Genomic DNA, 57,799 nt, shown 5'->3' with positions numbered 1-57,799 from the left:
TGTTCACATATATCAATTAATAAAAACAAGGTCATTAATTTAAAAGAGAGATTTGGAAGTATATAAAAAAATCAGAGTCAGGAATAGTGTGGGACAAATGACATAATTAATTCCTTAAAAAATGTACACATGGATAAAAAACCTCAGTGATTAAAATCTCTCAATGGATCATCACATCAGTGATGGTGAAATCATTTCTACACACACACTCTCTCTCTTTAAGGATAGGCACTCAAGAGATGAGAATTGTATTGTAGAGTTACTCTAATGAACACCTTTGGATATTAAGCCCTTAGGGAGACAGAGACAGTAGAATCAATACCCCATTCAATTAATAGGTCTGTTCCATTCAGGAAAGAATACTGGTGACTTTCTTTTGTTTCCCCACGCTTGCATGTTTTCTATCTTCACTATAAAGGTAAGATTTTGCAGCTACTTCTGATCAAATTAAGTCCTTAGTAATGTCTTGTTTAGGTAAGATATAAATATGTAAATCACTCATGATTACACTCATTTTATTTTCTATATGGTTTCATACAAACAGACCAACATAATATTTATTTCATTTATTTTCCAGTCTTAGTATTCAAATGAAGAGCCTTCCATGAGGTATTTTAACATATAGTCACTCCTTTGATTTTTCATAATTTTCAATATACATATGTTATCTGTTCTAATTTCTCAATTTCTATCACATATTATCCTTTCTAATGAGGTTGTGAATCTTTGTGTGAGAATTGATACAAGTAAATCAGAAACTCAGACAGTAAAGACAGAATAGTGGTCTTATATGTTGAGTGCTGCTGAGTACTTTCATCCTATTTACTTCTAGTAATGAAATATTCTCACGGTGTTCATCAAGATATGATGAAGCCCAATAAACATATATTTGTTTATATTCAGTGTTAATAGTTTAATGTGAATGAATGAGAAAATGACTAGTACATTCAATCACCTATTTGCCAGTGTACAAACAGTACCCACACCTGATTGTTTGAAAAGTTGTATGCTGAAGTCTGCTTCATAATGGCTTTCTCAGTTCCCAATTGCACCAATTAAAAACTAATTTATTAGCTACTTCTATATTACAAAAATGAATATACTGTTTTACTACAGGGACATAAGTGGTAAGATCCTGAGTGTTTTATATGTGCCACATAAAAAATAGCTTATGTATCCTGAGCTTAACATATTTTGCTCATACTCATACGTATCTAAGGTTTATCTTCTGTAGATAGGGTGGTAGAAAAATGTAAGAATACTCAATTAGTTATAACTTTCTACATCTAAGTGGAAATCAATTTGGCGACCATCTCTTAAATGCCATAGTATTTTATTCTCAATATTTCCCTTTTCCTGTGCTATGTATTTTTTTAGTGATAGAAAAGCTAAATCTCCTTTTCATTTTATTCTCAATGCTTACCAGAGTATATGTATGAGTTGAAGTTTGAAAATGTGTTTCACTGACAAAATGTCAGTAAGGATAAAAAGAAAGAGAAGCCCTTTCTCTTTGATAGTGGGAGTTAAACTAGGACGCTTAATATGGAAAACAGGATGTAGGTTTTTCACAAAAAATAAAAATGGTACTAACATATAAAATCAATCCATCTGCATAGGCCCAGGGTATATAGCTAAAGATCTTTGTATAATATCCACAGAATGTCTTGTATTATGTTCATTGTGGAGGCATTCACATGGAAAGAAATAGTAGCCTGGACAATATGGTGACTGAAAGCCATACTGGGCACACATCAAAATTCTGTCTCATAAAGATCAGGGCATCTAAATCAGTGAAAGAAAGTATCTCATATCTATCATTTAAATACATATACACATACATATTTATATATACACATCATATACATATACACATGCACATATACATATATCTCTGTGTGCATATGTACATACATATTTAAGACAGGGACAGCTCATGAAAATAGCAAAAAGACAAGAGGAAAATGAGGTTAGGAGGAAGGAGGAAAGGATAATATAACAAATGAGACATAAAAGCAGAAAGATGACTATAGATATGAAATAAAATACAGGGGTAGGTAGATAGCACAGATTAAGGAAGAAATGCAAACTATGCTAGATTATTTATGAAAAGATAGTAAATAAATCTATTACTGTTGATATTCATTTAAAGGTAAAAGATACATTTCAAACCACGTTGTCATTTTGCTCTTATTTCCCATTTAAATTTTTGTAAACAAAAAATAGAAATTATTAGTGCATCACACTCAACTTCCTAATAACAATAAATATGAGTTTTTGGATTGTTACATATGTTTAGATACTCTGTTTACTAAAGGTTATGCTGTCAGATTCTTGTAGATGGAAAATGGTATTATTCTAATTATGCCATTGTCATATGAGTGCTGTCCCTAATAGAATGAAGGGGATTTGCTTTTTCCTACTTTTTTTCTACTTTCAATAATGGAAAGAATATAAACTTTACATTATTGAAAGTAGAAATTACTTTCCTGAATGAAAATGCTTATAAAATTATTTAAATTGGTCTTTATCAAAGAGCAATAAAAGAAAGATGAAGTGATGGAGATGTTTGTACATGAAAATATTTGCTCTACATTGTTTTACCTTGCAGAAAAGGAAAATCTTCATTAAGTATACAGTTTTACAAAAGAAAATGTTTTGTGCCTGCAAAATTACTTTCCAGGTAAAGATTCTTACTGCCAAAGCTGACAACTGGAGTTCTTGCCTCAGGATTCAAGTTGAAAATGGAAAGAATCAACTCTTACAATTCCTATTCTGAAATCCACATGTGTGTAATTGTATAAAAAATTCCACATCTAAATATGATAATATAGATAACGAATAAAACATTAGGTATCACAAACAACCCAATGAAATTAAGTACTGACTACATGCCTGTATCTTAAATGAGGTGTATATATATATACGAATTGAGAGTTAAACATTTATCACTAAGATGTCCCCAAGCAATGCTGAAGCATGGTGTCCCTACATTTGATTTTACTTTCTGTTTCTATTAGGTTGGTAAGCAACATGGAACCTGGAAACCAAACAGGTGCATATTACTTTTATCTGACTGAGCTAACCAGTGATCCTACAATGGAGCTCCTCATATTTAGCCTCTTCTTGTTTATATATCTGGTCACAATTCTGGGAAATTTGCTCATCATCATTGCTGTCAGCTCTGACTCTCATCTACAAACACCAATGTATCACTTTCTCTCCAAACTTTCATTTGCTGACATCTGCCTAAGCACAACTACCATTCCAAATATGCTGAAGAACATTCACACACAGGATCAGAGCATCAGTTACACAGGTTGCCTCATTCAGGCCTGCTTTGTTCTGAATTTTGCTTTAGTAGAAAGCTGTATCCTTGCTGCAATGGCCTATGACCGCTATGCAGCTATTTGTCATCCCCTGAACTACACAGTAATTATGAATCCCCACTTCTGTGATCTGCTAATTCTACTGTCCCTGATCATTAGTATTGTGAACAGCTTATTACAGTGTCTGATGATACTGCGACTATCATTTTGCACAAATAATGAACTTCCTCTGTTCTTCTGTGAGCTTGCTCAAGTCATCAAGCTTGCCTGTTCTGATACTCTCATCAATTATATCCTCATATATCTTGCAACATTTATATTTGGTGGAATTCCAATCTTTGGAATCATTTTCTCTTATACTCGAATTGTCTCTTCTATTTTGAAAATATCTTCCCTTAGAGGAAAGTACAAAGCCTTTTCTACTTGTGGGTCTCACCTTTCAGTTGTCTCGTTATTTTATGGTGCAGGAGTTGGAGTTTATATTAGCTCTTCAATTGCTGTTTTCCCTCAGACAACTACAGTGTCATATATTATGTACACAGTGCTCCCTCAAATGTTGAACCCTTTTATCTATAGCTTAAGGAATAAAGATATGAAAGAAGCCTTACGAAAGCTCATTGCTAAGGAATCAAGACTTCCCTGATATTTTTAAGTAGTTGGGACTTGAACTACTCATGTGTTTCATAGAGACAGAATTCCTGGTGAGTAAGAATGTCTGTTTTGTTCTTGTCTTCTATATATCATATTAACCAGAAATCTCTAAATATATTATGTGATTTATTAGTTATTTGTTTTTCTGTAATATAATGATTTCTTATCATATTTCATCATATATTTTTATATGCCATACAATCAGAACCAACTAAAAACTTAAAAATTTATTAATTTCAATATGTATACAAATCAAGAAAAGTAAATACATTAAGAAACATAAGTCACACATACATACATATATATGTTCTAATTAATATATATTACTAAAAAGGATAGTCAATGGAATTAAGGGAGAAAAAGTGCTGATTCATTGAAGTGGTTGGGGAGAGTAAAAAGTAGTTGATATAATTATATTCTATATTCAAAATATAAGAAACATTTCTAGGAAATTTATTTGGTAAGGTGACTTTTACCAGTTAGGCTTATATTTATATTTTTTAAATTTTATTTTTATTCTTTAATCCTTTTATACAGTCCACACTTCATTCCCCTCACAGTCTGCCACCTGACTGATCCCTATCCTATAACTCCTCCCCTGTCTGCAAGAGTATGTCTTCACATTCCCACCCCCATGCCACCAGGCCTACCTACACCCTGGGGCTTCAAGTCTCTGCAGGATTAGGTGCTTCTTCTCTCACTGAGGCCAGACCAGGTAGTCCTCTGCTGTGTATGTGTCAGGGGCCTCAGATCAGCTGAAGTATGCTGCCTAGTCGTTGGATCATTTTCTGAGAGAATTTGGGGGTTTGGGTCAGTGGAGACTGCTGGTCTTCCCATGAGGCTGCTCTGCTCCACAGCTTCTTCCAGCTTTTCCCCAACTCAACCACAGGTGATCCTGGCTGTTCTCCACAGCTAGTATTTGCATTGGACTCTTTCAGCTTCTCGTTGAGTCTCTCAGAGGTTAGCCATGTTAGGCTCCTGTCTGTAAGCCAACCAAAGCATCAGTAAGAGTGTCAGGGTCCCAGGCCTCCAGTTGAGCTGGATCCAAATTTGAGCCTGTGACTGGACCTTCTTTCTCTCATGATTTTCTCCATTTTTGTCCCCACAGTTCCTTCAGATTGGATCAATTCTGGGTCAGAGCTCTTGACTATGGGAATGCAAACCCATCCCTGCTCCTCCACTGGAGCTAGACTATACAAATTTCCCCATTTCCACCATAGAATACTTCATCCAAGGTCCCTCCCTTTGAGTCCTCAGAGTCTTTCACCTCCCAGGTCTCTGGTATATGCTAGAGGGTTACCCCATCTCCTAGCTCCCTAGGTTGCCTGTTTCCATTCTTTCTGCTGGCACTCAAGACACTCCTGTCCACCCCACACATATCACCTGATCATGTTCCCAGCTGTACCTCCCTGTGCCCTCTCCAAAAGAAGTCCCTCCCTCCCTCTGTCCCCTGTGACTGCTTTCTTTTACTTCCCAATTAGGATTGATGCACTCTTACTTGGGTTCTTCAGCATTTTAATCTTGAGTCCTATGGGCTGTATCCTGGGTATTCTGTATGTTTTTGGCTAGTATTCACTTATTAGTGTGTACATACTATGATGTCCTTTTGGGTTTTAGTTACCTCAATCAGGACAATATTTTCTAGTTCCAACGATTTGCATGCAAAACTCATTATGCCCTTGTTCTTAATAGCTGAGTAGTATTCCATTGTGTAAATGAGCCTCACTTTCTGTATCTATTCTTTCATTCCAGTACATATGTTTCCAGTTTCTGTCTATCACAAACAAGGTCACTATGAACATGGTGGAAAAAGTGCCCCTATGACATGGTGGGGCATCTTTTTGGTATATACCCAAGAGTGGTATAGCTGGTTCTTCTATTTCCAATTTTTTGAGGAATCTCCAGATTGATTTCTAGAGTGGTTTTACCAGTTGGCAATCCCACTGGTATTGGAAGAATGTTCCTCTCTCTCCACATCCTCTCCACATGAGTTGTCCCCTGAGGTTTTGATCTTAGCCATTCTGATTTGTGTAAGGTGGAATATCAGGGTCATTTTAACTTGCATTTCCCTGATCACTAAAGACTTCAAAAATTTTTTTACGTGCTTCTCAGTCCTTTGAGATTACTCTGTTGTGAATTCTCTGTTTAGTTCTATACCCCATTTTTGATTGGGTTGTTTGGATTTTTTTTTTTTGGTGGTTAGCTTCTTGAGTACTTCAAGATGTAGGGTTAGTGAAGATTTTTTTTCCCAATCTGTAAGTTGCTGATTTGTTCCAATAGAAGAGAAAATGGAAAAGAGCCTTGAACTTATTGGCACAGTAGAGAATTTCCTAAACAGAACTCTTATGGCTCAGTATTTAAGATGAAGAATTCATAAATGTGACCTCATAAAATTGGAAAGCTACTCTAAGGCAAAGTACATTGCCAATGGGACCAATTAGGCTTTTCAAAGTCTCATTTTGAGGTAAATAATTATATATTTCAACTTTTATCCTCCTACATTGCAATAGAAGCTTAAACATTGTTTAAAATATGGCATTTCACTCAGACATTCTCTATTTTAATTTCTGTTTTATTTAAAGCCATAAGAGTCTCTGCCTTGAATAAATTTTTGTTTTGATAAAGTGTAGCAATCTGAACTCTGGTATTTTAAATGATTGAAGAGACTCAGGGTTCCAGCTGCATATGTAGCAGAGGATGGCCTTATATGGCATCAATATCAATCAAGGGGAGGCCCTTGGTCCTGTGAAGGCTTGATCCCCGAGTGTAGGGCAGTGAGGTTGTAGTGGGTGGGTGGGGGAGCACCCTCATAGAAGCAGGGGAGGGGAGAATGGATTAGAAGGTTTGTAGTAAGGAAATTGGAAGGAAGGGATACCATTTGAAATGTAAATAAATAAAATAACCAATAACAAAAAAACAAAAATAGGATATAATTTTAAAACTATCCTCTCTCTCTCTCTCTCTCTCTCTCTCTCTCTCTCCCTACCCTCTCTCTCTTTCTCTTCCTACCCTCTCTCTCTCTCTATCCTCTCTCTCTCTCTCTCTCTCTTTCTCTCTCTCTCTCCCTCCCTCCCTCCCTCCTTCCCTAACCCCCTATCTCTGTGTATGTGTGTGTGTATGCACATGAGTGTAATTATATGGTGAAAGTAGAGGGCTTGGATATTCCTGATACTGGAGTTTCAGCTTATTGTAAGCTGCCTGAAATTATTGCTAGAAGTCAAACTCAGGTGTTCTACAAAAGCTGTCTACACTCTTTACCAGTAAGTCATCACTACAGAACTCAAGGTTATTTTGAATATTTTAATACCACTCTGTCAAGCTTTATAAATATGTCTGTTTGTGTTTGGTTTTGTTTTCTAACTTTTTTGTGCTTCTTGCAACTTTAAAGCATATTATATTTTTAAAATTAATATATCAATAATTAAATTTTGTTTAGTTGTTCAGGATTCATTTGAACTTCATATAGTGATACTTTGATGTGTTCAGAATCTAAATTCTTCATAGGTTCACTTCATACTTATGTTCTAAAATAAAATTCTGAATTTAAAATACTAAGTGTCTCATATGTATGTCATCAGCATCCACAATGTGAGCTAAGGGAACATAACTTGACAACGAAGTGATTGGTTTGCTCAGTTCTGTTTGATTATAGGGGAAACTTAGGGCAGAGATAGATGGCAAGTTTAGATTACACAGATCATTTTTCGAATGTAGGACAGACATTGAGATGCTTCTGTCCTCATTGATTTGAACAACTATGTTCAAGGAAAACAAAAAAATTCAGTTGCCCGGTATACTGGGGATGATAGATAAATGATGTTATACAGTAAAGAGAATGAAAAGAACAATGGCTTGCATACATTTTAAAATTAAATTTGTAGATATATGTACATGTATATATAAAATTCAGAAATATATTCATGTATATCAGTCTAAAATTATATGTTTAAAGAAATTAAACTGTTTCTTCTCCTAGAAAGTTAAAGAATAGTCCACAATCTAACAGATATATTATGTTGATTTATTATATATACTAAGTTTAAGAATTCTGATTGCAGAGTATCAGGCTTGATGAATTCAGGAAACCTATATTCATTCTGATTTCTTTGGGTATTGTTTGGGCTTTCATTTTAAAAATATTCCATGATGTAAGCAGGGATACAGATAAACATAGGCATTATCTTGGTATCTCCTTTATCCTCTTTCTGTACCTTTTTTTTTCTTTTTTCTTTTTTTTCTTTTCTTTTTGTTTTTGTTTGTTTGTTTGTTTTTTGTTTTGTTTGTTTGTTTGTTTGTTTGTTTTTGAGACAGGGTTTCTCTGTGTAGCCCTGGCAGTCCTGGAACTCACTTTGTAGACCAGGCTGTCCTCAAACTCAGAAATCTGCCTGCCTCTGCCTCCCAAGTGCTGGGATTAAAGGCGTGTGCCACCACCGCCCAGCCTTTCTGAAATTTCTTAGAGTATAATTTCAGATAAAGACCCACTGAGCAGTGGGGAATAAGTGTCTGGAAGTGAAAACCAAGAACAACCTGGTCTTATATATTTGCAATCTAAGTTAAATGCATGATTGAGAATTCCGAAAATGTTTTAAATTTAGCCCAAATTAAAATCAGAGTACTGGTTAGTTCATATTGTTGTTCCTCCTATAAGGTTGCAAACCCCTTCAGCTCCTTGGGTACTTTCTCTAGTTCCTCCATTTGGGGCCCTGTGTTCCATCCAATAGATGACTGTGAGCATCCACATCTGTATTTGCCAGGCACTGGCATAGACTCACAAGAGACAGCTATATCAGGGTCCTCTAAGCAAAATCTTTCTTGCATATGCAATAGTGTCTGCATTTGGTGGCTGATTATGGGATGGATCCCCGAGTGGGGAAGTCTCCCCCCAGAGCTCATGCCTTTAGCTGCATATGTAGCAGAAGATGTCCTAGTCAGCCATCATTGGGAAGAGAGGCCCCTTGTTCTTGCAAACTTTATATGCCCCAGTACAGGGGAACAGCAGGGTCAAGAAGTGGGAGTGGGTGGGTTGGGAAGCAGGGCTGAGGGAGGATATAGGGGACTTTCGGGATAGCATTTGAAATGTAAATGAAGAAAATATCTAATAAAAATTGTAAAAAAAATAAAAATAATAAAAAATAAAATAAAATCAGAGTGTATGAAAGCCATAACTAGACAGACAGACAGACAGACAGACAGACAGACAGACACACACACACACACACACACACACACACACAAAACCAAAAACAAAAAACAAAAACACTAAGATAATGAAATATCCTCATAGACTGGTATAAAAGTATGATAATTAAGGGAAATAAAGCAGAAGTTTCATAAATGAATCAATCCAGTCCACTATTGTATGTCTTCATAATCTTATGCCCAAAGAAGTATAACAGGAATAGATATGTCTCAGCAATGAAGCATAATCTAATAGAGTACAGATATCCTTAGCATGGTCACAAAAGAAGCATCCTTGGTTAATTATTGGAAAAGAATGATGCTGATGGAGCTACAAATGTAAGAAATAGAAAATAGCAATGACCTTCCGGTCCACTCCAGCACCAGGGTGCCTAGCCCACGGGTTATCCGGACACCCACAAGGACACACATAGGATCCCCCACGGGATCCTAAGACCTCTGGTGAGTGGAACACAGCGTCTGCTCCAATCCAACTGTGCGGGAGCTGAGACTGCATTAACTAGGGAAGCAGATAACCCGGCCTGATCAGGGAAACAAGTACCTTCCAGTCCACTCCAGCACCTGTGTTCCTTGCCAGCAGAGTTTCCGGATACCCCCAAGGTCCTCACAGGACCCTCCATGGGATCCTAAGACCTCTGGTGGGTGGAACACAACTTCTGCCTGGAGGCAGGTTCGAACACCAGATATCTGGGCACCTTCCCTGCAAGAAGAGATCTTGCCTGCAGAAAATACTCTGACCACTGATACTAAGGAGGGAGCTAGTCTCCTTGGTCTGCTGATAGAGGCTAACAGAGTCACCTGAGGAACAAGCTCTAACCAGAGACAACTATAACAACTAGCTTCAGAGATTACCAGATGGGGAAAGGCAAACGTAAGAATCCTACTAACAGAAATCAAGACCACGTCTGAGGTGGCACCATTTTCTGCTCCAGACAAGCGGCCACCTTCGGGGCCAGAGGACAGGTGTACACCCGCCCCCGGAGGCTTCTGCCTCAGTTTCTGCGGGAGCCACCTTTGTTCCGGGACTCCATGGCGGGCAGTCTGCAGGTGAGAGTGTGGACTACGGAGGCTAGCAGCTTCTGGGACAGGCAAGAGCCACAGAACTCCTGAGGTGGCGCCATTTTCGGCTCCAGACAACCGGCCACCTTCATGGCCAGAGGACAGGTGTCAACCAAGCCTGAGAGGCCTTTGCCTCAGGATCCACAGGAGCCATCTTGGTTTCAGGACTCCGCAGAAAGTAGTCTATACAGGTAAGAGTGTGGACTACTGAAACAACGCTTCTGTGAGAGGTCAAAGCAACACAGCTTCTCAGAAAGATCCTGTTTTGGGCCTTCATCTTCGGCCAGGAGGAGGTCCAAACGCCAGATAACTGTGCACCTTCCCTGAAAGAGGAGAGCTTGCCTGCAGAGACTGCTCTGACCACTGAAACTCAGAAGAGAGAGCTAGTCTCCCAGGTCTGCTGATAGAGGGTAACAAAATCACCAGAGGAACAATCTCTAAACAGAGACAACTATAACAACTAACGCCAAAGATTACCAGATGGTGAAAGGTAAACGTAAGAATATTACTAACAGAAACCAGGACCACTCACCATCATCAGAACCCAGCACTCCCACTTACCCAGTCCAGGGCACCTCAACACACCCGAAAAGCTAGACCTGGATTTAAAAGCATATCTCATGATGATGGTAGAGGACATCAAGAAGGACTTTAATAACTCACTTAAAGAAATACAGGAGAACACTGCTAAAGAGTTACAAGTCCTTAAAGAAAAACAGGAAAACACAACCAAACAGGTAGAAGTCCTTATAGAAAAACAGGAAAACACATCAAAACAGGTGATGGAAATGAACAAAACCATACTAGACCTAAAAAGGGAAGTAGACACAATAAAAAAACCCAAAGTGAGGCAACGCTGGAGATAGAAACCCTAGTAAAGAAATCTGGAACCATAGATGCGAGCATCAGCAACAGGATACAAGAGATGGAAGAGAGAATCTCAGGTGCAGAAGATTCCATAGAGAACATCGACACAACAATGAAAGAAAATGGAAAATGCAAAAAGATCCTAACTCAAAACATCCAGGAAATTCAGCACACAATGAGAAGACCAAACCTACGGATAATAGGACTGGATGAGAATGAAGATTTTTCAACTCAAAGGACCAGCAAATATCTTCAACAAAATTATAGAAGAAAACTTCCCAAATCTAAAGAAAAAGATGCCCATGAACATACAAGAAGCCTACAGAACCCCAAATAAATAGACTGGACCAGAAAAGAAATTCCTCCCGACACATAATAATCAGAACAACAAATGCACTAAATAAAGATAGAATACTAAAAGCAGTAAGGGAAAAAAATCAAGTAACATATAAAGGCAAGCCTATCAGAATTACACCAGATTTTTCACCAGAGACTATGAAAGCCAGAAGAGCCTGGACAGATGTTATACAGACACTAAGAGAACACAAATTCCAGCCCAGGCTACTATACCCAGCCAAACTCTCAATTACCATAGATGGAGAAACCAAAGTATTCCACCACAAAACCAAATTCACACATTATCTTTCCACGAATCCAGCCATTCAAAGGATAATAACAGAAAAAAACCAGTACAAGGAAGGAAACCACGCCCTAGAAAAAGCAAGAAGATAATTCTTCAACAAACCTAAAAGACAGCCACAAGAACAGAATGCCAACTTTAACAACAAAAGTAAAAGGAAGCAATAGTTACTTTTCCTTAATATCTCTGAATATCAATGGACTCAGCTCCCCAATAAAAAGATATAGACTAACAAACTGGCTACACAAACAAGAACCAACATTTTGCTGCCTATAGGAAACTCATCTCAGGGAAAAAGACAGACACTACCTCAGAGTAAAAGGCTGGAAAACAATTTTCCAAGGAAATGTTGTGAAGAAACAAGCTGGAGTAGCCATTCTAATATCTAACAAAATCAAATTCCAACCCAAAGTAATCAAAAACGACAAGGAGGGGCACTTCATACTCATCAAAGGTAAAATCTCCCAAGAGGAACTCTCAATTCTGAATATCTATGCTCCAAATACAAGGACAGCCACATTCATTAAAGAAACTTTAGTAAAGCTCAAAGCACACATTGCACCTCACACAATAATAGTGGGAGACTTCAACACACCACTTTCACCAATGGACAGATCATGGAAACAGAAACTAAACAGGGACACAGTGAAACTAACAGAAGTGATGAAACAAATGCACTTAGATATCTACAGAACATTTTATCCTAAAACAAGAGGATATACCTTCTTCTCAGCACCTCATGGTACCTTCTCCAAAACTGACCACATAATAGGTCACAAAACAAGCCTAAACATATAAAAAAAGTATTGAATTAGTCTTATGGAACCTATCAGATCACCATGGACTAAGGCTGATCTTCAATAACAAAATAAATAATAGAAAGCCAACATTCACGTGGATACTGAACAACAGTCTTCTCAATGATACCTCGGTCAAGGAAGGAATAAAGAAAGAAATTAAGGACATTTTGGAGTTTAATGAAAATGAAGCCACAACGTACCAAAACCTATGGGACACAATGAAAGCATTTCTAAGAGGGAAACTCATAGCTCTGAGTGCCTCCAAAAAGAAACTAGAGAGAGCACACATTAGCAGCCTGACAACACACCTAAAAGCTCTAGAACAAAAGGAAGCAAATTCACACAAGAGGAGTAGAAGGCAGGAAATAATCAAAGTCAGGGTCGAAATCAACCAAGTGGAAACAAGAAGAACGATTCAAAGAATCAACCAAACGGGAAGCTTGTTCTTTGTAAAAATCAACAAGATAGATAAACCCTTAGCCAGACTCACTAGAGGGCACAGGGAAAGCATTATAATTAAGAAAATCAGAAATGAAAAGGGAGACATAACAACAGATCCTGAAGAAATCCAAAACACCATCAGATCCTTCTACAAAAGGCTATACTCAACAAAACTGGAGAACCTTGATGAAATGGCGAAGTTTCTAGACAGATACCATGTACCAAAGTTGAAACAATATCAGGTTTTGATATAAACAGCCCTATATCCCCCAAAGAAATAGAAGCAGTCATTAATAGTCTCCCAACCAAAAAAAGCCCAGGACCAGATGGTTTAGTGCAGAGTTCTATCAGACCTTCAAAAAGATCTAATCCCAGTTCTTCACAAACTATTCCTCAAAATAGAAACAGAAAGTACTCTACCCAACTCATTCTATGAAGCCACAATTACTCTGATACCTAAACCACAAAAAGACCCAAAAAAGATAGAGAACTTCAGACCAATTTCCCTTTTGAATATCGATGCAAAAATCCTCAATAAAGTTCTTGCTAACCGAATCCAAGAACACATCAAAACAATCACCCATCCTGACCAAGTAGGTTTCATCCCAGGGATGCAGGGATGGTTCAATATACGGAAATCCATCAACGTAATCCAGTATATAAACAAACTCAAAGACAAAAACCACATGATCATCTCGTTAGATGCAGAAAAAGCATTTGACAAGATCCAACACCCATTCATGATAAAAGTTCTGGAAAGATCAGGAATTCAAGGCCCATACCTAAACATGATAAAAGCAATCTACAGCAAACCAGGAGCCAACATCAAAGTAAATGGAGAGAAGCTGGAAGCAATCCCACTAAAATCAGGGACTAGACAACGCTGTCCACTCTCTCTCTGCCTATTCAACATTGTACTTGAAGTCATAGCCAGAGCAATTCGACAACAAAAGGAGATCAAGGGGATACAAATTGGAAAGGAAGAAGTCAAAATATCACTTTTTGCAGGTGAAATGATAGTATATATAAGTGACCCTAAAAATTCCTCCAGAGAACTCCTAAGCCTGATAAACTTCAATCAAGTAGCTGGATATAAAATTAACTCAAACAAGTCAATGGCCTTTCTGTACACAAAGGATAAACAGGCTGAGAAAGAAATTAGGGGAACAACACGCTTCTCAATAGTCACAAATAATATAAAATACCTTGGAGTGACTCTAACTAAGGAAGTGAAAGATCTGTATGATAAGAACTTCAAGTCTCCGAAGAAAGAAATTAAAGAAGATCTCAGAAGATGGAAAGATCTCCCATGCTCATGGATTGGCAGGATCAACATTGTAAAAATGGCTATCTTGCCAAAATCAATCTAAAGATTCAATGCAATCCCCATCAAAATTCCAACTCAATTCTTCAACGAATTAGAAAGGGCAATCGGCAGATTCATCTGGAATAACAAAAAACCTATGGTAGCAAAAACTCTTCTCAAGGATAAAGAACCTCTGGTGGAATCACCATGCCTGACCTAAAGCTGTACTACAGAGCAATTGTGATAAAAACTGAATGGTACTTGTATAGTGACAGACAAGTAGACCAATGGAACAGAATTGAAGACCCAGAGATGGACCCACACACCTATGGTCACTTGATCTTTGACAAGTGAGCTAAAACCATCCAGAGGAAAAAAAAACAGCATTTTCAACAAATGGTGCGGGCACAACTGGTGGTTGTCATGTAGAAGAATGCAAATTGATCCATTCCTATCTCCTTGTACTAAGGTCAAATCTAAGTGGATTAAGGAACTCCACATAAAACCAGGGACACTGAAAGTTATAGAGGAGAAAGTAGGGAAAAGCCTCGAAGATATGGGTACAGGTGAAAAATTCCTGAATAGAACAGCAATGGCTTGTGCTGTAAGATCGAGAATCGATAAATGGGACCTCATAAAATTGCAAAGCTTCTGCAAGGCAAAAGACACCATCAATAATACAAAAAGACCACCAACAGATTGGGAAAGGATCTTTACCTATCTCAAATCGGATACGGCACTAATATCCAATATATATAAAGAAGACAAGAAGGTGGGCTCCAGAAAATCGAATAACCCCATTAAAAAATGGGGCTCAGAGCTAAACAAAGAATTCTCACCTGGAAATACCAAATGGGAGAGAAGCACCTGAAAAAATGTTCAACATCCTTAATCATCAGGGAAATGCAAATCAAAACAACCCTGAGATTCCACCTCACACCAGTCAGAATGGCTAAGATCAAAAATTCAGGTGACAACAGAAGTTCAAGTCTCTGAAGAAAGAATTTAAAGATGATATCAGAAGATAGAAACATCTCCCATGCTCACGGATTGGCAGGATCAACATTGTAAAAATGGCTATCTTGCCAAAAGCAATCTACAGATTCAATGCAATCCCCATCAAAATTCCAACTCAATTCTTCAACGAATTAGAAAGAGCAATCTGCAAATTCATCTGGAATAACAAAAAACCTAGGATAGCAAAAACTCTTCTCAAGGATAAAAGAACCTCTGGAGGTATCACCATGCCTGACCTAAACCTTTACTACAGTGCAATTGCGATAAAAACTGCATGTTACTGGTATACTGACAGACAAGTAGAGCAATGGAATAGAATTGAAGACCCAGAAATGAACCCACACACCTATGGTCACTTGATCTTCAACAAGGGAGCTAAAACCATCCAGTGGAAGAAAGACAGCATTTTCAACAAATGGTGCTGGCACAACTGGTTGTTATCATGTAGAAGAATGAGAATCGATCCATACCTAGCTCCTTGTACTAAGGTCAAATCTAAGTGGATCAAGGAACTTCACATAAAACCGGAGACACTGAAACTTATAGAGGAGAAAGTGGGGGAAAGCCTTGAAGATATGGGTACAGGGGGAAAATTTCTGAATAGAACAGCAATGGCTTGTGCTGTAAGATCGAGAATTAACAAATGGGAGCTCATGAAACTCCAAAGCTTCTGCAAGGCAAAAGACACCATCAATAAGACAAAAAGACCACCAACAGATTGGGAAAGGATCTTTACCTATCTCAAATCGGATACGGCACTAATATCCAATATATATAAAGAAGACAAGAAGGTGGGCTCCAGAAAATCGAATAACCCCATTAAAAAATGGGGCTCAGAGCTGAACAAAGAATTCTCACCTGGAAATACCAAATGGGAGAGAAGCACCTGAAAAAATGTTCAACATCCTTAATCATCAGGGAAATGCAAATCAAAACAACCCTGAGATTCCACCTCACACCAGTCAGAATGGCTAAGATCAAAAATTCAGGTGACAACAGAACTTCAAGTCTCTGAAGAAAGAATTTAAAGATGATATCAGAAGATGGAAACATCTCCCATGCTCATGGATTGGCAGGATCAACATTGTAAAAATGGCTATCTTGCCAAAAGCAATCTACAGATTCAATGCAATCCCCATTAAAATTCCAACTCAATTCTTCAACGAATTAGAAAGAGCAATCTGCAAATTCATCTGGAATAACAAAAAACCTAGGATAGCAAAAACTCTTCTCAAGGATAAAAGAACCTCTGGAGGTATCACCATGCCTGACCTAAACCTTTACTACAGTGCAATTGTGATAAAAACTGCATGGTACTGGTATATTGACAGACAAGTAGACCTAGGGAATATAATTGAAGACCCAGAAATGAACCCACACACTTATGGTCACTTGATCTTCGACAAGGGAGCTAAAACCATCCAGTGGAAGAAAGACAGCATTTTCAACCAATGGTGCTGGCACAACTGGTGGTTATCAGGTAGAAGAATGCGAATTGATCCATTCCTATCTCCTCTTACTAAGGTCAAATCTGAGTGGATCAAGGAACTCCACATAAAACCGGAGACACTGTAACTTATAGAGGAGAAAGTGGCGAAAAGCCTCGAAGATATGGACACATGGGAAAAATTCCTGAATAGAACAGCAATGGCTTGTGCTGTAAGATCGAGAATTGACAAATGGGACCTCATGAAACTGCAAAGTTTCTGCAAGGCAAAAGACACCATCAATAAGACAAAAAGGCCACCAACAGGTTGGGAAAGTATCTTTACCTTTCCTAAATCACAAAGGGGACTAATATCCAGTATATATAAAGAATTCAAGATGGTGGACTCCAGAAAATCAAATAACCCCATTAAAAAATGGGGCTCAGAGCTAAACAAAAATTCTCACCTGATGAATACTGAATGCCTGAGAAGCACCTGAAAAAATGCGCAGCATCTTTAATCATCAGAGAAATGCAAATCAAAACAACCCTGAGATTCCACCTCACACCAGTCAGAATGGCTAAGATCAAAAATTCAGGTAACAGCAGAAGCTGGCGAGGATGTGGAGAACGAGGAACACTCCTTCATTGTTGGTGGGATTGCAAGCTTGTACAACCACTCTGGAAATCAGTCTGGCGGTTCCTCAGAAAATTGGACATAGTACTACCGGAGGATTCTGCAATACCTCTCCTGGGCTTATATCCAGAAAATGTCCCAACCGGTAAGAAGGACACATGCTCCACTATGTTCATAGCAGCCTTATTTATAATAGCCAGAAGCTGGAAAGAACCCAGATGCCCCTCAACAGAGGAATGGATAAAAAAAAAATGTGGTACATTCACACAATGGAGTACTACTCAACTATTAAAAAGAATGAATTTATGAAATTCCTAGGCAAATGGTTGGACCTGGAGGGCATCATCCTGAGTGAGGTAACACAATCACAAAACAACTCAAATGATATGTACTCACTGATAAGTGGATATTAGCCCAGAAACTTAGTATAGTGAGATATAAGATACAATTTGCAAAACACATGAGACTGAAGAAGAATGAAGACCAAAGTGTGGACACTTTGCCCCTTCTTAGGATTGGAAACAATCACCCATGGAAGGAGTTACAGAGACAAAGTTTGGAGCTGAGACAAAAGGATGGACTATCTAGAAACTGCCATATCCAGGGGTCCATCCCATAATTAGCCTCCAAACTCTGACACCATTGCATACACTAGCAAGCATTGGCTAAAAGGACCCAGATGTAGCTGTCTCTTGTGAGACTAGGCCAAGGCCTAGCAAACACAGAAGTGGATGCTCACAGTCAGCTATTGGATGGATCACAGGGCTCCCAATGGAGGAGCTAGAGAAAGCACCCAAGGAACTAAAGAGATCTGCAACCCTGTAGGTGCAACAACATCATGAACTAACCAGTACCCCAGAAGTCTTGACTCTAGCTGCATATGTATCAAAAGATGGCCTAGTCGGCCATCACTGGAAAGAGAGGCCCATTGGACACGCAAACTTTATATGCCCCGTACAGGGGAACGCCAGGGCCAAAAAGTGGGAATGGGTGGGTAAGGAAGTAGGGGGAGGGTATGGGGGACTTTTGGATAGCATTGGAAATGTAATTGAGGAAAATACGTAATAAAAAATTTAAAAAAAAAATTAAATAGCAATGAATTCTGGTTCTTCAATGAAGAGAAGACTATGATGCCTACTTACCTCAGTATGGCTGCTGAATGTGATGACAGAATTTATGGATGTCCTGGGACCTTTGTTTCTTCAATATCCACAGCCTCTCATAAGTTTAGCTTTGTCATTACTGTGGGAACTTGGGGCAGCTGAAATCCTTGAGGAACAACACTCATTAAAGAACTATTATTTGGATTAGTCAGTCATTAGGAAAAATCATGTGAAAACCTTTAGTACTGGGTCACATGTATTTCAACTATTTTGAGCACTTTCTTTGTTGTCTCCTTTGATTTTATCTTTTCATTCCTATTTATGGTCATAGAACACCTGACATTAAATAATATTAAGAAGTTACTTTATCTATTCCTGTGCTGCATTTGTATAGCATAATAAATACATTATCTGTTTAATACTTGTTATAATATGATAAAATTGAAAGTTCTTATGGTTAATACCATTGAAGCATTTGGTAATGTTACTTTTGCTTATTTATCTACATCTGAAAAATATATCTTCTATTGAATTGTAAGATAAATTTTGTCCTAATATATACTTCATAGAATTTTCAGTCTTCTTTGCTTGATTGAGTGAACAGTGCATTGGTTGAGCAGTGTTCAATCTCTTTGTATTTTCATAAAATTTACAGAATTCATGAAGTTAAATTAAATTTCTATGGATATATGTATTCAGAAGTATTTTATGCTTTATTCTTCATAAACACTATTAGTAACACACATTCATCAAGAGATATGTTCATGCTTAACCCATAGAGATGAGGACTTCAAGGTTTTAGCACCATGGTTAGACTTTTAAATGTTTTCTTTTATCTAGAATTTTATAATTAATAGTTCCCTTTGCTGGAAAGTTGGTTCAGAGGCCAAGACCTAGTATTTCTTTCAGAGCACAGGACATTTGTTCACTTTCTAACACATATATGGTGGATTTGTCCACCAGGACTAATGTTTTTGCTGTGCTTCTGTTTTAATATTGGTGGAATATTTAAAGCAAATTATGAAAGAAAGAAACAATAACTACCCATGGTATTTTGACTTTTGTTGATGTGATAAAATTTACTGACCAAAACCAACTACTAGTTGGAAAGGCTTGAATTTCCAGTTCTCAAATAATAATTTCAAATATGTTGAGACAGTAAGTCAAGAAGCTAATCTTACAAAATCTACACAGAAAATCAAAGATAATCTATGCTCCCCTTCTTCATTTATATAGTACCAACACCCTGGCTGTAGAATATTGACACTAACAGTGGTTACGTATTGCCACAACATTCAACAATTAAAAAAAAAAATCACTGAATGAACATGTGTGAAGTCTATCCTGTTCTAAACTATTCTTCAATAATGGCTCCTTTTCCAGGAGGATCTAGTTTGTGACATGTTAGCATTTAAAACTGGCCAGTGTACTATATGGACACTATTATTGTGGAACAGTTAAAAAGACAGAAGAATCAAGGTGAACAAGTCCAAACTCCTTTTCCAATGTCATCATCAGTATTATACACTAAACACAGCATGATCTTCTAACCAAAGCTGTAATATAAAGGTAACAGGACCATAAGTTGAAATTATCACAATTGTATCCTATACTATAGTTCTTTCATACATATTAGGAAATGTAATCAAATTCAGGAAATTGAAAGTCAGACTAAGAACCTAAATGAAGGTAGAAGGAAGAAGTTTTCTCTACAAATTATCTTTTGACTCCTATATGAGTGCTGTGGCATGTGCACACCCAACCTCCAATACCACACAGACACTCCTTCATAAAAAAAAAAAGATATATGCTACAAGCCATGAAATAATTTAATTGATTAAAGACAATATCAAGGGCAAAACTTCCTTATTTAAGTAATGAGTGAATATACTACATTGGAATTTCTTGGTCAAAGGGAAGTTTTATGGCTTTAGAAAGATCAGAAAAGAGAAATTACAGTATGTTTCCTTTATTTTTTTTAAATTTTCATGCTATATTCTACACCATGACCAAAATCAACATTTGGAGACAGGGGTCTATTTAATCATAGAGCTCATAGTTTATCATGGTGAGAAGTCTGAATAAATTTAAGGCAGAAACCTAGAGCAAAGATTATGGATCAATGTTGTTTACTTCCCTGATTTTATGGTTTGCTCAGCCAATTTTCTTATACATCCCATAACATCTGCAAGTAAGCTTAATTCCTACTCTGTCCTCTGGCCTGAGCTCTCTTACATCAAACAGTAATAAAGAAAATATTCATAGTAATAAAAGTTCAAGCTGATGGAGATGCTTTCTCAGTTGAAGTTCTCTCTCCCGAATTATCTGGTGCTCAAGCCAAGTTGATGAAAAGCTAACGACAAAAGCTACCCATGGGTGAATTGTATTCAATATTTGCATTAAAATCATTACCATAGGAATCACTAATTTGAGTTTAGAACTCACAAACTGACTAGCAATTGTGACCATATCTGGACATGTTTTATGTTGTAATGGATGATACAATGGTTTAAAAAATTAAGGACAACATATTCACATTGAGAGGAACTTCTAATGTTCTAATGTAAGTGTTGGCTCCTTGGAGAGGAGAGTCAACTCTCTTTGTTAGCTGGCTACTGATAATTGTGCATATCCCAGTTAATGATTCTATGTTAAAACACAAACAGCATGAATTGGGCTTAGTAGAAACAAAGAGAACATGAATTTGAGAGGGAAAAGTGATGGGGAATAAACAAGAAAATATTCTGTGAAGGAAATAACAGAATGGATATATGATCAAAATATATTTTATACATATGCAATATTCAAAGAATAAAAATAATGTTGATTCACCCTGAAAAATTGAAATGAATAGGAATAAATGTTTTGAAACAGAATATACTAGTCTATTCTTTACAACTTTAACACAATACCAAATATAATGTAATGCACAGCACATTTATTGGCTCTTAGTTCTTGTGGTTGGGATCTCATTATTAAATGTAAAATACATTGGCTCCTTCTTATAGGGATGGGTCTGAGCTTCCAAACTTATTTCTTAAATTTGTAGCTTATGAAATGGGAAGATTGTGTTTAGATTTTGCAGGGGCACAGTAGAGTCAACTCACTTCCCATGGCTTAATCAGCACTTAAAGGTTCCAACACTTGATATTGTGGAATCTCAGTTGCATTACATCATTAGCTTTACAGAAAACAGCTGCTTTAGTGAAAACTCTGGGCATCAGCAAAGTCAGTGTTTCCCTGGGAATAACAATGAGACTCCAAGGCTGGGCCCAAGGGCTGCTGGTCACTACAAAATCTTCAGTGTATGTGAGTGTGTGTGTGTATGTGTGTGTGTGTGTGTGTGTGTGTGTGTGTGTGTGTGTGTGTGTGCGCGCGCGCGCGCATGCGCACACACACACACACCTTTATTTTATTTTGCTATTTTATGTTATTGTTTATTTTTAATTGTTTGCCTTTTATTGTGTTTTATTTTTTTCTTGAAGGAGAGATAGAGAAAGAACATAATGAGAGATTTTTAGGGGGATGAAGAATATCTTGGAGGACTTGGAGGGAATTGGGTTTGAAGATCAAGTGGAGAACTTCCAGAGGCAGAAGTTTACACAGATGAGAAAAATACTTCAAATGGAAAATTAAGCAATAGGCTATGAGGTTGCATAAACTCTAAATTATGTGAGATCTTGAAAGACAAAGCAGATGTTGAAGTTTAGGAAACAATAAATTCTAAGAGATGATAACACTCTGAGTACAAAGGAACAATTTGTGATTCATCTCTTGCTGAAGGATGAAGTCTGTAAATATTAAAACTCCATTTCTTAATATTCTGGAGGGAGGTCTTATTTGATTAACTCCAGGGAGAAAGTAGTGAGTTTAAGACATGGAAAATACAACTTTCAGGTTTCTTTTTACAAAAAGATTGGATATTAAGAGTAAGAATTTGATAGCAGAAAGGCTTTGTTTGTATTTTTTAATTAACACATATGTTTTGTATATATGAAAGAAATTTTATACATTTCTATAAATATAGTCAGTGGACATATCAAATCCAGGCTACTACACTCACTGAATTCTCCCACTCAGATTAATCTCTCTTCTACATTCTACATTTAGGTCACTCATTTTTAATTTTTTTTATTAGATATTTTCTTCATTTACATTTCAAATGTTATCCCCTTTCCTAGTTTCCTCTCTGAAAGAAAGTCCCCTACACACTTCACCTGCCCCGCTCCCCAACCCACCCACTCCCACTTCCTGGCCCTGCATTCCCCCCTTACTGGGTCATATAATCTTCCCAAGACCAAGGGCATCTCCTCCCATTGATGGCCAACTAGGCAATCCTCTGCTACATATGCAACGAGAGACACAAACTCTGGGGGTACTGGTTAGTTCATATTGTTCCTCCTATAGGGTTGCACATCCCTTTAGCTCCTTGGGTTCTTTCTCTAGCTCATTCATTGGGGGCCCTGTGTTCCATCCAATAGATGACTGTGAGTATCCACTTTTTTATAGGTCACTCTTACGAAGCTTATAATAATAAAGCACAGGCACTTCTTCTTTTTGTCTGGCTTGCTTTAATTTCCTTAAGTTTTTCCATTGATACTCATTATTCTCAGATGATTTTCAAAGTCAATGATATTCTATTATTTTAATACAGTAGTTTTCTCTACACAAAAACATCTCATCCATCTTGAATGTGGATACCATTATGAATGTAGAAGGAAACAAGATTTCCATGGCAGGGAAGCCTGAAATTTGCAAGATTCAGAAGATCTTTCCCAATGTTATTGAATCAGAAATCAGCTGCTGGGTCTGTAGACACTAACCACCATGTGCTCAGGACTGTGGACCTTCCTGATATTCATGCAGTAATGTTGGGGTTGTAGCTTTTAAAAGTCTTCATCTGTGCTGGAATGAACTTTTTAGTGTTGAGGCTTTTTTGAGTCATCCTGCACCAATAAGTAACTCTTCAACTATACTCCCATTAGTGACCACAATACAAACTTATTGATCCACCAAGATTATTAAAAAATTACTTTGTCTGTCATGGATAACATATCTGGCATGAGTAAATGTTTGTGTGTGTGTGTGTGTGTGTGTGTGTGTTGCATATGTGTGTTGTAACAGTCCAAGAAAAGTCTCTCATCAAATATGTTGTGTGCACCTAACACATTTACAATTTTCAGTCATACATTTCTTTAAATTACATGCAGTTTCCTTATATTCAGGATTGTCATTACTCATTAATATATATATATATATATATATATATATATATATATGCACAGGTATCATTATTCTATGCTCATTTATAGGTTTTGTTAATATTACTATTGTTAAATTAAATTACTATTGTTAAATTAAATTACTATTGTTAAATTAAATTACTATTGTTAATTATTATATTAAAATAAGACCTGCATATTCCCACAATTTTTAGTACAAAACAAGAATTGGTAAATTGCATATGCTATGCTACCACATATCTCATATGTAAGAAAAACTCTAAAAGTGATTTAGATGAAAGGAAGTAGGAGTTTGACAAAAAGATCTATTAGGAGTTAGTTATTTATAATAACACTGAGAAACTAAAGCATATTTAAAAGTAAAACATCTGAGCTTCTGTTTACAATGGGGTAAATGCAAAAAAAACCCACATGAAAAAAAATTTGAAGGATTCAATAAATGGAATAAACGTGTTGAATTTTGATGCTTAAAATATGCTAATTTATAATATATAAATAAGCAAATTATTTTATTTATTTACACACAAAATTATAAATCCTAGATTAATATAATAGAAGGTTCATTATACCAATTACCAATTTGTATCTTGAGTAACAAAGAAATACCTTGTGCATCAGGCCATAGCTAAGAAAGATCAGGAGCACTGAAATAATATCCAAGCAAAGCCTAAGCTTTATTTCATAATCAGCTAGTGGATTTGCATAAATATTCACATATAGCTTGTCAATATAAATAGGAGAGATGTGTGAGTAAGAGTTTGTTCACCCACATTCATCGTGAAGAACTCCTAAGCATCTATAAGGGACATAGCAAGTAATATGTCCACTCATGGAAATCCAGATAGGGTGGGGAAAAATAACTGAATTCAATCCAAAATATTGTTTTCTTTTCAAAGCCATCACAGTACAGATAGACCTGAGAAGGAATTTTTTTAAGTGCCCGTTTCATTATTGTCCTGGAAGAGTTCTCTGGATTTAATAAAGTAGCCCAGATTTTGTAAATAACAAAGGGGATAGGTCCCTAACATGGTGGGTTAACCTGCTTTTAAAAAATAGAAGAATTTTATGCCTGAGTGAAAAAAAAAAACATCTAAAATCATAGCCAGAAACAAAACAAAAACAAAAACAAAAACAAAAACAAAGTGGATCTTATTAGGCTTTATGTTCATTTGGGATTAGTAAAAGAAATATTTATGCTGAGTCCCTTGAAATCCAGCCACTATGGCATAATTCTATCAAATGAATCTACATCCAAAGAGGATAATGTATTATACAATGGAAGCTATCCTTCCAACGTGCTTCCTTAAAGCTTCCTTCATGTCTCTGTTCCTCAGGCTGTAGATAAAAGGGTTCAGCATCTGAGTGACAATAGAGTACATTACTGAAGCAACGGCTGTTTTCCTGGGAGATTCAGTAACTGCAGAGCTAATGTACACTCCTAAGCCTGTCCCATAAAACAAGGAAACTACTGACAGGTGAGAGCCACACGTGGAAAATGCTTTATGCCTTCCTTGCCTTGATGGAATTTTCAAAACAGAGGAGACAATTTCAGTATAAGAAAGAAATATTCCAAAGAAAGGAATACCACCAAACATGAAAGCTGAGATATAAATCAAAATATTATTTATGAGAGTATCTGAGCAGGCAAGCTTTATGATCTGAGCAAGTTCACAGAAGAAGTGTGGGATTTCAACCTCTGTGCAGAAATTCAGATGCAGCACCATGAGACTGAGCAGTAGTGCATTGACAGCACTAATAGCCAAGGAAACTACAATAAGTATACTACAGAAGCATGAGTTCATGATGACTGTGTACCTCAGAGGGTGGCAAATGGCCACATAGCGGTCATAGGCCATTGCTGCAAGCAAGCAATTTTCTAATCCAGCAAAAAGCAAGACAAAGCAAGCCTGAGTGAGGCAACCTGAGTAAGTTATTCTGTGATCCGGTGTTTGGATGTTCAAGAGCATCTTTGGGACTGTAGTTGAGCTTATACAGATATCAGCCACAGATAGATTGGAGAGAAAAAAGTACATGGGGGTATGGAGATGGCACTCAGCACTGATGGTCAGGGTTATAATTAGGTTCCCCAGAAATGTGACCAGGTACATAAACAGGAACAGTCCGAAAATAATGGGCTGTAACTCTGGATCATCTGAAAGGCCCAAGAGCAGAAATTCTATTGCATCTGTTTGATTGGTGGATTCCATGTTAATTAGGAGACTTGTGGAGAAAAACAGACATTAAGACATAAAAAAGATTTCCTAAGAATATTTAATTATAGAAAAATATTATAATTAGAATTAATTCTCAATCTTGTCCTTCCTCTATTTCCTATCATATCATCCCTTTTGCTTTTTGTCTGCTCTCTTCTTTACTATGTTAGATATTTTGAATGCTTTCTCTTTTCTATCATGGAAACACTAGATAATAATTATATAAAACATTGTTTATGAAAGATTATTCTCAAAATTCTGAATCTAGCTCCCCAAATCAAACAAAATGACTTACAGCATATAGATGAATAGAATTAATATCAAACTTTCCATAATTAATATTAACTTATGTCCCATTATTCTTTGTGTAAGTAAAACATGAAGTTACTATATACAATTTTGCATCATAATATGATCTTTAATATATTTAATATATTTAATATAATCTTTAATATGTTATTTCAAGAATCTTCAAAAGAAGGGCTTAATATGTGAGGCACCTATCATTATAATTTTCTAATTATTAATGACATAGAAATGATATACTATCTTGAATGTTCATAATAGTAAGGGAATAATGTTTAGAAAATAAAATTGTAATCGAGAAGTCTTGAATTTATAATCTCATGTTCAATGTAAGAATCATGGACTATAAATCTACTTTAGAAGCCAGTATATATAGAAGACAAAAATCCTGAAAATATTTATATAAATTAACAATACTATAATTCCTCACATGCATATAATGAAATACATAGATATTAAGTTAAATTAATCAGTAGTTAGGAACACAAATTACCAAATCTAAGGCTGATGTGATGGCTTAGCAGATACATGTAAAGTTTGACATCCAGAGTTTGAACTCTGTGATCCAAATGGTGTAAGTGGAAAATCAGCTCCCAAAGGTTGATTTCTAACCACCAAATGTACACTATTGCAGATACCTACATACACACGTTCACACACATACATAAACACATAAATACATTCAAACATATGAATAAAGAAAAGCAAATTAAATGAGAGTAACAAAACAGACTAGAGTAAAATAATTTTAAATTATGTTTATAGAATATTTTAATAGACATTAAGATATCCCAAGTTGTTATCAATATGTGTTAAACCATAACATACATCATGATTAAAAATATTTGATCATCATTAGTCAAGAAATTAAAACATATTACTATCTAGCATTTGGTATTAATAAAGAAAAGAATGCATCTGCATTGTACCTGTCTTTAATGATATATATCCCATATCTGAGCAGCATCTTAAAACTGAAGTTGATAGTTATTACTCTTCCAAGACTCTAATATTCAATATATCACCGTCCCACACATATATAAATGAGGTAGCATAAACATATATAAAACATATTATATTTTACTGGACAATAAATTATTCCAAAATGGCAAAATTAAATATACTTATTTTGAATTGTGATACTCTACCTTGTGCATTTTATATAATCTTTGAATAATTTCAAAAAAAAGCAAATAAGGTGGTTGTATCCATATCAGACATGATTTCCTCATCATCCTCAAAGCACACAAACCAAAACTTGCAAAATATATGTTCTGCAAATAGATAGTATAATACAGACACTTAAATATTACAATGCACTTCATATAGGCTATTGAAATTTTTGATCTGATGAATATAATGTAGAAAAAGATGGAGAATTATAGAAGATTCTTTAAAACTACAAAAGAATAGGCTGCAATACAAAAGTGGTTATAGTTTCAGTATATGATATTATCAGAATGTAATTACTCAAATAAATGGTGGCAGCAGAAGATAAGCAAAGTCTTTTAGGTTACCTGGGAACTAGTGCTAAGTAGTGGCACACAGCTCTTTCTGGACTTTCAAATAGAATTAGAGAAACTGTTCTTTTGTAAACACAGGGATTCCAGAGAGCACTTTTTCTTGCTGTTCAGTAATAATTATTACTGAGTCTAGTGCCAGTGTTGTACCTACTTAACTGGAAAAGATAGTTGAGTGATGATAACAAGTTTATTATTATATGTAGTGCTGGTGGCCCACAGGGCTTTGGTTTGTGAAGGTTCTCATTAGATAGTGCCCTCTCTATTTGGCTCTCAGCTGGCTACAGGAGATCACAAGTCCTTAAGGAGATAACATTCTGAGGAACAAACTCTTGCTGATTAGCTCACAAAAACAGGATAAGAAGAAACTGTTTTCTTCCATTCTCTGGTATTTTTTTTTAATATAGTCATGAAAAGTATCTTGCATATCTCAGCAAATTTTGGTCGTATCATTAAGGGACAGCTTATTTTGATAATATACTTAATACTAGAAGTTTGGAGAGAATGCAAGCTTGATGTAATTATAATTTCAAAATGTAAATAAAATAATTAAAATATATCTTTAGATGTGTGTCTTACTAATATGAATGGATAGAAAATATACTGACTACACAAATAAAAAAGGGATGATATGGTCTAATAATACACATAGATTATGGCAAATAGATGGGCCATCTATGTTATATTCAACAACTTCTAAAGTATGATGAGTAATCATAAAAAGATGGTCATTTTATTCTTAATATGTGATTTACCAGTGATTGCTGTGCATAAAAATAACACATAGTTGTACTGTAACATTTAATAATCATAATCCATAAAATACATAAGTTAGCATGTTACAGAAGCATCGTATATAAAAACATATATACAATATAACTAAACAACACCAACTATAATGATTCAAAATTTAAAAGTAGCACTTCTGCCAAGAAAGTAGGTAGGACAAACTACAGATCTTCACCTCTCACTCCATTCTTCCAAATCTAATTTCCTGGTCTCAACCCCAGCTCTGCAACAGAACATCTGTGGCAGGCACTCCACCATGACACTTCATTTCAGATAGATCTCACAGATCTACACATTCTAAATTCCTTTCCCCAACCCATTGTTTGTCCCACCTCTTACTCCAGAAGGCATTCCCTGGGAAGTGATAGAATACTGTGTAAGGAAGCAGGTATGTTAGTTGCAGATCTTAAATTCTCTGTTCTTCAATTAATCCTCCAGTCTCACCTGCTGTTCTGCACCAGAGCATCTACTGCAGCCTTCATTCCCTCCTGAACACGTCTCTTGTTTATCATACAGATTTTCTCCTCCAGATTTCTTCTGCCAATGCATTATTTGTCCCTAACACCAGTATCCACTCCTTGGAAACCCACATGCCACCATGGGCAGGGAAGCACAAAGGGTAATTATAGATTGCCACTTCTTCCTCCATTCATCCAAGTCATCCCTAGTGTCATTCCTGTATCTACAGCAGATCTTCTGAAGCCCCAGCTAACTCTCTGCCACCATTATAAGGGGTCTAACAAGACAGATTCTGGTGGAACACCATGCATTTTTCACTCTTGATAAGCTACTCTACTATCCTCATCCCATAAATGTTTCAAAGTCTTTGGTCCCAATATCCAGAAATATATATTATTGTGAACCCTGAGTGACCACTCTTATCAGGATCCCAGACAATTTTTCTACTCACAATACCCATCTAACACATTCTTCTCATAATCAGACATACAACAGAAACTAAGAACCAAAATACACACACCTCCAAACACAAAAACAAAAACAATATCAGGTATCAGCACCTAGAATTGCAATCTTCTGAATTCCCAGATGCCTAGATTCCAGCATAAAAACATAATCAGTGATAGCCAAGACTATATGTTTATAGGAGATCCCAGCAACTCTACCACAGCAGAGCCTGAATATGCCAACATAGCAGAAGCCTAAATAAAAGATCTTTAAAAGCCTTTGTATATATGGTAGAAGTCATTAAAAAGGAAAATGAATTAATTTCTTAAAGAAATCCTGATCCACTGGAGTTCTGTTTAAGAAATCACCTCCCCTCCCCAACCAATGTGAATGAGTTCCAATTCCTTCCTACTTTATCTTCTACTAAATTCAGTGTACCTGGTTTGATGTAGAGGTCTTTAATCCACTTGGTCTTGGGCTTTGGGCAAGGTGATAAGTATGGATCTATTTTCATTTTTCTACATAGCAACTGCCAATTAGACTGGCAACATTTAACTGAAGATGCTTTCTTTTTTTCTACTTCATATTTTTGGCTTCCTTATCAAAGATCAAGTGTCCATAATTGTTTGATTTTATTTCTGGTCTTCAAAACTACTTGATTGATCAACCTGTCTGTCTCTGTCCCAATTCCATTCAGTTTTTTTTAGTATTGCTGTACTGTATAGCTTGAGGTCAGGGATGGTGATTCCCCCAGAAGTTCTTTTATTAAGAATTGTTTTCCCTATACCAGACTTTTTGTTTTTCCATATTAAATTGGATAATTGCACTTTCCATGCATTAAAAGAATTCCATTGGTATTTTTGTGGGGATTGTAGTGATTTACAGATTGCTTTTGGTAGAATGGCCATTTTTATTATGTTAATCATACCAATTCATAAGCATGGATTTTGGCTTTTCTCCAAGAACCATCTTTTGATTTTCTTGATTCTTTGTATCCTTCTCTTTGCTTTTGTTTGTTTGATTTCTGCCTTGAGATTAACTATTTCCTGTTGCCTATTCCTAGTGGAGGGATTTGCTTCTTTATGTTCTAAGTCTTTCCGGTATGCTGTTAAGTTGCTAGTATACGATTTCTCCAATTTCTTTAAGATGGCCCTTAATGCTATGATTTTTTTTTTTCTTAGTACTGTTTTCATTGTGTCCCAGGAGTTTGGGTATGTTGTTTCATCATCTCCATTGAAGTAAAGGAAAATTTTAATTTCTTTATTTCTTCCCTGACCAAGTCTATTATTGAGGAGAGAGCTGTTCAGTTTCCATGGGTATGTGGTTTTTCAATTGTTTTTGTTGTTATTGAACTTTAGCATTGGTCCATGGTGATCTGATAGGATGCATGGGATTATTTCAACTTTCTTAAATCCATTGAGGCTTGATTTGTGGCAGATTATATGGTCAGTTTTGGAGAAGGTTTCATGAGGTACTTAGAAAAAGGTATATTCATTTGTTTTAGGATAAAATGTTCTGTATTTATCTGTTAAATGCATTTGGATCAAGTAGTTTTACTGTGTCTCTGTTTAGTTTCTGTTTCAATGACCTGTCTTTATTATCTTCCTTAGGTATATCCCTAAATGTGTTTTTATTTTAGTTTATTATGAATGGGAGATTGTTCATGATCTATAGGTTTGTTGTTGGTGTTTAGAAAAGCTACTGATTTGTGTGAATTCATACAGTTTTCTGCAGTGTTGCTGAAATTGTTTATCATTCCTAGATGTTTTCTGATGGATTTCTTGGTGTTTTTAATGTATAATGTCATACTATTTACGTAAAGGGATAGTATGACTTTTTTTTTCTTATTTTTATCCCCATAAATTTCTCTCCTTGCCTTATTGCTACAGATATTATTTCAAAATCTATACTAGATAGGATAGTGGACATCCTTGTCTCAACACTGACTTCAGTCAGATTCCTGCAATCTTTCTACATTCAGTGTGATATTGGTTATAAGTTAATTATGTATATATATATATATATATATATATATATACATATATATATATATATATATATCTTGCTATATTTGTGAATGTTTACAGGAGTTCTACATTCTGAATTTCAGAAAAGCGTATTTGATTTTGTCAAAGGATTTTCTGCATATAATGAGATAATCAATATAGGTTTTATGCCCATTTATGAGGCTTATTACATTTATTAACTTTCATATATTGAATCAACCATGTATTTCATGAATAAAGCCAAATGATAATGGAGGACAGTCTTTTTATGTTGGTCTGTGTGTTGTTTGCAGGAATTTTATTGAATATTTTTGAGTCTGCGTTCCTCTTGCATATTATCTTGTGGCTTTTTTACACCTCTCCACTGTTGCCTGGTTTGGGTATTACAGTGATACTGACTTCATACAAAGAGGCAGAGAGTTTTAAATATATATATGTTTTTTGATACAAGGTTTCTCTCTTTAGCCCAGGCTGTCCTGGATCTTACTCTGTAGACCAGGATGCCTCAAACTCAGAAATCCTCCTGTCGTTCCCTCCAAAGTTCTGAGAGTAAAAGCATGCACCACCACTGCTCAGCTATATTTAAAAAAAAAAGAGATGTACTGTCCCCTTTTCCTTATTAAAATATGATAGAATTCTACCAGTTTAAAAAATATTTAATTATAATATTCTGTATATCTTTGATATCTTTGTTCTGTGAGGTTATCAGTCTTGACAGTGGAGGAGGACAGGTCAAGTTATAGAGTTAAGATGTTGGAGAAAAGGGAGAAACTACTTGTGGATATTTTCTAGTAAACCTGTTCCTTGCAGGTTTGTATGGTCTTTGCAAGAAGATTAGATCCTGGCAGAACCTTAAAGTTTGTTCCATCTCAGGCAGGATTGGCTATAATATGCATGAGCAAGACATATTCATGAGGCATAACCTCTGAGATATATTTAATTGTAACCTACATATAATCAATTACCCTATCTTCCTCAAAATGGTGAATATCGTATATGATACTAAATTTAAATGACTGAGCATCATTAATCTGAGAAGAGAGCCTGGACTAGTAGCAGATGCATTTATTTCCACCACTGTGGAAGCAAAGGCAGAAATATCTATTTGAGTATGAGGCCAGCTTGCTCTGCAAAGCAAGTTGCTGGACAACCAGCAATGTTACACAGAGAAACACTGTCTTAAAATAAAACAAAACAAAACAAAACAAACAAAACAAAACAAAACAAAACAACAAATGAGATGAGAAACACAGTTTATTTCTTTTGATTTCAAGTACATCCACTCATTTCACTGTAAATATAAAACATAGAAGACCCCCAAAAGACATTTTAGTTGTAAGTTGTATTTTACATTTATGCAAAGATATTTGATGTGCTTTTCTATTGATTCTGATCATTATGTGCCATATAAATCTCTGTATGCCTAGAAAATGAACAGTGAAATAAATAAATACACCTTTTTAAAAACTCCTTAAATTCATCAATAATAAAAAATTTTACAGTTCTATTTTTTACAACTCCACTGTGCATATGATTGTGTCATGTTTGCCTATCATTTATACATTTATTCTTAAATTTCTGTGTGAAAGTTTATATATAGTCAATTTAAAATATTAAATATTTCCCCTGCTGTTGATATACTAGTATTACAATTTTTTAGAGTATAACACAATATAAAGAGAAAATTTTAAATGGTTTATCATTACAAGACTAACACATACTACATTTTGATATTTTTCAAATTATTTTCCTAATCAGAAAATTAAAAAAAATATTTACATAAAATTTGCTTTGTGTTATTTACCTCCTTAATAGTTTTATTTTATTTCAATATTACAGTTGTAAACCTGTGTTTAATAAATTCATAAATATATTATCATATATGTGTGTCTGTGTGTGTGTGTATTCCTCAGTAAGAAAATTCAATGTGATCTATTGGTATAAAGCTTTTAGTATGTACATGTTTTAATATTTTATAAGCCATAAAAAGTTCTTTAAGTGTAGTACAAAATAATAACAGTGCCTAATTTAATGTGAAAAATTCATGAAGACGTAGAAAATCTAGAATGAAATAGCAAATCAAATATAGAGTTGATGTTGATTAAATAGACTTAACAGAAATTTATAAAGTATTTCCTGAAAAGCATATATAATGTTTATTTTTTGAGAAATCCATAACATTGTCTCCTAAATAATAGATGTTTTATGCTACAATACAAATATAAGAGTTAAAGTGCATAATTGTGTTTTATCATATATCATGTAACAAAACTAAAGAACAAAAACAAACTGTACAGTACATAAACAAATTAACATTCAACATAATACTTTTGCTTTATCAGTAATTCATTGAAGAAATAAGGTGGTAAACTAAAATAAATGTAGAATTAAAGGACATAAAAACACAGTAAAGCAAAACCTCTTTAAAAAACAAGATTTGTAATATAAATTGAAGTTGCACATCAAGATCTTGGAAAAAGAATGAGAACATTTCAGTATCAATGAAGGAAATAAATAAGAGATAAATTTGATGAATATATATATATATATATATATATATATATACATATACATATATATGTATACATATCAATGTAAAAATGAACTATTCTTTGAAATAATCTAAACATAATTTCTACTTTCTTTTATGTGTAAACAATTCCCAAAAGCAAATTTACTAAATTTAATGTTTTTGTAAATACACATGAACTTTGATGTTTGTGAAGTGCTTTAGTACTCTTTTAAGCAATCATATTGTCTCCACCATAATAAACTTTGCAAAATAATCTGATGATACCCATGGCAGCAACATAACCATCTGGAATCACTGAGTCTTTTCCATATGCCAATTGTCCTTCAGAATACATAGTTTATTTTTATACTGACCACTTTTTGAATTTACTCGATAAATAAGAGAAAGCTTACTGCCTAAGATCCCCAGGGGAGTCTGAACTTGGAAAAGCTTGATTTGACTGATAACATCACAGAATCCTTCTGATAAGGAGATTCGAATACCACATCAAGTGGTATCTACAATTTACAGAAGGCATAGGAACTAGCCTACAAATTGGCTCTTCCATCCCTAGAGAATGCCCTGTTTTCTCCCCTAAAATCCTAAGACACTTATGCCCAGTGTGTATAGTGTCTCATAGAGTTTAAAGACTGTGTCCCAACAAATGTTTCAATTAAAAGAACATTTTTGCTCCTGTATGTCTGTTTAATTTAATTTTATACACTACCTCTATCAATCATGATCTAACACTGGATGTAAAAGCCTGAAAGTAGTCACTAGCTGTTACCTCATTCTCTCTTTCCTGGTGATCTTATGTATCTCCTGGTAATCATGTTCTTCTTTTTTCTAAGAGGGATTTTGAGAACCACTGAGGGCATGGCTGTTGACAGAGGTTAATAGAATTTAATAACACCATATTTTGCATACCTCAGTGTATCTTGGGCCTATCAGTAAGTCAAAGCTTATTGTGATACCATATCAATATTGAAAGTTGGAATAGACGAAAGAGAAGATGATGCAAAATGGAGAGTCAAAAGGTAGAAACTCCTGGACAGATATGTTGTAGACTCTAGGAGACAAGAAATGCTAACCTAGACTACTTTACCAAGCAAATTTTCAGTTACAATAAATGGATAAACAGATGATAAAACCAAGTTGAAGCAATGCTTATCTAAATATCTAGCCATAAAAAAAGATGCTAGAAAAACAACTCCAAAATGAAGAGATCAACTACACTGAAAAAAAAAAGGAAAGAAAGAAAACTACTAATAAGATAAGCAAAAGAAAAGCAAGCATCCCCACTTTACTACAAATAGGTAGCAAAGAACAACAAAGTACACAGTACATACAGGCAGATAAATAAGCAACAACAAATTTCAAATATCAATAACCATTCCAAGTTGGAATCCTGCAACATCAGTAACCTAAGTTCCCTAATATAAAGATACAGGCTAAAAGAATGTTGAAAAACAGGATGCACACTTCTGCTACACACAAGAAGCAAAACTTAACATCAAGAATTTATATCACCTCAGGAAAAAGAGAAGTAAAAATATGTGTCAAGAAAATGGATACAAGAAACAAGCTGGTGTTGCAGTTATAATATAAAACAAAATAGACATCAAACAAGAAATAATCAGAAGAGATAAGGAAAGATACTACATATTTACCAAAAGAAAAACTTAATCAGTAACATCTATGTCAAAGCACAAGGATACCCAAGTCTATAATAGCAAAACTTCTACAACTTAAATCACAAATTCACTGGAGCACAATGAGACTTAATATCCTACTCTTGCCAATAGACGGGTCATTCAGACAAAATCTACGCAGAAATAGGCTAGAGCCAAGTGAAGTTATAAGTCAAATGGATACAATATTTATTTATGGAACATTCTCACAATCACAAAAGAATAGCAGCACCTCATAAAAATTTCCCCCAAACTGAGCAAATATTCAAACACAAAGGAAATTTTAACTGGTGCAAGAAAAATCCTCTGCTACCTATTTGATACCACAGATCAAAGCTGAATATCAATGGCAAAGGACACATCAAAAAGCTTACAAACTCAGGAAAACAAAACAACTGTTACTGCCTAAAAAATGGGTCAAAACAGAAATTAAGAACAAAATTAAAGACTTTCTACAATTGAATTGAAAAGGATATACATCATATCTAAACTTAGGGGACACAATAAAGACTGTTATAATAGCAAAGCTCACAGTCTGAGTGGAAAAAAAAAAGCATGTATAACAGAAGATGGCCTGGTCTGGCATCAATGGGAGGAGAAGTTCTTGGTCCTGTGAAGACTTGATATCCCAGTGTAGGGGAATGCCATGGCAGGGAGGTGGGTGGGGGGATGGCGGAGATGGGATAGGATAGGGTGTTTCTAGAGTGGAAAGAAGGAAAAAGGATAACATTTGAAATGTAAATAATTAAAGTAGCCAATAAAAATGTCAAAAACATTTCATACAAGCAATTCAGTAACACAACTGAAAATTTTAGAACAGGAAAGAAGACATCACAGCTAACAAAATAGATGGTAAGTATCAATTAAACACTTGGCTGAAATCATTAAAAAGTGAGTCAAACAGACAAAGATATACAATGAATCTACCAACAAATATTGGATTCTGTAAGAAAATCAATAAGACAGACAAGCCCTTATCCAAAGCAACTAAAAATTGAGTAAAAAATATCTAACCTAAAGAATTCAGGAAAAAAGGGGAGACAAAACAAAAGAAAACAAGGAAATCCAAAGAATCAGAAGGGGCATACTATAAAAACTTCAACAGATCAGAAAACCTAAAAGAAATGGAAATGTTTCTCAATAAATTCCAATTACTTAAGTTAGGTTAACATCACACTAGCAATTTAAAGATGAATATATCCTCTAACCACTAGTGAAATAGAAGCAGTCATTGTATAAGTTTCCTAAACAAAACAAACAAAAAAACAAGCAAACAACAACAATAACAATAGACCAGGGGCAGACGGCTTTAGTGTAGCACTCTACTGAAATTGGATGGGTCATTCAAATTCTTCCACTCAGATTCACGGATTTCCAAGCATGAGGAGATGGAAAAGCAAGTATCACAGTGGGTACAGAGGCTAATAACATTAGGTCCTCCAAAATAGGATGATCAAGGCTCATATGAACTCTCAAAACTGATAGAGCATACTCAGTGTTTGCACAGGATTTCACCATGCCCTCTGCATATGTAGTGATGCTCCTAATTTAATGTCTTTACAACATTATTGAGTGAGCAAATGAGTGGGTCTCTGACTCATGTGTCTTTTCTTGGTCTCCTTTTCTTCCATTGGTCTTTCTTGTGCAACTTCAATGTGATAAATTTTATCCTATATGATATCTATCTTTATCTCTACCAATCCATCTATCTATCCATCTATCTATCTATCTATCTATCTATCTATCTATCTATCTATCTATCTATCTATCTGCCTGTCTATTTATCTATACAAATGAGCATGAATACCTAGTTACTAGGATAAGTGGTAGCTCAAGAACTGTCCCTGATACCTGCTGTTAGAGGAAAAGTTGTTTTTTTTTTTCTAATAGACTGACAAATACAAGTGGATTCTCCAAATTCTCTTTTAACATTCACTAGACATACATACATGCAATAAAAATTAAATGAATAGATCTATTACCTTAATATTTTAAAGCATCAGAGGAGTTATCAGGAATATTGTAAGCTGTGTGGATTAGTTAATAGACTTTGACACCAAACTTGTAAATATAATTCTAAGGTCATTTCAATTTATAATAAAGAAATCTACTGATAACTGATGCTCTGATCAATCTCAGATGGTCAATATTTGAATTATATTCCTTGCCTCATATTTGAATCTGTAACTCCCCTTAAAAGACTGCTAAAACGCCCTTCCGCTCCACTCGAGCACCGGGGTGCTTTGCCAGCGGAGTCTCCCGACACCCTCAGGGGCCCACATAGGATTCCCTGTGGGATCCTAAGACCTCTAGTGGGTGGAACACAGCGTCTGCCCCAATCCAATCACACGGAACCTGAGACTGCGGTAAATAGGGAAGCAGACGACCCGGGCCTGACCTGGGGCACAAGTCCCTTCCACTCCACTCAAGCACCAGGGTGCCTTGACAGAGGAGTCTCCCGACACCCGCAAGGGCCCAGACAGGATTCCCCACGGGATCCTAAGACCTCTGGTGAGTGGAACACAACTTCTGCCAGGAGGCAAGTTCGAATACCAGATATCTTGGCACCTTCCCTACAAGAAGAGAGCTTGCCTGCAGAGAATACTCTGACCACTGAAACTAAGGAGAGCTAGCCTCCCAGGTCTGCTTATAGAGGCTAACAGAGTCACCTGAAGAACAAGCTCTAACCAGAGACAACTATAAAAGCTAGCTTCAGAGATTACCAGATGGCGAAAGGCAAACTTAAGAATCCTACTAACAGAAACCAAGAGCACTCACCATCATCAGAATGCAGCACTCCCACCCCACCTAGTCCTGGGCACCCCAACACAACCGAAAATCTAGACCCAGATTTAAAAACACTTCTCATGATGATGGTAGAGGACATCAAGAAGGACTTTCATCAGTCACTTAAAGAAATACAGGAGAGCACTGCTAAAGAGTTACAGGTCCTTAAAGAAAAACAGGAAAGCACAACCAAACAGTTAGAAGTCCTTAAAGAAAAACAGGAAAACACATCCAAACAGGTGATGGAAATGAACAAAAGCACACTAGAACTAAAAAGGGAAGTAGACACAATAAAGAAAACCCAAAGCGAGGCAACTCTGGAGATAGACACCCTAGGAAAGAGATCTGGAACCATAGATGCGAGCATCAGCAACAGAATACAAGAAATGGAAGAGAGAATCTCAGGTGCTGAAGATTCCATAGAGAACATCGGCACAACAATCAAAAAAATTACAAAATGCAAAAGGATCCTGACCTAAAACATCCAGAAAATCCAGGACACAATGAGAAGACCAAACCTACGGATAATAGGAGTTGATGAGAATGAAGATTTTCAAATTAAAGGGCCAGCAAATATCTTTAACAAAATAATAGAAGAAAACTTCCCAAACATAAAGAATGAGATGCCCATGATCATACAAGAAGTCTACAGAACTCCAAATAGACTGGACCAGAAAAGAAATTCCTCCAGACACATAATAATCAGAACAACAAATGCACTAAATAAAGAGAGAATATTAAAAGCAGTAAGGGAGAAAGGTCAAGTAACATATAAAGGCAGGCCTATCAGAATTATACCAGACTTTTCACCAGAGATTATGAAAGCCAGAAGAGCCTGGACAGATGTTATACAGACTCTAAGAGATCACAAATGCCAGCCCAGGCTACTATACCCGGCCAAACTCTCAATCACCATAGATGGAGAAACCAAACTATTCCACGACAAAACCAAATTCACACATTATCTTTCTAAGAATCCACCCCTTCAAAGTATAATAACAGAAAAAAAACAATACAAGGACAGAAATCATGCCGTAGAAAAAGCAAGAAAGTAATCCCTCAACGAACCAAAAAGAAGACTGCCACAAGAAAAGAATGCCAACTCTAACAACAAAAATAAAAGGAAGCAACAATTACTTTTCCTTAATATCTCTTAATATCAATGGACTCAATTCCCCAATAAAAAGACATAGACTAACAGAATGGCTACACAAACAGGACCCAACATTCTGCTGCTTACAGGAAACTCATCTCAGGGAAAAAGACTGACACTATCTCAGAGTGAAAGGCTGGAAAACAATTTTCCAAGCAAATGGTCTGAAGAAACAAGCTGGAGTAGCCATTTTGATATCGAATAAAATCGACTTCCAAACCAAAGATATCAAAAAAGACAAGGAGGGACACTTCATACTCATCAAAGGTAAAATCCTCCAAGAGGAACTCTCAATTCTGAATATCTATGCCCCAAATGAAAGGGCAACCACATTCATTAAAGACAACTTAGTAAAGCTCAAAGTACACATTGCACCTCACACAATGATAGTGAGAGACTTCAACACATCACTTTCATCAATAGACAGATCATGGAAACAGAAACTAAACAGGGACACACTGAAACTAACAGAAGTGATGAAACAAATGGACTTAACAGATATCTACAGAACATTTTATCCTAAAACAAAAGGATATACCTTCTTCTCAGCACCTCACAGAACCTTCTCAAAATTGACCATATAATTGCTCATAAAACAGGCCTCAACAGATACAAAAATATTGAAATTGTCCCATGCATCGTATCAGACCACCATGGACTAAGGCTGATCTTCAATAACAACATAAATAATGGAAAGCCAACTTTCACATGGAAACTGAATAACACTCTTCTCAATGAAGTTGGTCAAGGATGGAATAAAGAAAGAAATTAAAGACTTTTTAGGGTTTAATGAAAATGAAGCCAAAACATACACAAACCTATGGGACACAATGAAAGCATTTCTAAGAGGGAAACTCATAGCTCTGAGTGCCTCCAAGAAGAAACTGGAGAGAGCACACACTAGCAGCTTGACAACACATCTAAAAGCTCTAGAAAAAAAGGAAGCAAATTCACCCAAGAGGAGTAGACGGCAGGAAATAATCAAACTCAGGGGTGAAATCAACCAAGTGGAAACAAGAAGAACTATTCAAAGAATTAACCAAACTCGTAGTTGGTTCTTTGAGAAAATCAACAAGATAGATAAACCCTTAGCTAGACTCACTAGAGGGCACAGGGACAAAATCCTAATTAACAAAATCAGAAATGAAAAGGGAGACATAACAACAGATCCTGAAGAAATCCAAAACACCTTCAGATCCTTCTACAAAAGGCTATACTCAACAAAACTGGAAAACGTGGACGAAATGGACAAATTTCTGGACAGATACCAGGTACCCAAGTTAAATAAGGATCAAGTTAACGATCTAAACATTCCCATATCCCCTAAGGAAATAGAAGCAGTTATTAATAGTCTCCCAACCAAAAAAAGCCCAGGACCAGATGGGTTTAGTGCTGAGTTCTATCAGACCTTCAAAGAAGATCTAATTCCAGTTCTGCACAAACTATTTCACAAAATAGAAGTAGAAGGTACTCTACCCAACTCATTTTATGAAGCCACAATTACTCTGATACCTAAATCAGAGAAAGATCCAACAAAGATAGAGAACTTCAGACAAATTTCTCTTATGAATATCTATGCAAAAATCCTCAATAAAATTCTCGCTAACCGAATCCAAGAACACATTAAAGCAATCCTCCATCCTGACCAAGTAGGTTTTATTCCAGGGATGCAGGGATGGTTTAATATATGAAAATCCATCAATGTAATCTATTATATAAGCAAACTCAAAGACAAAAACCACATGATCATCTTGTTAGATGCAGAAAAAGCATTTGACAAGATCCAACACCCATTCATGATAAAAGTGTTGGAAAGATCACGAATTCAAGGCCCATACCTAAACATGATAAAAGCAATCTACAGCAAACCAGTAGCCAACATCAAAGTAAATGGAGAGAAGCTGGAAGCAATCCCACTAAAATCAGGGACTAGACAAGGCTGCCCACTTTCTCCCTACCTTTTCAACATAGTACTTGAAGTATTAGCCAGAGCAATTCAACAACAAAAGGAGATCAAGGGGATACAAATTGGAAAAGAGGAAGTCAAAATATCACTTTTTACAGATGATATGATAGTGTATATAAGTGACCCTAAAAATTCCACCAGAGAACTCCTAAACCTGATAAACAGCTTCAGTGAAGTAGCTGGATATAAAATTAACTCAAACAAGTCAATGGCCTTTCTCTACACAAAGAATAAACAGGCTGAGAAAGAAATTAGGGAAACAACACCCTTCTCAATAGTCACAAATAATATAAAATATCTTGGCGTGACTCTAACTAAGGAAGTGAAAGATCTGTATGATAAAAACTTCAAGTCTCTGAAGAAAGAAATTAAAGAAGATCTCAGAAGATGGAAAGATCTCCCATGCTCATGGATTGGCAGGATCAACATTGTAAAAATGGCTATCTTGCCAAAAGCAATCTACAGATTCAATGCAATCCCCATCAAAATTCCAACTCAATTCTTCAACGAATTAGAAAGAGCAATCTGCAAATTCATCTGAAATAACAAAAAAAACCTAGTATAGCAAAAGCTCTTCTCAAGGATAAAAGAATCTCTGGTGGAATCACCATGCCTGACCTAAAGCTTTACTACAAAGCAATTGTGATAAAAACTGCATGGTACTGGTAAACTGACAGACAAGTAGACCAATGGAATAGAATTGAAGACCCAGAAATGAACCCACACATCTATAGTCACTTGGTCTTCAACAAGGGAGCTAAAACCATCCAGTGAAAGAAAGACAGCATTTTCAACAATTGGTGCTGGCATAACTGGTTGTTATTTTGTAGAAGAATGCGAATCGATCCATACCTATCTCCTTGTACTAAGGTCAAATCTAAGTGGATCAAGGAACTTCACATAAAACCAGAGACACTGAAACTTATAGAGGAGAAAGTGGGGAAAAGCCTTGAAGATATGGGCACAGGGGAAAAATTCCTGAATAGAACAGCAATGGCTTGTGCTGTAAGATCGAGAATTGACAAATGGGACCTCATGAAACTCCAAAGCTTCTGCAAGGCAAAAGACATCGTCAATAAGACATAAAGACCACCAACAGATTGGGAAAGGATCTTTACCTATCCTAAATCAGATAGCGGACTAATATTTAACATATATAAAGAACTCAAGAAGGTGGACTTCCGAAAATCAAATAACCCGCTTAAAAAATGGGGCCCAGAACTGAACAAAGAATTCTCACCTGAAGAATACCGAATGGCAGAGAAGCACCTGAAAAAATGTTTAACATCCTTAATCATCAGGGAAATGCAAATCAAAACAACCCTGAGATTCCACCTCACACCAGTCAGAATGGCTACGATCAAAAATTCAGTTGACAGCAGATGCTGGCGAGGATGTGGAGAAAGAGGAACACTTCTCCATTGTTGGTGGGACTGCAGGCTTGTACAACCACTCTGGAAATCTGTCTGGCGGTTCCTCAGAAAATTGGAAATAGTACTACCGGAGGATCCAGCAATACCTCTCCTGGGCATATATCCAGAAGATGTCCCAACCAGTAAGAAGGACACTTGCTCCACTATGTTCATAGCAGCCTTATTTATAATAGCCAGAAGCTGGAAAGAACCCAGATGCCCCTCAACAGAGGAATGGATACAGAAAATGTGGTACATTTACACAATGGAGTACTACTCAGCTATTAAAAAGAATGAATTTATGAAATTCCTAGCCAAATGGATGGACCTGGAGGGCATCATCGTGAGTGAGGTAACACATTCACAAAGGAACTCACACAATAAGTACTCACTGATAAGTGGATATTAGCCCAAAACCTAGGATAACCAAGATATAAGATACAATTTGCTAAACACATGAAACTGAAGAAGAATGAAGACTGAAGTGTGGACATTATGCCCCTCCTTAGAATTGGGAACAAAACACCCATGGAAGGAGTTACAGAGACAAAGTTTGAAGCTGAAACGAAAGGATGGACCATCTAGAGACTGCCATATCCATGGATCCACCCCATAAACAGCTTCCAAACACTGACACCATTGCATACACTAGCAAGATTTTATCGAAAGGACCCAGATGTAGCTGTCTCTTGTGAGACTATGCAGGAGCCAAGCAAACACAGAAGTGGATGCTCACAGTCAGCTATTGGATGGATCACAGCGCACCCAATGGAGGAGCTAGAGAAAGTACCCAAGGAGCTAAAGGGATCTGCAACCCTATAGGTGGAACAACATTATGAACTAATCATTACCCCGGAGCTTTTGACTCTAGCTGCATATGTATCAAAAGATGGCCTAGTCGGCCATCACTGGAAAGAGTGGCCCATTGGACATGCAAACTGTATATGCCCCAGTACAGGGGAACGCCAGGGCCAAAAAGAAATGGAAATGAGTGGGTAGGGAAGTGGGGGGGAGGGTATGGGGGACTTTTGGGATAACATTGGAAATGTAATTGAGGAAAATATGTAATAAAAAATATTAATAAAAAAAGACTGCTAAAACATATTTTCATATAAATCTAGTTATTCATAATATCACTTTTTAAATTTTATTATTAAATTTTAATAACTTTATTCATGAGTACTATATTCATGTATCTATCCATAGAACTCCGTCCATGTCATTAACCTCTCAAATTCACATATTCTTTATTTTTGTTATATGAGTAAAATATTTTCCATATGCACCTTTATACAACTATACACACATACTCCTATAAATTATATATTTATGTGTGTTGTGTGTGTAACTTTATGAACTTTTGTAAGCCTGACACATTTCCCAAATAAAGCAATAGAGGCTTATATTTATTAATAAGTGACTACAACTTATGTTAGGCTTGCTCTCAGCTAGCTAGTAACTCAAATATCATGTTTACATTTGTTTAAGTTCTGCCACATGGCAAGTTACTTCCTTCAGTTACAGGTCTGACTTTCTCTGCTCCTCAGTCCTTTGAAGTAGCCACTTTTAAAAGGAACAATAGAAGCTATATATCTGATCCAAGATATGTCCTACCTCCAAGATTTTTGAAATAAAAACTTCTTTGCTTGTTAGTATATTATTTTATAATTTCATTATGTTACAATTGAAGTAAATTCATATATGTGTTTTGAAAACAATGAATCTCATTAAATTTACTAATAGAATCTTAGTATATCCATTTCATAGGTTATTAACTAACAAAGATAATATTGGTTAGTCATATTTCTCAGAATTTACAACATTTGACAATCTTTACCTTAATAGTAGAACTATTAGTGTAATATAGTTCTTTTGGGACTAATCATATGTTAACATAAAAGCTAGTTTCCAATGATGACTAGAGATTTGTTTAACTATAGTGTTACAGAATCCCACCACATAATTTCCTCACGGCTTCTTTCATGTCTTTGTTCCTGAGACTATAAACAAAGGGGTTCAGCATCTGAGGGACCACAGTATACAATACCGAAGCTACTGCAGCCTTTCTAGATGAGTCAGTCACTGCGAAGCTGATATAGACCCCAATCACTGAGCCATAAAACAGGGAAACAACTGACAAGTGTGACCCACAGGTGGAAAGGGCCTTGTAACTACCTCTTACTGAGGGCTTTTTCAAAACTGAATAGACAATTTGAACATAAGATAAAATAATGCCCCAAAATGGAAGTCCACCAAATATGAAAGTTGCCAAGTATACCACTATGTTATTGATGAGAGTGTCAGAACATGACAGCTTGATTATATGAGCAAGTTCACAGAAAAAGTGGGGGATTTTCAAGTATGTGCAGAAGGATAGTCGCAAAACCAACAGGCTGTGTAGCAGGGCATCTATCGTGCTACTGAGCACTGACAACAAAGTTAGCAGAATACAGATGCTTGGATTCATAATGACCGTGTATCTAAGTGGATGGCAGATGGCCACATAGCGATCATAAGCCATTGCTGCAAGAAGAAAGTTTTCCATTCCACCAAGAAAAATAACAAAGTACATCTGTGTAAGGCAATCTGGGTAACTGATGGCATTGTTCTGTTTCTGGATATTCACCAGCATCTTGGGGACTGTGCTGGTGATGAAGCAGATGTCAGTGAAGGACAGGTTCGAGAGAAAGAAGTACATTGGGGTATGGAGTTTGGGATGAAGACTGACTGCGCAGATGATGATGAGATTGCCTAGCACTGTGACCAGATACATGAAGAGGAAAATTCCAAAGAGGATGAGCTGCAGTTCTGGATCATCTGTCAATCCCAGAAGAATAAATTCTGAAGCAAATGTTTGATTTTTATACTCTGTATTCCTAAAGAATATGAGCAGAGTTAGAGAAAGCAATAGTCACATCACCTAATACAGTGTTCTTTACATGATACAAAAACCTTTAGATTATGAAGATACATGATGCACCTACTTCAACAAGATTTCTAAAATATGGCTCATATAGTTACTGATATAGAAATATTTATTTAGTATATTTTGAGTCCAAGTGAATAATGAAACCTATGTCTCTGATTATCCACTATTATTATTTCTACTTTACACAAACAATAAAATGTACTCAGGTTCTCAATCATCTCTACTTTCTTCAATCTGATGAATTACGAGTTTTGTATATTCTTTAACACAAATGTTCATCAACACATCTTAATATCAATTTTTAGATTAATTTCCCTGCATTCTTAGAATGAAATTCCAAAGAAACTTTATATATTTTAAAGTTGTAGTATATGAGAAAGATTTTTTGTAGGGAGATGAGAAAATTATAGGGGCAGGAGTCAGACAAGAAAATAGAGTGTTAAAGTACATTGGTGAGTTATAGCAATATATGACACTGACAAATAACAAATGTAATCAATATAAAAATCAGAAACCCAATTAGAAACTAGGAAATCAGAATTATTTAGAGTAACATTCTTTTCAGAACACTCTTTGTATATTTTACATTTATATTTGCTATTGAACAAAATAGAAAAAATTCAAATGAGAAGAAAAGTTAAACATCATAAGAAAAAATGCACAGGAGAATATTTAAAATTGTTGATACACAAAGCATATAAACACATAACATAAAAGAACCATTAGATATCCTAAGTTGGATTCCCTTCATTATGGAAAGAATAAAGTTACCACTCAACAAGAATTATTTTTTGATTTAAAAAGTGCTCACTCAGTCTGACTCAAAACCATTGTGCATGGCTTATTTGAAAATAGTTAAAAAATGAAAACATATAGCTTATTAGATTTGGATCATGGAAGATAAACACATATAAACCACCTTGGAAAAATAGATTATGCAACATAAGGAAAACTTAGTCATATTTTTCTGTTTGGTGTATTCCTTGCCATCCTAAAACGTTGTGGTACCTCTTGTTTCCATGATTAAAGATGCAAAAATTATGGAATTTCTCTACCTGTGAGTTTTAGGAGCAGTTTGCATCATAAGTTTATATTTAGTATGAGAACACTGGACATCAATAATATGTGGAAAAAATCATTGTTGTATGGCAGAAGTAAAACAAATTAATAGTAAAATTACTTGATTTCCTATTTACTGTACAATTTTATTAAAAATTACATCTTCAATTCTACTTTATAATTTTAACTATAGAAAGTTCAGAACTAAATTTTTTTATTATACAAAATTTTGAGTTTCTTTTTCATTGATATCCAAGTTCCTGTTCGTTATCTTTTAAGTACATTCTTCATTTATAAATAGACTCTGAAGCCATAGTTAAGGAAAATATAATTGTATAGCACAGAGGAGAAACATCTCTTGTCACCAAAGGGAGAACAGCAGTAGTTTCATAAACTATTTAAGCTGTCTCTGATAGATAAGGAAATATTTTTCTAAAATAGCATGGTAACTCTGGAAAGTTGAGATCAAGGACAATTTTTAATCATTTTAATATTTATGTGCTTATTATAATTTAATATATTTTGAGATTTTGTGTTGAGGAACTTATATCAGATCTGTAGTTTTCTTCATGTGTGGCTGCATCAAAACTCCCAGTATGCTCACAGATTCTAGGTACAATTGCCTTTTTTTTTTCAGACTGCAGATAGATATTGATCTGAGGAAAAGAGTATACAAATTGAAAAATTATCTTTCTCCTTAAATTCCCCAAATATTCAAATACGTACAGATAATTTTATTGCATTCGTCCCTAAAAATTGTACCATTAATGCTTAAGTTGTTTTAGTATGAGGGAAGTAGTGTGTAATTTAATGAAGGTAACAAAGGATGTGAGACAATTGTGATTGTTAGTAAACTTCCTATGTGCAACTTCATATTGCTTACCTTCTTCTGCATATAATGTTCACAAAGATTCAGATATAAGAAACTTGAAATCATCAATAGGTAGAATTACCTTGCTAGGGTCATTGTGAAGTGGAGAATAGTCAAATCATCTATTTAGTGGTATTTAGTGGTCATAGAACACCTATTGTGAGGAAGGGGAGCACCTCTTTGTGAGACCTTGAGATTATTGCCAAGCACATAAGCACTTAGAGCATACTCAAGTATGTTTTATGAGTGAGACTAACCTCTTGAGTCAGGTTGCAAGATCAGAGGATTTACAGCTCCCTTGTCCCTAGTGACTGAATATACAAACCATCTCATTAGATAGGCTTTGTTATTAGTTATTATGTTATTACTCATACTAATGAATAAATGCATGGAGACCTATACTCTAGAAGGTGTAGCAATCACAGCTGCTCTGTTTTTCTTGGAATTTAAGGCTAATCATCCCATTTAAGCATGTGTTTCTCAGTAACCTGCACCTTACCCAGGTAGTGGACATCCATATGCCACTATTTACTGACTAAATCCCATCCCTATGTCTTTGTTTTGAGCAATGGCATCTTTACCACCCAGGTCTTGTTTTATATTTAGGGGTGTAAGCATATTTTAACTTTTTTCTTTAATTTTTACTTATGGGAATTTTATACATAAATACATTAATTAAAAAAATCCCAACACTCCAAATTCTAGCATATGAACATAGTGACTCTCAAATTTATGACTTCCTTTAATTTTTAATGTGTGTTTTGCATGAAATATATTTTAAATTTAAATAAGATATATTTTAATGTAAGTAGGAAACTATTATGTGAGTAATCATATTTACATCCCAAAAAGATATTGATATTTTAGCCTCCATGTTCAATATACATGTTACTAATTATATCATTAACAGTTCTGTATAGTTAATTTTGAATAGGACTGATCATTATGAATCAAAATAAAAAAATAAAGAAGTGCTGTGAAATCTATTAGTTTGTAAATTAATATATACATAGTGTTTAAATGCAACTTTGAGTTTCAAAATCACTTTTTAATGTTTTTGTTTTATAATTTCACTAATGTACTTTCATTTTTCATTATTATTGGTTATTTTATTTATTTATGTTTCAAATGTTATCCCCCTTCATAGTTTCCCCTCCACAAACCCCATATCCCTTCCCACTAGCCCCTGCCTCTATGATGGTGCTCCCCCATCTGCTCACCCACTCCTGCCTCAATGCCCTAGCATTCTACTACCCTGGGTCATCAAGATTTCAGAGGACCAAGGGACTCACTTTCCAGGATTCCCGACAAGGCCATCCTCTGCTACATATCCAGCTGGAGACATGGGTCCCCCGATTTGTACTCTTTGGTTGGTGGTCTTTGGGATATTTGGGGTGTCCGGTTGGTTGATATTGTTCTTCCTATGTTGTTGTTGTTTCTAAGGTTGTATATTGTTGCAAACCCCTTCAGCTCCTTTGGTCATTGCTATAACTCCTCCATTGGGGTGCTGGCCCTCAGTTCGATGTTTGACTGTGTGCATCTGCATCTGTATTTTTCAGGCTCTGGCAGAGCTTCTCAGGGGATAGCAATACCAGGCACCTGTCAGCACGCTTTTCTTGGCATGAGCAATAGTGGCTGAGTTTGGTGTCTGTGGGTGGGGCAGCCTCTGGATTCCATTGCTGGTGGTATTGCAAGCTATTAAAACCACTCTTGAAATCAGTCTGACAGTTCCACAGAAAATTGAAAATAGTTCTTCCTGAGGACACAGCTATACCACTCCTGGGCATATACCCAAAAGATGTTTCAAAAATAACAAGGACACATGCTCCACTATGTTCATAGCAGCCTTATTTATAATAGCCAGAAACTGGAAACAATCCAGATATTTCTCGACAGTGGAATGGATAGAGAAGATGTAGTACCCAATACCAGATCAGGTTCCCCTATCCGCCAGACAGACCCCCCCCCGTCCACTTTCCCTCTCAGTTCCCTCCTTCAATCCCCACTTGTAATAGCTTTCTTCTTCCTCCCAAGTGGAACTAAGGCATCCTCGTGTGGGCACTTCAGTTTGTTAAATTTTCAAGTTCTGTGAACTGTATCTTGGGTATTCTGTACTTTTTTTTCAGGGGAGGGGATCTAATATCCACTTATTAGTGAGTATGTACCATGCATGAAACCCTGAAGGCCATCAGAAAGATTGTAAACAGGCAACCTCATGAGATAGGAATTTGTGGGAACCCTCCAGAATGCATCAGAGACCTGGGAGGTAAGACACTCTCAGGATTCAAAGGGAGGGACCTTAGATGAAATCCTGACAGCAGGGAGAGGAAACTTATAGGGCCCACCTCCAGAAGGAAAATAGGGAATCAAACGAGGGAGAGGGGAGCCATCCCACAGTTATAACTCTGACCCATAATGTTTGTGTTTGTATTTGAAAGAATTACACGGATGGAAATGGAGAGGATCCTGAGGAAAAGAAGGTCCAGCAACAGGTCCAAAGTGGAATACATGTCATGGGGAGGTCACAAGGCCTGACACTATTACTGAGGCTATGGAGCACTCACAAATGGGACCTAGCATGACCACACTCCGGAGTCTCAACAGGCAGTTGAAAGGGTCACATGCAGATATTTGCACCCAACCAATGGACAGAAGCAGCTGTCACCTGTTGTTGAATTACAGAAGGCTGAAAGAAGCTGAGGAGAAGGGTGATCATGTAGGAGGACAAGCAGTCTCATTTAATCTGAACCCTGGAGATCTCTAAAGCACTAGACCACCAAATAGGCAACATACCAGTTGATATGAGCCCCCCTCCCCAATATACAATAGAGGAATTCTGGGTCTGTGTTCATTCAGAGATAATGCACCTAACCCTAAAGATACTGGAAGTCCCAGGGAGTTTATAGGTTAGGTGGGTTGGGGGGTAGGGCCATCCACGTGGAGACACAGGAGTTAGGAGGAGATATGTGAGTGGAAGAGTAGGGGGATGGTTGGGAAGATAAAATATGGAGTATAAAAATAAATAAATTTTTAAAATACAGAAAATATGTTACAGATACAGTGGAGTACTACTTATCTATTAAAAACAATGACTTCATGAAATTCACAGATAATGGATGGAACTTGAAAATATCATCCTGGGTGGGCTTACTTAGTCACAAAAAACACATATGGTATGTACTCACTGATAACTTGACATTAGCCAGAAGTAAACTACTTTTTTTTTTTTTTTTTACTGTTTGTCCATCATATATTGAATGATTACTCTTGATATTTTGATAAACTTTTCAGAAATTACAATGGCACCTGTAAGAACTAAATATATATTCTAGCAACAAAAATGTACCTTTCTTTCCTCTTGTAGTTTTAAAAGTTTTAGTTTATAGGCAACAAATTGATTTGTGTTTTGATAGTAGTAATTAGAACAACATGGTAGAGAACAAAGTTATATATCAACTAGAAGCAGTTAAACCAACACAATATCTATGTAATAAATACACTTTTAAGCATTAGCAGCAGGTAAGCATTTATGAGTGTGTGCTGATTTTACAGAAGAAAAATGAATTTGGGTTATTACAACACATATCTTGAGCCTCACAACTACCAGTAACCCAAATCCATAGACTATAAGGCCTATTAAGTCAATAGTTATATGTACTCATAAGTAGATGCCCCTACCAAGATCCAATCATATATAAATAATACAATCTAATAATAATTTTCTTTTAAAAAGTTAATTAAGTCAAATTCAAAGTTATTTAACTATTTTCTGATCTTTCTATTAAAATTCTTGATTAATTTTATGTTACTCTGATAAGACATTATTACCAAGTGAACATATAAAAACATTTAATTTTGAAGTTACAGTTTCAGAGTAATAATCCATAATGATACACAAAGGTTTTATGGGAAGAACAGATGAACAGATGAGATCTTGTATCTTGATTTACAATTGTGTATTTTGATTTAAAATTTGAAGGAAAGGAGAACTTAATAGGCATGCGTCAAGTCTTTGAAATCTCTAAGGTAGTCCCTACCTGGTTCACACTCCTATTCAATTGTGGGCCTAAGTACCAGAGGCTTTCCATGGAAATCTCTGACCAGTCCTGGTACAAGGGTTCTGGTGAAGGGAAGCAGATGCAGGCAGGGAGGTGAAGTTGTGTCCCTGCTTACTCTGTGCTGGTCAGCTCCACTAGCCAGCAAGGAGTGAGTCAGGGCCTCAGGTGGCACTTCAAGAGAGCAGATCTCCTCCCAAGTGTTACAGCTCTTAGGACCACAGTCTCTGTGATGGAGTAGTTCTTGCACACCTTTTATTCCTTGGATAGGACTTATATACAGTTTTGGAAATGATTTAGGGCTTAACAGCAGATACTTCTCATTGGCTTGAATTGAGAGTTTGGGGAAACCTTATTTGCATGTGGGAGGGCTTGGTGCAGCTACTACAGGATTGAGGCCACATACCTCTCTGCAAGGGGGCTGTAGGAGGCTGTAGCTACTTGACAGGAGCCAGGTGCCCAGGAGGCACAGGCAAAATCCTGCTTACCCATGCAGGTGGATCCAGGGTTCTATACCTTTGCTCAACCTGGGACCAGGCTGTCTGTGCACAGTCCACCACCCCACATATATCTATAAGTCTATATCCTCCATCAGCAAGACTGGAATATCCATATTTATTGTTTTTCCATATACAATGGGAGGGAAATAAAACCAGGCTAGAAAAATATAGGCAAGATAATTATATAATAAAAATATCTCACATGTACACACATAATTTAATTTGAATCAGCTCTTGAGAAAAATTAAATCATGAACTTTGGAGAACGTAAAACTCCATCTCTTATACAAAGTGAGGTAACTCTGTTTCAGAAATACAAATATCACATGCACTCTCTCATATGGAGATGCTAATGATGTTTTTGTCATATAAACAAGGGATTATGAAGGTGGACATAGTCTAAAAACTAAATAGGAGATCACATAAAAAGAAGAGGTGTTGAAAACTATGGTAAAGAGCAAAAGGTTACATGTAACATACATATAAAGAAGGCTTGGGAGGATAAAAAACAGGAAGAGAAGGAATTTACCAAAGGAGAACACCAAAAAAATAAATGTTTGGAAGTGTTTATAATGAAAATTAGATTGTATTCAGGAAGAAATACAGCACAATTTAAAAGCAAAATCAAACATAAAAAAACCTAGTAAAAAGAAAAAATACGGTTTGCTCATTTTAGTTACTAATAAAAATATATTAGAAAGGTTTGGCTTCTGTGTTATTGTCTTAGTTAGGGTTTCTATCCCTGCACAAACATCATGAAAAAGAAGCAAGTTGGGGAGGAAAGGGTTTATTCAGCTTACACATTCTGAATTGCTGTTGATCACCAAAGGAAGTCAAGACTGGAAACTCAAGCAACTCAGGAAGCAGGAGTTGATGCAGAGGCCATGGAGAGATGTTACTTACTGGATGGCTCTCCCTGGCTTGCTCAGTTTTCTTTCTTATAGAACCCAAGACACCCGCCCAGGAATTGCACCACCCACAATGGCCTCTACCCCCTTGATCACCAAGTGAGAAAATACCCCACAGGTGGATCTCATGGAGGCACTTCCCCAAATGATGCTCCTTTCTTGGTGATAACTTCAGCCTGTGCCAAGTTAACACACAAAACCAGTTGGTACAATTGACACCTTGTCAACTTGACACACAAGCACATCATTATTAAGCCTCAACTCTTACTTTTTTATTTATCTCCAAGATCTAAAAAACTTTAAAAGTCCCACAGACCTTGCAAATTTTTACATATTAAAATTTCAGTCACTTTAAAGTATCCAATCCCTTTTAAAATCCAATGTCTTTTTTTACAATTAAAAGTCTCTTAACTGTGGGCTTCACTAAAATCCTTTCTTCCTTCAAGAGGAAAAAAATATCAGGGTACAGTCAAAAGCAAAAGCAAACTCCAACTGTCCAATGTCTGGGATCCACTCACAAAATCTGGATTCCTCCAGGGACTTGGGTCACTTCTCCAGCTCTGCCCTTTGTAGCACATACCTTGTTTTCTAGGCTCCAGCTGCCAGTACTCCGCTGCTGCTGTTCTTGGTGGTCATTCATAGTACTGGCATCTCCAAAACACTGCTATCTTCCACTTTAACTGGGCTTCTCCAATAGCCTCATAGGCCCTCTTCATGGTGCCAAGCCTCAACTCCAGTGTTTGATCCCTTCAAGTCTTGGGTCACCAGTTGTGACTGAAACTGCACCTTCACCAAGGCCTTCCATGGCATCTCTCAGTGCTGAGCCTCAGCTGCTCTTCAGGACACCTTCATGCCTTCAAAACCAGTACCACCTGGGTGATTCTTACATACAACCAAGTCCTGCTGCAGCATGAGGTAAAATCTTGGCTATATCTGAAACACAGCCTTTTTGTGCTCTCAGAAAACACTTCCTAGAAGATGTCACCTCAGTGATGCTGGTCTCTTCTTAATCACCACTAATGTCTTAGTTCCAGCTAACTAGCATCAATAGTCCCATTAATGCAAAGGTTTCACTTTAGTAGTTCTGGTATCTTGTTAATCACAGCCGATTCTTCAGCCCCAGCTAACCAGAACCACAGAATCTTCACAATCAAAATAGCAATGGCCCTGCTAAAAGTCTTTAATCTCCCCTCTGAAATTTACCAAATTCCATTTTCTGCACTGTTCTCAATATAATCTTCCAAGCTCCTACACAACCTCTCACAGAACTCTAACTTAATGGATCTTCTAACCCAAAATTCCAAAGTCCTTCCACAGTCCTCCCCAAAATATGGCAGGTTGTCACAGAAATAGCCACTATGCAGGTACCAATTTGTCTTAGTTAGGTTTTCTATTCCTGAATAAATATCACGACCAAGAAGCAAGTTGGGGAGGAAAGGGTTTATTCAGCTTACACATTCCGCATTGCTGTTGATCACCAAAGAAAGTCAGGACTGGAACTGAAGCAGCTCAGGAAGCAGCAACTGATGCAGAGGCATTGGAGGGATGTTACACTGGCTTGCTCTCCCTGGCTTGCTCAGTTTGCTTTCTAATAGATCTAGGAACACCAACCCAGGGATGGCACCACCCACAATGGGCCCTCCTCCCTTGATCACCAACTGAGAAAATGTCCCACAGCTGGATCTCATAGAGGCAGTTCCTTTCTCATTGATATCTTCAGCCTGTGTCAAGTTGACACACAAAGCCCACCAGTACAATTACAAATAAAAATGTTGATGCAATGTTCCAGTTGATATATCCCCAATTCTACATAATGCAGACACTAAGCACCATAAGAAAATATATTTGCAGGTTGTTTTTTTCATTTTTTTTACAGAAACACCAGCATGCATGTGACATACACATAGTTGTGCTCATGTACACATAAATAAAAATAAATATTAAAATTAAATTCAAAGATTTAATAGTTATTCAATTTCTCTCAACATAATTATAAGAAGAAATAAGTTTATATAATACCTTATGGTTTGAAATATGTGACTTGAAACTAATCATAGATTTACCATGATAAAGGGGATTGTCTTAGAGTTGTGGACATTTGGGCAGTACTAATTGAACTAAGTTGGTTTTTACCAAATTCCCAGCATGAATCAAGAAAGGATAATACATTTTCATCCCTTGCTAATTAGCTATTCATACTCAGTGGCCACTTGTGAAGGGTCAATCATATTTTAGTGGGGAATGTGTTCTCCAAGAGGCCACTCATATTCCAATAAATGAACTCATTGGCATATAGGCAACTCTAAGTGAACTCAGAAAATTGGAAGAGCACAGAACACATGAAATTGGGAGAGGAAAAGACATGTGAGAAGAATGATAGTGGAGGAAAGGGGTAGATTTGATGAAAACAAATTGTATTCATGTATGAAATTGCAATTAAAAAAACTTGGATGGGATATGCTTTGGGGAAAATGAGTATGATGGATTGGCAAATTTCCATGCCTATGATAATTTTTGATAAGAGTCATGGAGGTATTTGAATTTGTAAATAGACACTAAGGGAACCTAAAATAATAAACACTCAGGGTTGTTCCTTCAAAGGAAATGCGTAACCTGCTATCCTGTCAAAATGCTAAAAGTGGACATCTTTAATAGCCTGCTTATCTTTGATTTATGTGGTGGCCAGAGTTCAAACTGGGAACTTATCCAGATGCTTACTGTAACTTGTTTTCTCAGTTAATCTAGAGACCCCTTCTTTACAGAAGGGTCTCATGTACTTTAAAAGAGTTTCAATGTACTCATTTCTGATATTTATCTTAAATTCTATAAGAGATTTAAGTATGCTTTATTTTACATGAGAATGTGTTAATTATCACTAGGACAGTTTTAATAAAAATTTGTTATGCTTAAATATGCCTAAAAGAAATTACTCAGGGTCAGATTCCCATTTGTTTGAACCAATAAAGGATACAGAGTTGTACTGAACTAAAATGACTTCTTGTCTCCTCTGGATTGTTATGCTGCTGACTATAGAAATCATAAGGATGCCTAACAATATTTCACTGTATACATGTATGACACCCCCCAAGGGGGAAAAAACCAATTAAACAATTTTTCATTTGTATCCTCAATGAAATTTGTACCTACCAGATATGAATACAATATTCTTGGATCTTACTTTTTCTGGAGACAAGCCTGGAGATAGAATACCTAAGAAAGAGGTCAGGAGTCAGAGATGCAAGCATCACCAACAGAATACAAGAGATAGAAGAGAGAATCTCAAGTGCAGAAGATACCATAGAAAACAGTCACGGCAGTGAAAAAAAACGCAAAAAGCAAAAAGGTCCTAACCCCAAACATCCAGGAAATCCAGGACACAATGAGAAGACCAAATATAAGGATGATAGGTATATAGAAGAGAGTAAAGATTCCAAACTTAAAGGGCCAATAAATATTTTCAGCAAATTATAGAAGAAAACTTCCCTAACCTAAAGAGATGTCCATGAACATACAAGAAGCCTACAAAAGTCCAAATAGACTGGAACAGAAATTTCTCCCATCACATAATAATTGAAACACCAAATGCATAAAACAAAGTGAGAATATTAGTGCAGTAAGGGAAAGGTGTCAAGTAAGATATAATAGCAGACCTATTAGAATAACACCAGATTATTCACTAGAAACTATTAAAGCCAGAAGATCCTGGCAGATTAATACATACCCTAAGAGAACACAGTATCTTTCTACATTTCTTCCCTGCAAAGGACAATAGATGGAAAACTCCAACACAAGGAGGGAAACGACACCCTAGAAAAAGCAAGAAAGTAATCTCCTTTCAACAACCCCGCCACCCACCCCCAAAAAGGATAGTGACACACAAAGAGGGAGAGCGCAAGGGTGAGGATAAGGGAGAGGTCGAGGGAGAGGGTGAGGGATTCCACTTCTAACATCAAAAATAATAGGAAGCAACAATAACTATTCCTTAACATATATTAACATCAAAGGACTATATTTCCTAATAAAAAGACATAGATTAACAGACTGGATACATAAACAAGACCCAGCATTTTGCTGCATACAGAAAACAAACGCCAGTGACAAAAACAGACACTACCTCAGAGTAAAAGGCTGGATAACAATTCTTCAAGCAAATGGTCCCAAGAAACAAGCTGAGGTAGTCATTCTAATAGTGAATAAAAACAACTGTCAACCAAAGTTATCAAAAAAGATAAGGAAGGACATTTCATACACATCAAAGGAAAAATCTGCCAAGATGAACTCTCAATTCTGAACATCTATACTCCCAATGCAAGTGCACCCACATTCATAAAAGAAACCTTACTAAAGCTCACTGCACACATTGCACCTCACACATAATAGTGGAAGACATAAGCACCCCAGTATCTTCAATGGACAGATTATGGAAACAGAAACGAAACAGAGACACAGTGAAACTAAAAGAGATTATGAATCAAATGGATTTAATAGATATCTATAGAAC

The 57,799-nt window shown here is 36.2% G+C and overlaps 2 protein-coding genes and 1 pseudogene across 3 annotated transcripts; 1 reads left to right on the top strand and 2 right to left on the bottom strand.

Moving 5' to 3' along the window:
• Window positions 1-3,027: 3,027 nt before the first annotated feature.
• On the top strand, window positions 3,028-3,969 carry Olfr846 (olfactory receptor 846). The gene has a single exon (NM_146282.2). It carries the CDS (start codon window positions 3,031-3,033, stop codon window positions 3,967-3,969), a length of 939 nt encoding a protein of 312 aa, NP_666394.1. The 5' UTR covers window positions 3,028-3,030.
• Window positions 3,970-24,983: 21,014 nt separating this feature from the next.
• Window positions 24,984-25,925, bottom strand: Olfr845 (olfactory receptor 845). Its single transcript, NM_207145.2, has one exon. The coding sequence runs from the start codon at window positions 25,920-25,922 to the stop codon at window positions 24,984-24,986; it is 939 nt and encodes a 312-aa protein (NP_997028.1). The 5' UTR covers window positions 25,923-25,925.
• An 18,993-nt stretch (window positions 25,926-44,918) lies between these two features.
• On the bottom strand, window positions 44,919-45,860 carry Olfr844 (olfactory receptor 844; annotated as a pseudogene). Its single transcript, NR_169174.1, has one exon. The product of NR_169174.1 is annotated as an olfactory receptor 844 (transcript).
• Between the last annotated feature and the right edge of the window lie 11,939 nt (window positions 45,861-57,799).

The sequence above is a fragment of the Mus musculus genome, chromosome 9, assembly GCF_000001635.26.
Source record: "Mus musculus strain C57BL/6J chromosome 9, GRCm38.p6 C57BL/6J".
NCBI classification, from domain to species: Eukaryota; Metazoa; Chordata; class Mammalia; order Rodentia; family Muridae; genus Mus; species Mus musculus.
Note: the sequence above shows the minus strand (reverse complement) of the source record. Positions and strands in the feature narration are given on the sequence as shown.

Excerpts from the sequence above, each read along its gene's own strand:
- Olfr845 (NM_207145.2), bottom strand. The coding sequence starts at position 25,922 with ATGGAATCCACCAATCAAACAGATGCAATAGAATTTCTGCTCTTGGGC.
- Olfr846 (NM_146282.2), top strand. The coding sequence starts at position 3,031 with ATGGAACCTGGAAACCAAACAGGTGCATATTACTTTTATCTGACTGAG.